The sequence below is a fragment of the Papaver somniferum genome, chromosome 3 (genome assembly GCF_003573695.1).
Source record: "Papaver somniferum cultivar HN1 chromosome 3, ASM357369v1, whole genome shotgun sequence".
Taxonomy (NCBI): domain Eukaryota; kingdom Viridiplantae; phylum Streptophyta; class Magnoliopsida; order Ranunculales; family Papaveraceae; genus Papaver; species Papaver somniferum.
The window spans coordinates 169,180,746-169,252,834 of NC_039360.1; the positions used below are offsets into that span (position 1 = coordinate 169,180,746).

General features: G+C 37.1%; 4 protein-coding genes and 1 pseudogene across 4 annotated transcripts; 2 read left to right on the forward strand and 3 right to left on the reverse strand.

Moving 5' to 3' along the window:
- The first annotated feature begins 20,083 nt into the window (after positions 1-20,083).
- LOC113357982 (probable glycerol-3-phosphate acyltransferase 3) lies at positions 20,084-22,369 on the forward strand. Its single transcript, XM_026601479.1, has 2 exons — positions 20,084-20,848; positions 21,147-22,369. Exons 1-2 carry the CDS (start codon positions 20,084-20,086, stop codon positions 22,122-22,124), a joined length of 1,743 nt encoding a protein of 580 aa, XP_026457264.1. The 3' UTR covers positions 22,125-22,369.
- A 4,091-nt stretch (positions 22,370-26,460) lies between these two features.
- Positions 26,461-27,342, reverse strand: LOC113360328. Its single transcript, XM_026603848.1, has one exon. It carries the CDS (start codon positions 27,340-27,342, stop codon positions 26,461-26,463), a length of 882 nt encoding a protein of 293 aa, XP_026459633.1.
- Positions 27,343-37,585: 10,243 nt separating this feature from the next.
- LOC113357983 (nuclear poly(A) polymerase 3-like) lies at positions 37,586-41,615 on the reverse strand. The gene is made up of 10 exons (XM_026601480.1): positions 41,281-41,615; positions 41,095-41,172; positions 40,330-40,437; positions 40,073-40,135; positions 39,762-39,923; positions 39,527-39,640; positions 39,175-39,237; positions 38,754-39,047; positions 38,423-38,587; positions 37,586-38,285 (listed from the first exon to the last, which is right to left on the reverse strand). Exons 1-10 carry the CDS (start codon positions 41,428-41,430, stop codon positions 37,896-37,898), a joined length of 1,587 nt encoding a protein of 528 aa, XP_026457265.1. The 5' UTR covers positions 41,431-41,615; the 3' UTR covers positions 37,586-37,895.
- A 5,814-nt stretch (positions 41,616-47,429) lies between these two features.
- On the reverse strand, positions 47,430-60,239 carry LOC113360329 (annotated as a pseudogene).
- A 1,299-nt stretch (positions 60,240-61,538) lies between these two features.
- On the forward strand, positions 61,539-66,166 carry LOC113360330 (sugar transport protein MST7-like). The gene is made up of 5 exons (XM_026603849.1): positions 61,539-61,683; positions 61,842-62,164; positions 62,291-62,920; positions 63,010-63,427; positions 66,087-66,166. The coding sequence occupies exons 1-5, from the start codon at positions 61,539-61,541 to the stop codon at positions 66,164-66,166; spliced, it is 1,596 nt and encodes a 531-aa protein (XP_026459634.1).
- The last annotated feature ends 5,923 nt before the right edge of the window (positions 66,167-72,089 follow it).

Consider the following 72,089-nt stretch of genomic DNA (forward strand, 5'->3'; position numbering starts at 1 on the left):
CATAAAATATGGATCAGGGAATGATCAATACTGCGGCATATACAAGGATTCATTCTATTTTCCATCACTATTTGCACAATGACATACAATAGACATAATCCTTGTAAACAAAAGATTTTAACCTATCTTCCATAAATAATTGACATAATAGGCTTAACTTTTGTTTGTCAAAAGTTCAAACTAGCTGCAATGTCGGTGATGACAGAGTTGTGGATCCTCTTACTAATTACAAAGATCCAACTTACTGAAGGTTTGAGTAATTGTACTCGATTTGCTGGTAGACTCTTGAAAGGATGCAGGGAATTGGATAGCAAGAGGCTGCTGACCCATCCAAATGTCATGCCCAAAACTTATTCTGCTTCCTCTCCAAATGATACAGCCATAGACTTGCTTAGGAGTATTAGTATTCCATTGAGATTTGCATCAACTCTTCCCACAAAGAAATGTTGCCATCACCAAAATTTCGGATCCGTTTCACCCATAAACTTATTCTTCTCCCTATCCAGATGCTTTATACCTCAACCACCTATCATCGTAAGGATTTGTCATCCCTACAGTAGAAATGAGAACAAGTTACAATTCCAAGCAAATCAAACCAAATGAAATTATAAAGAAGCTTTCAATTAAAAAAAATCTTCACCGCAAGTAAAACCCTTGAAATTACCCCAAAAATCACAACAAATTCTTCCACATATCTAAAACTTTTGACATCATATGGGACAATAATAGTTCACGAACGAAAACACACATATCCCATAACATATTGCAATATATAAAACCATAAAGATTAATACTGCAAAAATCATCTTCTAAACAATTTTTAGAATTTAAATAAATAAACCTAAAAAAAAAGATGAAAAAACGATGGACATAGCTATGTGTACTCACAATAATGGCTATTCCAAACTCTAGTTATTCTTCCTAATACATAAGAAATAAATTCTCATAAGAAGACTTTCTAGACATTGATATCTTTGAGAAATTTTGTATCGTTCTCGAACTCCTTGTCGTCAACAACCATTGGAACATAGGGTTCATGCAGGAAGGAGTCAATACCAACAAACCGTCTTGGCTGAAGATGTCGAACCAGGGTATTCTGAATTTCCAAACATCTTAACACACAAGCCTTTATTTGTCGAATCTCCTTTCTTGTCTCTTTCAACTCATCAAGAACATCAGAGAATTTCTGAGAGTTGGAAGGAACTGCTCTTGGCTTCCTCACATTCCTTCTTTTTGTTTTCAAGGATGGGGACACCGAATATTTTTCTTTTTCCTTGGTGATTGATGGATTAACAATCATATTGATATCTTTTCCATATGAAGACATGATGCTTGGAGTATCCATGAAAGCACGATTGTGTGAGAGGAATTCACAATTCAACTTGAACAAGCAGTCTTAAGATATAAAGAATATCAGAGAAGGAAAAAGGAATGTAGGGATTCGAAACCTTTAAACAGGTTCGTACACGTCCAACTCACAACCCTATAAAGAGCGGAATTGTCGATAATAACCTTCTTCTTTTGTAAAATCGGTCCCTTCCAATATCAATATTGATATGAAGAAATTTCAAGGCCAAAAAAACTCAAAGCCAAAAAAAAGGAAAAAAAATTATTTTTTTAAGTATAACGTCTGAGGTGTGCAAGATCTTGTATCTTTTGAACAGGCACATGAGACAAGATGCACAAAAACAACACAATCAGGTTGTGCTGTGGTGAACAATGATTTGTCCACCATGACCCTTTTGTACGGAATCAATAGAGCTCTACCTTTCCGCATGTTTATACCAGGTTTTCATCTCTAATGGTCTATATCTTTCCTTGGAAACTAGTCTTTTCGAAGAGGACAAGATCTTACATACCTTAGTTGTTTTCTCCGCGAGTTTAAGCTTATTGTCTAGACGATCTGCTCTTCGTTGAAGCTTGTTGACATATCTCATCTTGTGTTTGTACTTGAAACACTTTGAAAATTCATGTCCCTTGAGAGAACAATAGGATCGTGTCAACGCAAAGGATGGTTCAGGGGCCTTTGAAACGCAAGTTGCTAGGCACAAAGTAGATCCTGAAACATTAAGCAAAGAGTTTCCAAAAGACGGGTCAATTGATTCTTCCATCTTGATTGGGCTCTCTTCTAAAAGATTATCAAGATTGATGTATGTATTGCTACAATTATCAAAATCAATATTTTCAGACAGAAGAGCAACACTTGATTTCTTGTCTTCATCAGAATCATAATTGCCAGACATCTCGTCAAGTGTCGCAGCAATACCTTTGTTCCCAGTGTGTTTTCTACGATTTGGGCACTCGTTTGCAAAATGACCAAATCCTTTACACTTAAAGCACTGAGGCATATCCTCGTCATCTGTCTCATCCGTGCCCCTGTTTTTGGGAGGAATACGATTATGAGGTTTGACTGATGCTTTTGGTTTATCTCTGGAGAACCGTTTACTTCTCTTCAACAGAAGATCTATAAAATTTCTTGTGATCATCGAGACTGATTTTCCAAGATCTGCATCTGATGAATCTGTCTCAGAGTGATCATCGTCAGAGATATACACATTTTTACTTTTATCAAGTAATTTTGTGTCTTTCAGTGCTTTGAACGCTACATACTTATATTTGGAAGAGTGTTTGTGATCAAAGATCTTAAGCTTCCCAACCAGTGTATTTCTGGAGAGGTTATCAAGGTTATTTCCCTCAATGATGGCATGCTTCTTAGAATCGTATCTAGATGGCAGCGATCTGAGAATTTTCATCACAATGTCCTTTTCAGGAATAGTCTTACCCAATGCAAAGATGCATTGACAATTTCAGACACTTTGTGATTAAACTCATCAAATGAATCCTCATCTGCCATACGAAGGTTTTCCCACTTGGAATTAAGGTTTTGAAGCCTAGCTTCCTTTTCACTAGTATTCCTTCGAATATGGTTTCTAAGATATCCCACGCATCTTTAGACCTAGCGCAATTTGACACATGGTGCTGAAGATTTGGGGTAATGGCATGTATGATGGCATTCAAACCGTCGGAGTTTTGCTTTGCAGCAAGTATCTCAGCAGCATCGTATTCGCCAATATTTTTTGGAACATTAACGTTACCTACTACAACAACGGGGGCATCATATCCATTAACAACATATACCCATGATTGAAAATCATGCGCTTGAAGAAACGCCCGCATAACAATTTTCCACCATAAGTAATTAGAGCCATCGAAGACTGGTGGTACGTTAATAGAGATAGCACCTATGTCCATAGAGTCAGATCGCTACAAACACAGACTTTTGAGGTCTTGAACGTGTTTGCCTGCTCTGATACCAATTGAAAATGCGGGGGTCTAACAACCACACCCAATATTTCGATTAGAAATCTGTATGGACTAACTCCAATATACTTTCTAGAGAATCAACTAGACAGTCAGACTCAATCTAGAGAAAAGTATATCGAGGAGTGAATATCTCTCTCTTTATTTGATTTTACTCAAGCAAATAGAAATCTGCGATTCTTTATCAAATACAAGGATAATAAACTTGGATGGTACCAAAGACCAATATCCAAGGATCAATCAATTTCCAATCAACAACCAAAGGTTGGATTTCACAATTGATTGATACAGATGCACAACCTGTGATATTTCAATTATATAACAAAATATAATGCGTAATAGAAATAACACAGACACCGGAAATTTTGTTAACGAGGAAACCGCAAATGCAGAAAAACCCCGGGACCTAGTCCAGATTGAACACCACATTGTATTAAGCCGCTACAGACACTAGCTTACTACAAACTAACTTCGGTTTGTACTGTAGTTGAACCCTAATCAATCTCACACTAATTCAAGGTACAGTTGCGCTCCTTACGTCTCTGATCCTAGCATGATACTACGCACTTGATTCCCTTAGCTGATCTCACCCACAACCAAGAGTTGTTATGACCCAAAGTCGAAGACTTTAATAAACAAATCTGTATCACATAGAAAAATCTACAAGGATAGATAAATTTGTCTCCCACAGATAAACCTAAAAGATTTGTTCTGTCTTTTGATAAAAATCAAGGTGAACAAGAACCAATTGATAAACCAGACTTATATTCCCAAAGAAAAGCCTAGTATTATCAATCACCTCACAATAATCTAAATCGTATGGTAGCGAAACTAGATATTGTGGAATCACAAATGTTGAGACGAAGATGTTTGTGATTTCTTTTTATCTTGCCCTATCGGAGATATAATCTCAAGTCAATTATTCAATTGAACTCGTACGATAAAAAATGGAAAGATCAGATCGCTCAACTACAAGAGAAGTAGTTTTGTCTGGCTTCACAATCCTAATGAAGTCTTTCAGTCGTTAATCGACAGGGTCTCGAGAAGAAACCTACGATTAAAGGAGAATCGACTCTAACAAACAAACTAGTATCACACATGAGGCGTGGGGATTAGTTTTGCACAGTTTCTAGACGTCTCCTTATATAGTTTTCAAATCAGGGTTTGCAATCTAAGTTACCTTGGTAACAAAGCATTCAATAATCACCATTAGATGAAAAACCTGATTTATCCAAGCTAATATCTTTCAACCGTTAGATTGAAACTTATCTTGTCACACACAAATGAAATGTATTCATTTAGGTTTGAGTAACCGTACCTAAACGTGTACGTTGGTTAGTTCACAAATGGTTGACCAATGGTTAGCCATATGAGTGCTTTGATATTAACCGTATTCATATTTCTCATAACTAGTTCAAATGACCCATAAGAACTAGTTCAAGAGTTGTTCAATTTCTTAGGTCTTTATACATAGACACAATTGAAAAAAAATCGGTTTGATTCATTTGAATCAATTCATGAACAATATACCCACGGTTTGCAAAGATTGCATTCCTTATAATTTATTGTTTTAAGTCCATGAACTACCGATTTGATAAATAACTAGCTTGGGTACACGTACGGGTATGCGTACTTTAGCTACCGGATTTTGAGTTGGCTTTAGTTTCCAAACTCAGTAGACTTTTTCGGGTGAAAAAGTTCCGCCAGTACGCGTACGGGTACGCGTACCCAACCTGTCTCTTTCACCAATACCGCATGCACACTTATGCACGCACTTGGTTTGCGGCACATGGATTTATACACTTATGTCCGAACACACTATATGCTTACATCCATAGGTGGTTACATATTCTCAACTCTAGATTTCAATCGTTGAAACATTCTTATATAATGTTATAACAATCGTTAGACATAATTAATCTACTATCGTCATGAAAGCTATTTTAAAGATTGAAACGTCATCATGACTTTCGTTACGAATAAAGATGAAGATGGTTAAAGCAAAAGATTACCAACACGCATTTCGAGAAAAAGATAGGTGAGTAAACTCGACTCAAAATAGCAAATGTGTATGTATGAAAACTATCATACTTATATGACCTTTGTCTCAAGAGTAGGAGATGGAGTAGATAGACTTTTGAGTGACAAGATGAGTTCAAGTCTCCACATACCTTTTGGTTGGATGAAGTTCCACTGGTTCCTTGAGTAGTTCTTCGTCTTTGCAAGATAATCGCCATGGAGTCTGGAGTTCAACTATTCCTTACTATCCTAGACCGAGACTTAGTCATAAGTATACTAGAAATCAAGACATATGGTTTTGATCACTAATATTGACAAACATGCTTGAGATAGCAATGCATGCGAGTTCGACCAAGCAATGCTCTAACAAGTCTAACTGCGAGGATCAACCTAAGTTCACATAATTTAAAGCTTCTGTTGGGTTACACATTGAGTGCGCTACTACTTGGTGGTTCAATTGTATAGAACTTGATATGCGAGCGCTTCGGTATCCGGTTACAAGATGAACTTTGGGGATAGCACTGCTCTACCTGCTTTCCTACGGTTGGTGATGAATGGTTCTAACGAAGATAGATAAGTATACTATTGAGTCAACGTTTGGTAATGGCGAAGGACTCCTTGATCATCCCTTTCATCTTATTCTCTTTTTATTATATTTTTATTTATCTTATAAGCCAACCCCCTTTTTACTTTGTTTTATCTTATTTTGCTATCTAAATAACCTGTCAATTACACAACTCTCTGTGGGAACGATCCTTATTACCGCTATATTACCAGTTCATTAGATGGAAATATCTTGATTAATTTGTTGTGGTTACGACACGCATCATATTGAGATCCATGTGTCTCGTTTAAGCATGAAAACTCATGTCATGATGATTTCTGACTGAGTGTGTTGCCTCTCAGAGTATCCATAAAACCTCTGACTGAGTGTATTGCCTCTCAGGGTATCCATAAAACCTCTGACTGAGTGTATTGACTCTCAGAGTATCCATAAAACCTCTGACTGAGTGTATTGCCTCTCAGAGCATACATATGCAGTCTCTCAACTGAGACCACGACATATTTCATTAACTGAGCAATTTCATTAATCACTTATGTATAGAATCAAAATGATTGGACGGCTCCTAGATGTATTAATCACTAGTATAGAGAAATAACGTCTTCAGGACGTCGCAATGTTCCCTGACTTTACAGAATAAATATTCAAATCGAGTATTACGCTTCAACTAGCTCATACCTCGATTTTCGAATAATTATAATGCTCTTAGATAGCTTGCCTGCTAGTATAGAGCCATCAATTAATCAATTAATTATTTCTAGTCGCAAGATTCATGAATTGAATTCCTAGAAAATATTTTACGCTCTTCATAATATTTCATTACTTCAGTTCATGGCTCTTTCCAGCAGAATTCCATGGGTTAGTAATAAATATTCAACAGAGGACATCTGAGCCACCACCGAGTAAGACCCGAGAAAATGGTGCAAGGGTATTTAACGAGCACCCGAATGCATGAACGAGCATTCAAAAATATGAACGAACGAGGAAGCCTATGCAAAATAGGGAAGAAAAATAATAATAAAAATATATTAAAAGGAGCGCCTAGGGACCGGGCCCACCGTCCGGCCGCTCATGCCGCCATGGCCGGTCCCATGCCTCTTCCTTTATTTTATCTAATTTTATTATTTTTCCTTAATCTCATGAAAACTCCTTCATTTGAGCAAAACTCCTCAGTTTAATCATATTTCCCTCGCATGATGAAAATAATACTCCCTCCGTTCCATTTTAGATGATGTTTTAGGATTATTTTCTTGTTCCACAATACTTGAAAGATTTCATATTTTTCCACAAAACTATCAATAATACCCTCACACTTTGTCTTGGAACTATAAGTTTATTTTAAAATGAACTAATAGCAATGAATGTTTGAAGACTTTTTTTATGGGCATAGTTAGAAAACCTTTATATCTCTCTCCATTTCTTAATCTGCGTGAAAACTCCTAGAACATCATCTAAAGTGGAACGGATGGAGTATAAAATAGGGAAAGGTGTCACGGGACCGGACCTACTAGCCGGCCGGCCATGCCCTAGCCGTGGCCGGTCCCACACCTTGTAATTCTTTATTTTATTATTTCCTTTATCTCATGAAAATTCTATCGTTTGAGAAAACTCTCAGTTTCTTCATATTTTCCTTCGCATCATGGAAATAATATAAAATTAGGAAAGGTGTCACGGGACCGGGCCTACTAGATGGCCGGCCATGCCCTAGCCGTGGTCGGTCCCACACCTTGTAATTCCTTATTTTATTATTATTATTTCCTTCATTTTATGAAACTCCTCAGCTTTGAGCAAAACCCTAATTTCTTCATGTTTTCTCAAATATTGCTCAAACGCACACCAGAAAATACCAAAATTTTCAGGATTGAGACACGGAGACTATGGTGACATGGGCATGTTACTTTGACCGACCAGGTTCAGCCCTTTGGCTCGCGGAAAGCCGGTCCCATATATTTTCATAATTTGACTTAATTTCTTCATAATAGGTTCAAAATTTTCCAAACAACTTGGACCTTCATCAAACGATCGTCAATCGGTCCCATGAACGTCAGGGCCGGTTCCATGACTTCTTGGTCGGTCCCTCACTTCTTCATAATTAGGTTTTTATCACCTAATGCTCAAACGAGTATTATTTCAATAAATGATTAAACCAACATTTAATCATCCTTTCACCAACTAGTCTTCAAGGGACTTTGGTATTTGCTCACTCGAGCATCTTGGAACTACACGGTTGGCTAATCATCCCATTTAGCCGGTACCTCTTTCACCCAATGGTTGATTTTTCATAAAATCATCAATTGATCGACAGTTGATCAAAATTAGGGTTTCGAATCTAATACTCCCCAAAGCATAATTCTGAACAGGTTCAAATATTAATAATTTTATGTTGATCCAGCAATCTACATTTTTAATTGATTATACTCGTCCAGTTGCCAGTATCTTAAATTAAAAATTTAATTGGTCCAGCTACCAATAATTCATCAAACGAGCAATATTTTCTCAAACTAGGAATATTGATTCGATCATCAATATTTAATTCATCATACGAGCAATATTTTCTCAGACTATGAATATTGGTTCAACTATCAATATTCAACAATTCATCAAATGAGCAATATTTTCTCACTTTAACTATCGACATTCATTCGACAATTATACATCTGTCTCTATAGACATGTTTAATTCATGAATCCTAGAGCATTCGTAAATCATGCTCGACTCAACAATACAAGGACTCATCGTCCAATCAAGTCAACAATTGACTAATTGAATACATGTATTCCTTGCAGACTCCACAATCACGAGACATCAATCGTGTCACATGGGGGATATTAACTAGGATTTTGGTCTAGTGGCCTACGGCACGTGGGTTCACTCACGATGAGAATGTGACTAAGTCGTGCAAGCGGTTAGAGGAGTTAATGAAGTAGTGGGCGGACAATCAACCAAGTCTCAGCACGATGAGTAACTAGTTTTAACACGATTTCCCACTTTCCCATTCTTTGACTCCAGCAACCGTCACACTTACTGGGATCAATGTATCTACTATTTCTTGCAATATAAATAAATATTTGGACCCATGATTGAAACAAGAGAACAAGAATTCTCAGCGTCTGAGCAATCACTCTCAATAGAGTAAAATTTAATCAATCAAAACTTATTCACGCAGAATACACAACACATCCACAATCCTTGATCAACATTGATCTCACACAGTTCTCAGCTTCCCTCCTATAGATCGACCCATCCTCTCTTGTGACCGAATTGACTCTGGAACGACCATTGTCTTGGTTTAGGCCGGAATATTTAAGTATCCTGGTTTTTAGTTCATGTGTTTTTATGTTTCCTAGGAAAACTCGTTATAATTTAAGGAAAGTGAATAATATATACGTATTTAAGGATTTACCGAATATTTCAATCCAGGGACAAATTAGGAAAATATTGGGAAAAAAATGAAAATCTCTATATATTAAAGGACTACAAATAAGTCATAAACCTTTAGCAAAATAAGACAGAGAGAGGGATTACAATATAAATTATCATAACTAGTTGATTAGGGTTTAACGCCTTATACGTGATATTTGGCTTTTAGATATCATAAATTGGTAGTTGCACTACAAAAATAAATAAGTTAACAAGATGACTGCATCTCTTCCTCTACCATCAACAGGGGGTTGTCACGACCATTAATCTCGTTCCATACGACATGGTTAAAAATGCTAGTACTGGCTTATTTTCAAGCAGTTTGCCTGATCTTGCCATGTTTTCTTTTGAAGAAATAACTTTTCTATATATCATATCTTCTTGGATTATTTCTCCTAAAAAATATAACGAGTCAAAGATATTTGTGAAAAAAGTATTGATCGCCTCAAACAATCTCTTGACAGTGATATTCATAACTCTTTTTCTCCGAATGAAAATAATGTGGGTACTCACAAAAAAAAATAATGAATATTTTTTGTCAGTCAAATTAGTAATATATTTCTTTATAGGAGGTTTTAAAATTTGATCGGAAAACTTGTAAATCTTATATCCATTGTTGTCTTGGATAAGATTTCTTCCGGAAGTATTTTCACTTGGACTAACTTATAAGTCGAGTTGTCTAGAACTTTCTTTGAGGTTTAGAAATTAGGTCAACACTCGGAGCATTAGGTTGGACTGGTATGGCCCGTGACGACGGATCAACAACCATTGGGATACAATAGTGTGTCAGTATCCATGACTCATGGAAATGGGCGAGTACTACGGTGAGCATGACTTATGGGAATGGGCAGGCAGTACTTACCCGGGGCAATATGACGGCAACCAAAACCTGCAACAATGGACCGGTGGCATTGGATCAGCGGCCATAACATGTGGCATTAGTCCATCAACATGTTGTCGGCATTTTTTCATGAACCGTCATTTGGGGCATACTGAAAAAAGTTTGGGCCTACAGAGTTATTATGTTATCTCATCGAAAATGATAAAGGGTGTTTTAGCTATGCTCAAGTTACTATAATGCTCTTATATAATTTAAATTACTTTATTACTCTTCAACTAAATTAAATTCTAATCCGAAAACTTTTCTCTTATTAATTAACCTATTCACTAATTAATTACCCTTCCACCAATTAACTTAATTACTTCACTAATTAATCCACTTAATTAAAAACCTTAAATTCTTTCCAAAAAGAATAACCCTTTTCTTCCCCTCTTTAAAAAGAACAACCATTTTCTTCTCAAAAATCAAAATAGTTGATTCACAAAATTCTGTGAATGAGAATTTCTCACAAACCCATAACTTGTTTTATTCATATTTGATTGATAGAATGAGATACATTGGAGAATCTTCATCATTATGTAGTTACAGAGTCGTGTTCGGTTGAAATGTATCAGCCGAACTTAAGTTTTTTTCTGCAGAAGAAAAACGGTTCGGCTGGAAAAAAATGTTATTGTAATACCCCGATTTCGGCAGTGGTTCTCCGATGGAATGGAATATAGGTAATGGTTTGTCCTTTCCTAACACCAAGGCCTTTTCAACACAATTGGCTCCAGAGTTGGCAGAAAACTCTGCAGTTAAGTGTGCTCGGGCCGGAGTAATCCAGGGATGGGTGACCTTCTGGAAAGTTTCTGCTAGATTACCGCAGCGATGCCCATTGATAACCCCACACTGCCGGACGACCGCTGGAGGGACGGGTCATTACAGTTTTACTTTGAATATTGAATCAGCCGAACCTTCAATACTGATAATTCATGTTCGGCTGATAATTTTTACTATGTTCGGCTCATTTTGATAAATACCGGGTGTGCCGAACTTTACTCTGTGTATGGGCGTGTCACTTTGCAAACTTGTTCATCTATGGGTTACTTATCACCTTGTTTAGTCGAATCATTCTTTATTATTTTTTTGGAGAATAAATTAAGGTGTGTTATTTTTTAGCACCCATCCTGGAAAATTCAAAGAGAAGATTAAAAGGAGAACAATGGAAGTAACTCCTCCTAATTCTAAAACTCCCAAGACTCGAGGTGGTGGCACCAAGAACTTGCATGCATCGAAAATGGGAACTGATCGCGAGTTGATGTTTGCATGTAGAAAAACATGACGATAATGATAGGTGTAGTAGGAGGTGATGATGAAGATGGTGATGGAGGGGGATGGTGGTGATCGCGAACCTCCAACTTGATTTTTCTTCTCAAAATTTATGCATGTCGTTTTAGGGCTTTGGATGTCTTTTTTATGATGTGGAAGATAATATGAATAATATATTGTGGTGTAAAGAGATGATGAAGATTGAAAAACCTTTTCTTAGGGATTTTATTACATAGAGCTCTCAAATTTAGGCTTTAGAATCCTTCTGAATCCGTATTTCCTTGAGATAGAAGTCAAATTTGCATCCAAACATGTCCCAGAACAGTGTGAGGTTCGGCTAATACCTTGACCTTTCCTCGCCGAACCTGACAAGTGAAATTTATCCCAGGTGGTTGTCAGGTTCGGATGACTCGATTAGATTACTTCCAATCCGAACTTATCTCTGTAAACAATTCGAAAATGTTGATTTGTAGGCTTCAGGTTCAGCTAACTCGTGATGATGAGTTATCAGCGGAACTTATCTCCGTACAATCAAGTTTTTAGGGTTTTTTTGGCGATAACTTCTTCGTCCGATGTCGGAACGGCCTCATTCTTTTTGCGTTGTTTTCGTCTTTTCATTCTCTTGAAGATGATGATAAGATCTCCTTGATTTGAATTAGTTTAATTTGGACTTTGGTATTCTCCATTAGTAGACTTCACTTTCTTTCTTTTGGTCGATTCATCCTAACAAAGGATGCACAATAGAAAACAAACTTAATAAAAAGTAATATTCAAGAATAATAGCTAAAGAAAGGATTGAATTGACACTATAAACATGTAAATTATGCACCTATCAAAAATACAGAAACATGTTCGGCTGATTAAGAAAGCACATTGATTAACGAAACTTCTAACTTGTAAGTTGGCGCAAAATATACAAAACACAAGTTCGGCTAATAAGTATTGTGTTTCGAATGAGCCGAACTGTTCATCTTCCAGTTAGGTTCGGCTAGCAAGTAATAGCCTAATTATTCATCATAAGTAGGTTCAGCTGATAATTGTAAGACGAACCCAACACTGGACAACCGAATTCTTGTAAAAATTCAATCTTTTAATAAATTCAACCTGCAAATGGATATTAAACATCGTCTTCCACATTTATCAATAATTACAAAGATCTCAAGAAAAAAAAGATTTTTTCATAACTCATTCAGTCTCTTAAAAAGAAAATTATCATCCTAAATTAACACTAACACTAACTATAATCATTAACAACTAATATCAAAATTAACACTAAGTAAACACTAATTATTTAAGGGTATTTTTGTTTTTATGAAAAATGGATGGATAGGGGGCACTCTAGAACACTATTTCCAACCTTGTTTTTGTCCTATTCAATATACCCAAACTTTTTAAGTATACCCCAAATGATGGTTCTTCTTCTCAGAGGAATTTCCGGACGGTAATTTATAGGCCGTACTTTATGAGCCGTAAATTAGGAGCGGTAAATTACTGGCGATACACCGCCTGTGGCGTCGTTATATGTCGTCGACCATGGTATCAGAATAGTGGGGTACGTACAGAGTCCTAGAATTATAATCCAAATTTGGAGTTGATCGTGTGCGTCGATTTCCGCGACTTGAAACGGTTAACGCGTATTGCATCCTACGAAAGAGTGTACACAGAATTGTATGTACCACCATTAATTATCCGCGGTAGACGGTATCCAACGGAAAGAAAAGAAAAGGAAGAAAATAAACAAAGAAGAAGAAGAGGCGTAAATGCCTAGCTATACCATAGCTTGATTGACAAAGACGAGTGGGGTTGCGCATTCACTTTTCCTTAGTCGCCTCTCCTGTTGCATACTAAGTCTGGTCAAATCATGCATATATTTTGTGTCATTTGGTCTGGACCTATAGCTGGAACTTGTGGTCAATCATAAATCTAAACCCTATACTAAGAGTGACCGGGCCTGCTTGTAGTAGAAAGAGGTATCTGTTGTTTATTGGTATTGCCGTTGACCTACCACTGCCACTGCGACGGCCACCACCATCCTCTATAGTCGTCCCTACGTCAAATTAAACTTGGTTAGCCCACATCGGTGTCTGCCCCACCATGTGGTTGAAAAAGTGAGATTATCTGTTGTTGACCATAACGTTGATTCCTCATGATCTAGCTAGTTCTTTCGCCCCCGCCACCAAATAAAAACAATTTTCAAAATGGCGGGGGCAATGAAGAAGCAATACCAGTCTGTATATTCTCCCATTTTCTGGTTCCAAATTTCATTTGGCATGTATATCTTGTTCGGCAGCATAATCTAGATTTCTCATATTGTATGGGTTACTTAAGATCCAGCGTGCTGCAGTTTATATATTTTGGACAATCCTATCTCTGTAAGCCGATTTTGAAGATTAATTAGTTAGCCTAATATGAGAAGTGAGAGCTAGAGCAAGTGATGTTAGGAACCGAAAGCAACCATAGCTCCAGATTTGACTTTCGTTTCAATAAACGTTAATTATATTCTTTGGTTACATAGTTCAGGGATCAACCATGTTGTAACGGGGTGCTTGGTCTTTATATCTCATCCCCATTTCATTATTACATCCCAAGTTGTCGGTACAATTAAAGATTTACGTACATAACTCTCTTTCCCTCTCGTTCTTTTCTACCCTTAAGTTCTCCCTTTAATCCATCTTTATCAATGGGGACAGATAATTGTCAATTTCGAATCACTTATCTGGGTTTTAAATTAGTACCAGAGAGTCATAATAAGTTCGTAACTTGGCTTAATGGGTGCATAAAGATAAAACATAACTCCCGCAATAAATAAAAAAGGTCAGTCACGTACAACAACGGTACATGGTACACTTTTATCCTTGTGAACACATTTAGTAATCGGATAAGCAACTTAATCAACCTAATCATACAAGCATGGACGTCTTGAAAAATAAAAACAAATTAATGAAATCATATTCGCACAAAGTCGACATTGCTGTGTGTCTAGTTACATTGCTGCTGAAATTCAAAGAACAAAACCCATCCGTGAGTGTCTCTAGTTGTTGCATGCACGTTGCTCATCAATACAATATCGACTGCATTCGAGTATTCGTATGAAGATGATATGGGCGGTTTTGTGTGTATGGGTTGCTTATGTGCAACTAAATACCTATCCAGAAGCTAATCAATACATTCCAATTGCAATGTTCCATTCATTTTGGAATTTTCGGTTCGTACAAAATCGACATGAACGAATCATATGTGCATGGGTTTAGTATGTGCAACTACATAGCTAACTGCCGATATTTCAAATCAATCAAAAGTACAAAGCCATATCCGTGAACCCACCAAAAGGAAGTAAAAGGAAAGCTAAAACAATTATATAGTCTCATGACCATACTTCTAAGAAATGGTTCCTTAAAACTTCCCATGCTATATATATTTTGACTATATTCATAAATTTTTTGATATAGAGTTCCACAGATAAAACTTTATTTTTCTCTCTTTGTTCCAATCCATTGTTATGATTCATAACATGCCATTTTTTGGCATTTTGGATTCGCAACGCTTAATACAACTAAAACTTGGTAGGGTTTAGACTTTAGAAATCTAGCAGACCCATACTGTATGAAGTCTAGGGTTCCAATGCATGTTCATTGTTTCTTCATGCACAATTTAAAATGGTTCATATATGTATAGAAAAGGAAAATAATACAGCTAGTTGACTAGCAGAGTTTCAAAACATACACAATGGTCTTTAACGCATTTAAGTCTAACAATAACTGTCAATAAGCTTGATGAGTGGATGACCATGATCATGCAATTAAGATTACAGAACTGTATCAGTGTGAAACTGTATATACCTTAGAATAATGGGGTATATCCTTTCCGGGTTTTTCAAGCTTGGAAGGCAACACAATGCTTCATTGTTGATACACTTGATAGATGCAATTAATCAGTGGTGGTCACAGTTGCTGCAATTTGAAAGTTTCGATTAGGATTGGATTTGGCAAAGTTCATTTTAAGCTAATTATGCTAGGGTTGAAATGTTGGAAAAAAATGGGTTTCACAAAGGATGAATGACACAGAGAAGAAATTGTTGCACTCCAAAACTTTCAAGGCTTGTATAAATTTCTTTTAGACAAATATTTCTACCCTCCCAATAACAATTGGCGATTACAACAGGTATGCGAAATATTGCCTTCAGGATACAATGAAAGCCCTGCAACGAAAACTGAATTCAAGGTTTGTACCCCTTGATTCAATCAAGAACACACAAAGAGATTTCTGATGATGCTTTTTTTTTGAAATAGAGAAAACAGATTGATTTTTCTTATATGTAAAACGAAACTGGGAGAAGCTATTTATAAAGGGTTTTGCACCTGTTGGGAATAGGTTTTTTATTCGCCAACAGGTTTCTATTCACGAAACGTCAGGTTCCTTCATCAACAGACATCAATGGTGTCTTTTGGATTCGAAATTTTCGAACAGGCTTTTATCGGCCAAATAAAACCTTCAGTTCAAAAAATTCTTCCGGGGGCGTTGCCCCCTTGAAACCCCCACCAGGGGCGGTCTCCCCTGGACCCCCACGACCTGACCTGTCAGGTCGACCACAGCCTGGGAGGCGATGCCCCCAGGACCCCCCTTTGGTTAGCGGCGTTGAAAATATTCCAACATGAAATTGGGGTACCATTATTAAGACAATTAGGTGTCGATCGAGAAAAGAGTAATCTTCTGTTTTATGGTTGGCAAGTAAACCTATCAATTTATGTTCACCATTACACTAACCAACTACAATTAGTTGGATGATGTTCCTTACTAGCAAACAAATTATGTTAAAACAGTTTTAAGTTCTTTGGAAATACAAATATAGGTGTTACTCATTTGGTATTGATACTGATCGTATACCCACACCCTAATGATGATGACGAGTTGGAAAGTTCTATCTACGACAGCTTAATTTCTTAACAATTAAACAATCTTTCGAAAAGAAAAAGATTTTACTGTTATGCGTCAGTCGTGAAGATCATCAGTCGCAAAATGTAAACAAGGCTGTCGTAGGGGTCATCTTACCCCAACAGAATTTATCAAAATACAATGTAAACAAAGGGCATCGGAACCCCAATAGAATTTGATAACCCTCTCTATCCATAAAAAAAAATACAACACTTATCAAAATTTTATTGGTTGTACCATGAAGTTAATTGAATCTATGCTACAATGATACCATGCAGATAGCGTTTAATGTCATAAATTGGTAACATATGAATAACTCTAGTGCTGCTTCAGTTAAAACCGAAGTTAAAATTTGAACCAGAATAGTAATTATCAATTGAATTTAGTTTCCATAAATGATATCATTCCTATTGCAAGTTGATTTCCGAAATGAGGCACACCAAAGACGAACTATCCAAAATCAGTTTTAAGGGCATTGATAGCTTGGGGCATATTTGAAAAGACTGCCATAGCCGTTTGTATGTTACGTAACACAATTTTGTTCCTTTTAGTTTGTTGAGGCTTTGGGAAACAAGATTATTTTGTAGCCAAACCAGCCACTTGGTACGAAATCCCGGTCAATAATATTCATGTTGGGTGCAAGTTGAAGCTTCATTTGAAAGCTAAAATTGGTGAGATCCCCACAAAAGAAACAATGCAACAAGACCGCTTCTTTGAGCAAGAACTAAGAAAAACATGACGCACCAGACTACGTAAAGGGAAAAGCACAGCAAAGGGGTATACAGTTGAGATTGGAGTTAATGCAACGCGGCCAAAAGTCACCCTCTATGGCACCCATCACAGCCAACCCTAATTGGTCATTCATCATCCCAGCCAGCCCTCTAGCACAACTAGTATTGTTCATTCTGGCCCCTTTTCATATCATCCAACTTTTCTCTGACTGGCATTTAAAATGACCCTTAAATACCCTAATATTCATTCATTAAATACTCAAATGCCACTCTCATGATCCACACTGTGAATTCAGAATTTCAAACGGTTTAGAATTCATGAAAGGCTTTAAATTTGGGCGGGGCCGCGGGGGAGAGAGAAGAGTGATGGAGAGGCATTAAATGAAACCGAACATTTTATTTTATTTTTTCTAAAGTCAAAATCCAAGTAGCCAGCCAACACGCAAAGCCGCAAACTGATTGATTGAAGGTATGGATTGAGAATAGTGTTCATGCATCACCACCACCGCCGCACAACATGAACCACTCCACACTACCTTATCTTTACAAAATGACCGACCGAGTTTTCTTGTGCGCAGAGTATTGCAACATTCAGAAATCAGAATATGTGAATTAATAGGATAACTGGATAAGTAGATATTTTACTGTAATTTTCTTCACGTGGAAAAAAGCCAATTTCAATCAAAAAATCACAAAGTGTGACTGAGTACAAGGGTCAGCTGCAAAGCAAAATAACTGAGGAACAAATAACCAAAAACGGTACAAGCCAAAGGTAGATGTTGATAACAACACAGCACCCTACTTACAAACTATACAACCTAGTTAGTAATTCTCAGAATCATTCCCGAATAGTTCGCGAACGTATCCGAACTGACCGAATCCGAATGATATTTTCGAACTATTTGAACTCTGAACCTACTTCACGGATTATATGGACCTCACGAATGATTCGCGAACGTATCCGAACTAACCAAATCCGAATGATATTTTAGAACTAGAATTCTGAACCTAGTTCGTGTCCAACCTCGCTCTCCTATTGGTAACTCTCTGATCAGAGTTCTGTTGATTGGTTTTTGTTTGATTTTGTATATACTTTATATTTAAATACAATTATTCAGTTAAAATTTTCTATTGGTAGTTGTTTAACCAGTGTTTTATGTGTTAATTTTTGTTTAAAAGTCTATAAACTCGTTTTATAATACATTTATGCAATTAAATTGTTTTCTTCTTGTTAAATAATCGCGCTAAAATGATTTTTCCATCTTATAAATCATATATAAATAAAATTAGTCTCGTAATAAGGTCATAATACCTATCAATTTATCATATATGTAAACCGAATTTTAAGTGTCGAACTCACATTTATAAAGCGAATATGCACGTATGTATGTCGTTCCGACCAATTGTCCGAACAACGAACTGTTGATCGAATTTTTGATCGAATCCGTCCTATCTGAATCCGTATAATTCTCGGACGTATACCATTCCGAACTACTATCTGTACCCCGAATTGCTAACTAGGCTATACAATAGATAAAAGAATCCCTCATAGAGGTTAGTACTTAACATACAAAAGAAATAGCTTCTCGACTTCTAGAAGTCAAAAGACAACAAATTAGTTTGCATGTAAAACTTCAAAGCGACTTCTAGAATCTATAAAATCAACTTTTTATGAAGCAAAATACTTTCATTTCTAATTTCTGATTTTGATTCTGATATCCAAACACCTTATAAATAAAAGGAAAGACTGAACGTTTACATTTAATGATATAGTGATTTTATGCGCCATTTTTTCTTGAGTCTATTTAATGACAAATTGAACGGGTGATGGTCATGGTACTACTGCATCTCGTCATGAAGTATAACACTGAATCTCTCATGTGAATCTAGGACAAATTGAACCAATATTGACTTCCTCAGCAACCGAGTTGAACAAAACAAAACGTATCCCGTATTGATTGTAGAGTGTCGAGTCACTATAACACACATTCATATTAGCCCAATAATCTTGAAAGTCAACCTTACACGCGTTGGTTGTCACTTGTCAACAAGTTTCCACCACAATCAAACTCCCAACAATAAATGCGTGGATAATGAAAACCTCATCTTATTGGTCAAGTGGGCCCACACTAATTTGCCACGTACCACTCAATCAAGAGCTGTTTTCGTTTCATTTTACTTCCCCTATCCAACATTGCTAATAGGGGTACCAAATCGTTTGGTGATGTACCCATGCAAGGCTTGAGCATGTTTTGTCCTATACCAATAATGGTACATCCCCAAAGAATTTGGTACCCCTATTAGCAGTGATGCCCCATTCGATAGATGACACTGAATAATTAGGTGCCACTGCCAGTATTTTGACAAAAATTTGAAATACGGCTCCAAAGCAAACAAAAAGGGTAAACAGGAAGACAGAAATTCAGATTTCCCTCCAAATAAGGGAACTGGGGAAGAAGAAGAAGAAGAAGAAAGTCCATTCACTAGGACCACTAATCCTTAGCTAGTAAGATTTTGTTATGCCAAAACTAGACCATGTTCTTATTTTCCATTCATCATCCAGTGTTTTTTTTTTTTGTAAGTTAGGTATTCCATTCCAGTTAAAAGGAGTAGAATAAAAGAATAGTACAAGTAGTAAATGCCACAAGACATTTATTGAGATGGACAAGTAAAGGCAATTTCCAAGTAAAGTGTGCAACGCCAACACATGCTGCGTAGTGGCATTTTCATAAATCTATCAACCTTCATAGGCATTTTGTTTGTCCCTCCTTCTATAAAACCCCCTTGATCCTTTCTCTAACTTTTCAAACCAATCCAAACAAACAAACACATTACAGAAGTGTACTTTCAAAAGGTATTAAGAAGAAGAGCTACTCACTACAACTACAACAACAACAACAGCTGCCTGCTACTTCAAGTAGTAAAAACACAAGAAGAAGAAGATACAAAATGGCTGGTAAAGCTTTGCCTTTCAAATCACTTTTGGTATTCTTTTCAAGAATACTTCTAAGAAAGTTAAGAAACCCTACTAAATCATCACATCTTCATAGGAAGTCGAGTATTAACACTTCTAGCACACAAGCAAAGTTACAGAAATATCCTTCACTTAGTCAAAGATCTGTTGATCAAGTGATATCCAAGAACCAAACCTTGATCTTTGATATGGAAGGATCGCTTCTGAAATCTTCATCATCATCTGTAATGTTTCCTTACTTCATGTTAGTAGCATTTGAAGCTAGTGGTATATTCAGGGCACTTCTTTTGTTACTAATGTACCCTATCATATGCTTAGTTGATGAAGAAATGAGTCTATCAATTATGGTCATGGTCTGCTTCTTTGGTATCAAAGAAAAAAGCTTCAAAGTTGGTAGAGCTGTTTTACCCAAGTTTTTCTTAGAAGATGTTGGACTTGAAGGTTTTGGTGTTTTAATGAGAGGGGGTAAAAAAGTGGGTGTTAGTGATTTCCCAAGGATAATGGTTGAGAGTTTTCTTAAAGAATATTTGGAGATTGATGTTGTTGTTGGCAGAGAGTTGAAAACTTTCCATGGATATTATCTTGGTTTAATGCAAGATAAGAAGAAATCCAGTGGTGCAGTTTTTGATGAAATCTTTGGTAGTCATGAAGATAGATTAATGGGCAACAATCCTTCTGATGTCATTGGCATTGGAAGTTTCAACAAACCTCTGGATCATCAACTCTTCTCCCATTGCAAGGTATATTACATTCATAATCCCCTAGCTCTCTCTACATTTTCTTTCTATTCATTTTCAAACAAACTTTTCTGTCCAACAAAATCTAAAAACGTATTTTTGAACATGTGGGTTCCCATGATATGTCATTGTTGTATGCCATGCAAGATTTGGGATATTATTTGGTGTTTATTTACAAGTCACTCTCAAGATTGACAGTTTTTACTCTTTAAGTGAATGGTACTAAAACTGCTCGATGTTAGGTGTTAATTTCTCTCCCATTTTAAATGTTCTTACCTGTAAAACTGTTGGTTTGAATCAGGAGATCTACTATGTGAGTGAAGCAGACAAGAGAAGCTGGCAATATCTACCAAGGAACAAATACCCAAAGCCTCTTATATTCCACGACGGTAGATTGGTTCTCAAACCTACCCCACTTAATTCCTTAGCTGTATTCATGTGGTTGCCATTGGGTTTCTGCCTTGCTATAATCAGAGGCATCATTGGTGTTACATTACCCTACAGGGTTGCTGGTCCTATTTTAGCCCTGCTCGGTTTGAGACTTAACTTATCAAGACCCAACTCATCAAATTCAATGCCATCTTCAACCACCACCAACAATCAAAACCAGCAGAACGAGCAGAATGACCAAAACACCCTTCAAAATGGTCAAGAGAAGAAGAAAAAAGGTGTTCTTTATGTGTGTAACCACAGAACTTTACTAGACCCACTTTACTTATCAGCAGCATTATGTACACCCATAACTGCTGTTACATACAGCTTAAGTAGAGTTTCTGAAATTTTGGCACCCATCAAGACCGTGAGATTGACGAGAGACAGGGTTAAAGATGCAAATATGATGGAGAAACTATTAAGTCAAGGTGATCTCATTGTTTGTCCTGAAGGTACTACATGCAGAGAGCCATACCTACTTAGGTTCAGTCCTTTATTTGCTGAAATGAGTGATAAAATCGTACCTGTTGCTATGGATGCTCATGTTAGTATGTTCTATGGTACTACTGCTGGTGGTCTTAAATGCTTAGACCCACTTTTCTTCTTGATGAACCCATCTCCGTCTTACACTGTCCGGTTACTCGACACAGTTGCCGGTGCAGCATCACCGTTATCATTGTCGACATGCCAGAATGAAAACGCTGATCATGAAGTTTCAAGATTTAAAATAGCCAACCACATTCAGGAGGAACTTGGTAAAGCATTAGGGTTTGAATGTACTAAACTTACAAGAAAAGATAAGTACTTGATCTTGGCAGGGAATGAAGGAATAGTCAAAAATCGATGACTTTTGGTGAAGATTAGATTTTGGACGGTGGTGATGATAATTTTCAGTATATATATAAACAATCAACATTACACCATCATTTTGAACCGTGGGATTTGTTTCCCATTCTAGGGTTTTCAGTTTTACACTCACTGACTGTGATGTGTTCTCTCCCATGTTGATGGATAATATACAGAGATTCAACTCTCAACATATATGTAATATTATTATTCTTTGGCTATTATTATTTTTTCCTTTCTTTTCCATTTTTATAGATTTTCACATGTTTATTGCTCCACATGGACTGAAAGGCTCTATTTATTGCATCCACATTTACTTCGTAATTTAATCAATTAAACATTTGAGCTGAACAGAATTTTTTGTTGAATTTTCTTTATTTTCTTTCCCTTGGTTTCTGATTTTATTGTTAATTTTTTGTTGAAGATAATCTATTTTTACTTAATTATTTAACACTAGGTGCAGAAGATATTCTTCTTTACTTATGACTATATATATGAACTATGTTTTCCTTCCTAAAAGAAAAAAAAAAAAGTGACTAACCTAACCGAGAGATGTTTTCTGTGAAAAATGCGACTGAAAGAAGCAGTTGTGCCCGTATTTTGCCTATTCCAATAATAAATTCAGAATTTCAGATCGGATCTTTTTGGGATTCCTCCACGGTGAGTCTAGCATCTCTCTATTAGTTCGCAATATCTACTAGTTTGAAATGTGACTTAACCATCTACACTGGTTTTCCAGTGTAGGATAAGACATTGATGGAAAACGTTTTTACTTTGGGGTAGGCACATGTCATCTAAAGAAGAAAGTATCAGCCCCTACCATCTAAGCCAGAGCTCTTTGTACCACATATATGTGGTGTGGTGCAATTGATACATGCAGATAATAATCCAAAAGAATGTTGTAGCACACCATAAATTGCACAATCAATGCAAATTGTTGGTTTTGGTAAAACACGCCTTAACTTCCTTAGAGGGATGTTAGGCAATATATATTATTATGATTACGGTCAATCAATGAGAATATCCTGTGACCGGTAAATAAGGTAAAATATATTCTATTACACCCCCTTAGTGTGAGCGGGAGAGGAACAAACGCGAAGACTAGAACGAAAACTAAGAAACAACTGACGTGGAAGACCCTTCGTGAAGATATCAGCATACTGATTTTCCGAAGGGATGTGCAAGACGCGAATGTCACCAATACGAACTCTTTCACGAACGAAGTGGATGTCAATCTCTACATGCTTAGTGCGTTGATGTTGAACCGGATCACCAGTCATGTAGATAGCACTCACATTGTCACAATATACCATAGTAGCACGCCGTAATGGTATATGTAACTCAAGAAGTAGATTCCGTAGCCAGGTTGTTTCAGCCACCGCATTAGCGACGCCTCTGTATTCTGCTTCGGCACTGGAACGGGAGACAGTTGCTTGACGTTTTGAGGACCATGATACAAGATTGTCTCCAAGAAATATGCAGTAACCAGAGGTTGAGCGTCGTGAGTCAGGACAACCCGCCCAATCAGCATCAGAGTAGGCGGTTAGGGCAGAAATATTCGAAACCGATAGTGACAAACCGTGATCAATAGTGCCCTGAAGATATCGAATAATGCGCTTGATGGCTTGCATGTGAGGCTCTCGAGGATCATGCATAAATAAACATACCTGCTGGACTGCATAAGAGATATCCGGTCGAGTGAAAGTAAGGTATTGCAGCGCCCCGGCCAGACTTCTGTATAAAGTAGGATCCGAAATTGCTGGACCAGAAGTAGCGCTCAGCTTAGAATTTGTGTCAACCGGAGTTGCCACTGGATTGCAGTTTGTCATGGATGCACGAGCAATAATATCCTTTGTATAGAGCGACTGAGATAAAAACAACCCTGATGAAGAACGAGTGGCAGTAATACCCAAAAAATGATGCAACGGGCCAAGATCAGTCATAGAAAATTCCCGTTTCATCAGGTCAATAAAACGGGACAGTAGAGCATCAGTAGAGGCAGTGAGTATGATATCATCAACATACAATAATAAGTATGCAGTATCCTGACCGGACCGGTAAATGAAAAGAGATGGATCACAAACACTACCCCGAAAACCACAACCTGTAATGAAAGTTGCAAACCTCTGAAACCACGCCCGAGGCGCCTGTTTGAGACCATAAAGGGATCGACGAAGACGACAGACGTAATCAGGGCGAGTAGGGTCAACAAAACCTGGAGGTTGAAACATATAAACTGTCTCGGACAAGTCCCCATGAAGAAAGGCATTCTTGACATCCAACTGATGAATCGGCCAGGATCTGGACGTGGCAATGCTGAGAACGGTACGAATAGTGGCTGGCTTAACAACCGGACTAAAAGTCTCAAAACAATCAACCCCAACCTGTTGTGACTTACCGTTGGCAACAAGACGGGCTTTGTGTCGCTGCAATGTACCATCTGCATTAAACTTGTGACGAAATAACCACATGGAGCGAATAACATGAGCACCAATAGGTCGTGGTACTAGGTCCCAAGTGTGTGTTTTTAACATAGCAATGAACTCATCTAGCATGGCCTTGGTCCAGTTGGGATCACGAAGAGCAGACAGGTGAGATTTTGGAAGATTGGATAGAGGTTGCAGTGTTTGCACATTAAGATTCAGACGATGGGTGGGACGAAATATGCCACGAGAGGCGCGGGTGACAGGTCGAGATGAGGTGACTGAATTGTCAGGAACAGACGGAGTGGGAGATGATGGTGGATCTGCCCGGGCAGGGCAGGCAGGGGTCGTGGTAGTGACAGACCCTGCTGGATCGCTGTGTGCAGAGACTGCAGGGCTGGAATCTGGGTGTGCAGTGGAGTGGAGTCGAGTAGCTGTAGGTGAACGACGATGGGGAGGAGTATAGAGTTGCTGTGTAGATGGTAGCTCCTGTGCAGCAGGAACTGGTTGGGAAGTGACAGAATTGTGCTGAGTAGCTGGTAGTTTCTGGGCAGCGGAAATAGGTTGTGTAGAAACTGCGGAAGATGGCAGGGCAGGAGGGAGGCTGGTCTGAGGGTTAAGAGATGTTGGGTAGAGAAGACGAATGGGAAGAAGAGGGAGAGGTGATGAGGACGGAGGTTCTGGACTGTGGGATGCGATGGGAAGTTTTTCTTTGAAAGGAAAAACGTTTTCATCGAACGTACATGTCGAGATAATGATCTTGTGAGTGGCTAAGTCGAGACAACGATAGCCACGATGATGTGTTGGGAAACCAAGAAAAACACACCTAGTAGAACGAGGAGAAAGCTTATGAGGAGTGGTGGCGGATAGGTTTGGATAGCAAAGACAACCAAAAATACGAATATGAGAGTACGTTGGTTGTCGTTGATAAAGGATTGAAACTGGAGAAGCGTAGTCGAGAATTTTGGAAGGGAGTATGTTGTGAAGGTAGACGGCCATATTAAGGGAGTCGGCCCAATAGGTGGGAGGGATTGAGGCATGAGACATAATTGTGCGAGTGATGTCATTGACACGACGAATCATTCGCTCAGCCTTGCCGTTTTGAGAGGAGGTATGAGGACATGAGAAACGGAAAACTAACCCATTTTGGTGAGCAAAATCGTGAAATGAGGAGTTGTCGAATTCACGACCCATGTCACATTGAAAAGATTTGATTTCACGTTCAAACTGTGTTTTAACGAAAGAGCGAAATTCTAAAAACTTGGTATAAACCTGGGATTTTAATTTGAGAGGAAAGATCCATAGATAATTTGTGAAGTCATCTAGCAATATAAGATAGTAATTGAAACCAGTCTCGACATGCAATGGAGATGTCCATAAGTCGCTATGAATTATATCAAAGGGGCAAAAGTGACAGAGTTTGAATCAGAAAATGGCAGACGAATATGTTTACTAACTTGACAGGAATGACAAAGTTTAGTAGACTGATTTTTATTACATAGAATTGAAGAGTTTGCACGTAAATTATCTAAGATAGCTTTCCCTGGGTGGCCAAGACGACTGTGCCAAACATCATAGGAGCACGTGAGAAGGGATATTGGATGAGGCAAGATCGAAGTTGAAGGTGGCACGGCAGAAGGAGTAATAGGGTAGAGCTCCCCGGAACTATTACATCGAAGAAGAATCTTCCTCGATTTCAAATCCTTCACAGAAAAACCAGATGGGTCAAATTCAACAGACACATGATTATCAGTGGTGAATTTACGAACGGAAATCAAATTTTTTATGATGTCAGGAGCAACAAGAGGTTTTAGCTTTAGGGTGCGAGATGGAATGTCGATGAACTTGGTACCGGAAGCAATGACTGGAATACTGTTACCATTGCCAACTAAGATGGAACGAACATTGCTAGTATTAAAAACAGTGTTTAGGGTACCTGAGTCTGCGGTGAGATGCGATGTGGCACCGGTATCCATATAAAGCGTCGTCAGGAGAGTGTAAACTCATGGAACTGTACGCTTCGGCAATGTCACTGGGATGAAGGTATTCCGTGGATGGAGTGAGATATGCCTGTCCACGTCCAATACTGGAAGGTCGACCGCGTGACTGTCCACCACGTCCACGGCCTCGGTTGGAGCTGTGACCGAAAGGTTGCTGCCATGCTGTTTCCGGAGGTGCTGTGGGATACGGACAAGGTGGCGTTGCCCACTGTGGTGTCCAGTGATTGTTGTAAGCCGGATGTGGTGCACGATACAACTGGTAAAGATGTGGTGGAGTTGGCAGCAGTGGTGGAGCCGCAGTGGAGGAGGACGATCGACTGCCACGCGTTTGGCTGAGCCTGAGCGCTGTGGCGCTGAGTACCACGATCTGTGGTCGAGCAGTAGCTGCAAGTGCTGTAGGTGAAGACGTACAGGACTGTTGAGAGCGGCGGATCTCTTCGGTTCGCAGCTGTGAGCGAGCGGAATCGAATGTAGGCATAGCTTGTTGGATAAAGGAGGCCACCGTGTTGTATTCCTCCGGAAGGCCGTTGACGAGTTGAATCACAAGTCGTTTATCATTCATAGGAAAATCAAGATCACGTAATCGATCCGATAGGGATTTAAGTTTATCACAGTAATCATCAATACTAGTGCAATCAACAAACTTAAGGTTAACAAACTGACGTTCAAGAGTCGCAGCACGGTTACCTTTGTTGTCTTGAAAAAGTTTCTTGAGATGTCCCAAATCTCTTGAGCAGTTTCGCCAGATTTGAGGACGGTGAGCATTAAATCCTTGGTCATGGTGGAGAACATCCATTGACGACAGAGAGCGTCAAGTTGAAGCACGGTGGGAGCGTCGACATCCGGTGGTGGTGCGGATCCATCAATGAGAAAGAGAAGTCGATGAGCCTGAAGATGGAGCTCGAACAGAAAAACCCAAGAAGAGTATTCATCCTGTTTGATATCTAGGAGAATAGGGATGAGGGTTTTGATGTTGTTGATGGTAAACGCCGGGTGTAGGGTCTTTTTATCTCCTGCCATGATTGATGTTGTTGTTGAAGAAGAAAAGAAAATGGAAGAGGAAGAAGAGGATCGTGTAGTTAGGATGATACCATGTTGGTTTTGGTAAAACACGCCTTAACTTCCTTAGAGGGATGTTAGGCAATATATATTATTATGATTACGGTCAATCAATGAGAATATCCTGTGACCGGTAAATAAGGTAAAATATATTCTATTACAAATAAATAACCAAACGAAGGTGCATATACAGACTTTGATCAATTAGATAAAACAGCTGTAAATCGCAGTGTACACACTGAGTTTTCAGCTTTGCTACTTAAAGGTTAAGTGTTGTAAAACTGTATAACCCATGAGTAAGCAACTAGATGGAAAGAGTTGCTGAAAAACTCTTTAAAAACTCATAATTCTTCTCCCACATTGTGTGTAGACTGGCTGCATCGCTATTATCATATCTGGAAGAAGAAAAAAAAAAGCTAGAACTTGAACTTCGACGTCCCCTCATCGAGATAGAGATCTCCCGGTTATGCTCATTGAATCTAATCAGTAGAGGGATTAATGTTCCTACCAAGTGCAAATTTTGTTATTTATCTCCATTGTAACTTCTCTTATGCAGTCAAGCAATTATTTCTAATTACAATTCATTAAATGTGGAGCTTAAACGAACCCCTTGATTATTAGTTCCAGCAAAAACAAAACCCATACCTTTGTTTTAACAAATCTCTTCCGATAGAAATGTTGTTTCCGTACTTTGTCATTTCTTCAATTTTCTATTACCTTTGTGACTTTGTCTTAGACCATAGAAAGTAGATAAAAATTAGAAAGTGCCATGACAAAATTATAAAGTGTCTTCAATTTGTTAAGATGAAGCTGAGACCGAGGAATGTAGAAAAGTCAAAATCCCAACGAAATTCAAAAGTGTGAACTGTTCAAGTTCAACCTCATAATTAACCTCGCCTTTTTAGGGGCCACTCAAAAGAATTTAGGGGCCAACAATAAAACAAAAAAGGTCACCTAAAGAAAAAATGTAGCCAGCCCTTATCTCGCGTAATTTGTAATGGCGAAATTACCCTTATATATTCGGAGAATATGATGACATTGTTATCCTCCGATTGTAATCGGAAGCCAAAATATTACCCAGACTTCCGATTGTAGTCGGTGCAGTATTAGAATGATTTCTGTTTCATTTTTTCCATTTCTTTTTCATTTTTGAGTTGTTAGAGTTATAGAGAAGAATGTGAAGGAAAAAAGGGAAAACCCATCACTACAAAAATGGATGGATATGAAGAAGAAGGTGAGAATCATGGCGAAGAACAAAATGTTGAGGGTTCACGACCGTTTAGAGAAGACGATTTGGGTATATGTTGAATGATCCAAACTTTTGTGGAGAGGAAAACCTAGACGACCCTTTCATGGAAGAAAATGGAGAATCGCCTGATATTGAAGCTAACGATGCATGTAAAACACAGGTATTGTGTTAAGAAACTCAAATACTCGATTTGCATGCGTTTGTGTGCTTTTGTAAACAAGAAAAACCGATTATTGCATGCATTGAATGCCATGAACTACCCAGATTCGGTAGATAATTTATCGAATAAACTTACGAATATAACACACTGAGTACCAAATATGTATATTCGGTAGTTCCAAGATAGTAGTTTACTGCCGAATATGAGAAAAAACCCCAAACTGGTTTTCCAAAAAAATCTACATTCGGTAGTTATGTAGAGTTATTTACCTCCGAATGGCCCCAAAAACGAATTCCTCAAAAAATTTCAAAACTCAGTATTCTTATCCTTTACAATCGGTAATAGTTTAACATTATTTGACTGCCGAATATAGCAGTGGCCTCAAAATAAAATTTCCGAAACTTTAAAATCGGATGTTTATCGATTAAAGTTATTTCCCGGTTATTTATATTCGGATGTTTTACTATATATTTTAGATTCCGATTATATCATTTTTTGCACTCAGTAAACTGTGTACATTCATTTGCATAAATCGGGTGTTTTGGGTAACCGATATTGTATAATAATTTGTTGCTTTCATACGCAGGCCGTTGAAGAGTTTGTTGATGATTTCTATTTGAGGCCCGACACTTCCCTATACTACGCAAACGATTTGGTATACTCATTACTACTTTTCTTTTTTTTCAAAATTTATATGTTAAATGGTTATGCTTATTAGATTTGTTTTGTTTTATGCACGTTTAGACATTTGGAAGTAAGAAGGAGGCAAAGGAATGGCTTATGAACAAGCCAAAAGATAACATGTGCGTGGTAGTTCAAAATAATCATGTTAGTGACACTCGATTTGAAATGATTTGTGAGCGAGGTGGGACGCGAAAGAGTCACGAGGGAAAGAATAGTAAGTACGTACGGAAGACGAATAGGAATTACCGAAACAATACCAAGAAGATAGGATGCCCATTTAAGATTGTCTTCTATAAGCCCGATGGTATTAAAGGTAAAGAGTATAAAATGTATAAAGTTGATAACGGTTGTCACAACCATGATGATCCGTTGGATTTAATTGGACATGTAATGGTTGCCAAGTTAAAACCACATCAAATGCAGACGGTGAGGTCTATGCGAATCCAAAAAGCGAGTGCGATCTTAAGTAAAATAAAGGCGGACGACCCCGACAACTTGTCTTCTTTGTCTACAATTAAGTAGGCCCTAGCTACGATCAAAAGGACTGAATGGGATGGTAGAACGGTCATGCAACAATCGGAGTGGTTGGCGGAGTTACACGGCTACACCTTGAGAAGGGAAGAAAAGGATGGTATAGTGGTTCGTATTTTCTTGGCACATCCCGAAATGATCCAATTGGCTCAATGCTTTCATCAAATTTTGTTGATAGATGCTACTTATAAGATAAACAAGTATAACATGCCGTTGTTGAACATTGCTTGCCATATTTCGGACAAAAATACGTTTACGATTGCATGGGGTTTAATACATCATGAGAACAATGTGAGTTTCATTTGGATGTTGGAGACGTTGAGGTCCATTTATAACGGTGATAACTTTCCAAGGGTTATTGTAACAGATAACGATCAAGCCTTAATGCATGCAATAGCGGTAGTGTTTCCGGAAGCCCAAAACTTGCAATGTACGTGGCACATTCAATGCAATGTCAAAACCAATTTCCATCATCATTTCCAAGCTAAAAGACCAAGGAAGGGTACCAAGAGGTCAAAGGAAGAGATGAGCGCATTAGTAAATTAACCGTGGAAGAACGTAAGGAAGAGAATAGGCTATTTGAAGAAAAGTGGAAGGATGATGGAATTATTTGGAAAATGTTCATGAAAGCATGGGACAAAATCGTTTGGTCGATAACCGAGGAAATTTACGAATGTAACTTGAAGAAATTTGAGGATGAATACGGCACGGACTACCCAAAACCGGTTGAGTATTGTAAAAAAACAATGGTTAACGATCAAGGAGAGGTTTGTGTTTGCATGGACATATGAATATCGTAACTTCAAGAACGAGGCGACAAGCATTGCGGAGGGGTCTCATGGTCGACTAAAGAAAATACTAATTGGTAGTCAAAATGGAGTTGTGTCGATCCAAGAAGCAATCCATGAATTCACCAATCGTGATCTCGTAAAGATTAGGAAATGTATGCAATTTAGTGTACAAAAATTCCCGATGGGACATATTAAGGAAAAATTGCTTCTAAGGGGAGTTGTTCATAAAGTTTGAAGATGGGCAATAAATCGCATGATGAAACAATTGAAGTTATATAAAACTTATGATGACGAGAATACGGTTTGTGTTTGCAAGGATATGATAGGTATTGGATTCCCGTGTCATCATAAGTTGGGTAGGTATGTTGAAGTGATTGACATCGATGATATTCACCCATTTTGGAAGCAATTAAATTTCACTCCGAACACCCCGGTAGTTGATGGTCCGTCTTTCTTGGAGTCGGAATTGTGTGCACGAATAGCCGAGCGTTACGCTACATCAAACGGCACCAAAAAGCAAATATTGATGTATAATTTGGAGGAAGCCCTTCACCCTTCTTTGAGGGAGGTTGATGAACATATTAATCAAAAGAACACCGGTAGGCCGAACACCAAAGTGTCGAGGACCATCCAAAGAAAAGAGTTGAAGGAGTATTTGTCTAATAAAAGAATATTGTCTAGGCACAAGCGTTCGGAAGCCGAATTTGAAGATGAGCCGGAACCTAAGAAAAGAGGTCGTCCAAGAAATGATCAAATTGGACCAACCACCCGACAAGTAAGGCCAAAGATCTCTACAGAGCCTTCTCAAGTAAGTCAACCCAATGTTGTCGAAGAAGTTGTTGAGAAAATGAACGCCTCGCAACAAACCCAATCAATGGAAATTCTTACTATAAAAGAGGACAAAGGTACTCTTCGTTGCCCTAGAGATCTTAATGGAACACCAAATCGATCCACATATAAAATATACAAAGAGTATTTTGAACAACTCCCTCCACTTTGGGTAGATCTTTCACAATGTAATAATTTTTTATCCATTCGGTCTCTTCCTCAACTTGTTTTAATCTTCCTCTATGATGGAATTGTTCTTCACCTCGCTTCTTAGCCTTGATTTCCTCTTCCTCCTCCTTCCTTGCCACTAACGATGGTTTAATTTTTTTGGGTTGTTTGTTCCTTTTTTGTATTTCTTCTTCCACTGCTGCAATTGATGTAGTTGTTCGCTTGCATCTTCGAAGTATGTTGTCGATTGATGATTGACTTGCCATTGAAAAGGTTTTTCATTCTGATTTTTTACTCAATAATAACTGAGAGGGGTTACCCTCCTTATATAGATTAGAGTTCTAACGACTCTAATTTTTGAAAATATGGTCGTTGAGGTTTCTGAAAATATGGTCGTTGAGGTTTCGTATCAATGATGCACTACAATTGGTTGCTAACGATACACGTATTCCCTCCGAATAAGACATTTGATGGCGAACTTAAATTTTTATCTACCGATTAGGTTGGTATTTCTAAACACGACTTCGGAGGATAAATTTTTTTGTAGAGTCCCGAATGTACGATGGCCCAAAAATCAGAATTTGGGAAAAACTGATATTTTTCAAATTTTGAACTTGAAATAATCGGAAGTTAACTTAGTTACCAAAACTTCCGAATATGGGCTGTCTAACCTTCTATTTGGCCCTTGGAACCACCTAGAGCCATGGCATGGTTTGTTTTGAACTTGTAATATTCGGAGGATAATTTTTTTTGTAAAGTCCCGAATGTACGATGGCCCAAAAATCAGAATTTGGGAAAAACTGATACTTTTCAAATTTTGAACTTGAAATAATCGGAAGTTAACTTAGTTACCAAAACTTCCGAATATGGGCTGTCTAACCTTCTATATTGGCCCTTGGAACCACCTAGAGCCATGTCATGGTTTGTTTTGAACTTGTAATATTCGGAGGATAATTTTTTTGTGTAAAGTCCCGAATGTACGACGGCCCAAAAATCAGAATTTGGGAAAAACTGATACTTTTCAAATTTTGAACTTGAAATAATCGGAAGTTAACTTAGTTACCAAAACTTCCGAATATGGGTTGTCTAACCTTCTATATTGGCCCTTGGAACCACCTAGAGCCATGGCATGGTTTGTTTTGAACTTATAATATTCGGAGGATATTTTTTTTTTGTAAAGTCCCGAATGTACGATGGCCCAAAAATCAGAATTTGGGAAAAACTGATACTTTTCAAATTTTGAACTTGAAATAATCGGAAGTTAACTTAGTTACTAAAATTTCCGAATGTACCACACAAATTATTGTCATTTGAACTTGTCTAACTTAGTTACCCAAACTTCCGAATGTACAACACAAATCATTGTCATTTATCTACTCTTCTTTACTTTAGGACCGTAACTACCTCCCAGTCCTGCACGATCACGGGTTTGAGCACCTTCAGTTGGAGCAGCTTCAGTTGGAGCAGCTTCAGCGCTCGATGAAGCTCGAGTTATTTTACCCGTCTTTGATACTGCCACCTTGGGCGGCTGCCTCTTCGTGACTTTCTCCCCAAACTGGGTAGCATAATCTTCGTTATCCATATTATCAACTAGATCTCTAGCCTCTTTGATCTTCTCAGCTGGCATGGGATCTCCGCTCTTCAGGCATGCAGTTAACATTTTAGAAACACGCTTGAACCTATTCACCTGTTTTTTATACGTAATGACATAACATCAAACGGTAATTACCTAAGATTTATAGGAATAATATAAAATGAACAAAAATATAAGAACACGCACCAGTCTATCATAACCAGCTGGTTTGTCTTTGATGATACAATTATAACTTGAACCCGCCGCAGTAGTGTTGGATTTGATTTCACGGATAACCAAAGGATGTGATACCTTGTTATACCAACTCATATAGTCTGGAGAATTTTCATCACCTCGGGTGGTTCGTCTACCAGTGTCGATAATGAAGTCATTCCTCTTATCCCAGTTATCAAGAACAGTAGGTGGGCCTGTGTGAACAATCGTGAGATTATCACCACTAGAAGAGCACAACTCCAACTCCAATTTGTAGTAATCCCCCATTTTCTCCACAGGTTGATGTTGTATATACCCGTGTTGTCGCATCACCCTATAGGGGTTATACATCACATATCCTGTGGGGTGCCACAATGGTCCAAAATAAAGGGACAAGTCCGACCGACCATTTATATGCCCACTGGCTCGATCTTCCTTGTATGGATCAAAGCATACGTCTGAGGCCTTCAATTGGTCCAAAATCTCCCTCATGCGAATCAACTGCTGCTCTTTTGTCCTAGAACGGTTGTCTTCAAATGTATACTTTGTTCCTCTAGGAGTACCTTTGCACCACCCCGGGTTCTCTCCGGCCAACTTCAGGATAGGGAAGTGGTCATAGATCCATGCCTATATACATAAGAAACCAAGTTTTAGTAAATAGATTGTGTATATTCGGTAGTAATTTCCAAACATATTTCCGATTATATATAATCGGAAATAAAACTGAGTACCTATCCACCGAATACCAACATTCGGAAAAGATATGGATCATTTCCTACCGAATATGCGTCATTTGGAGTTCAGTAACCTATAGTTTTTCTGGCCTGTATATTCGGTTAATATCAAAGAATATTTCCGATTATATATAATCGGAAAAAAACTAAGTACCTCCACCGAATAACCAACATTCGGAAAAAAGATGGATCATTCCTACCGAATATGCGTCATTTGGAGTTCAGTAACCTAAGTTTTTCTGGCCTGTATATTCGGTTCTAATATCAAAAGAATATTTCCGATTATATATAATCGGAAAACAAAATAAGTACCTACCACCGAATAACCAACATTCGGAAAAAGAGATGGATCATTTCCTACCGAATATGCGTCATTTGGAGTTATGAATATGCATCATATGTATTGTCTACCGAATAACTATAGAGTGAGTTATAGAGTTAAAGAAAAAACCTGCAATAGAGCCACGTTCCCGGCAACTTGGCAGGTTCCTAGCCTCGAAGCCTTTCTCAACTCTTCCATCAAGAATGCTAGGCATGCCGTGCCCCAAGAATAGTCACCGACTTCATGGAGAGGATCCAAAAGTTGTATAAGGTTGGCGTCGATCCGGTTGCCAGAAGTATTGGGGAATATGACACATCCCAATACACAAAGGAGATATGCGGTGGCAGCGTGGTTCACTTGCTCATCAGTTAACGTTCCATTCTTTTCCTTCTCCAAGGTGCCTCGGAACATATTCATCAAAGCTGTAATGTTGATCTGTCTTGTTCTGTAACTTGCATGCCTCCTAAACTCTGTTGTTGTTGTCTCTTCATCCCAACCTAAGCACTTTTAGTTAGAGAATAAAGTTGTGCCCAACTTAACTGCTTTGTGTAGTTAAACTTCACAGCTGTGCCTTGGTCGGGAAGGTTAAGAATCTGCACAACATCATCCGGGGTGATCGTCATCTCCCCAAACGGCATATGGAAAGTATCGGTCTCAGGATACATTCTCTCCACGAACGCCGATATGGCCACACGATCATGTTCCAACAATGAATTCTCGGCGGCATTAGCTAACCCCGAGTTGGCAACAATTGACTTGAACCTTTCACATTCACCGGATAAAGGCCACGCAAGCATTTTTGTTGGTGCGGCGGTAGGTTTGAGTAGACGGACCGCATCTTGATGATCCTATTAAAGTACATAAAAAAATCCTTAATACAATATTACGATATAACACATAGACAATACATTAATAAAAAATAGTAATTTTATTACCTCGGTTTCGTATATTTCTCTGGCCCATGAGTCTTTGTATCCAAATAGCAATTTTCCTCCATCCGCTGGTAGTCCAAGGATTGTGCCTGCTGGAATACCCTTCTTCTTCAAGTGCTGAGGGACAAGATGTGATGCTTTCTTAGCAATATCCTTCTTAACCATCTTTTCCTTTTTTGGCTTTTTGGGTACCACTTGGTTGTCCTTCTTCTTCTACTCTTGCACTGGATCAACTGGTTCAACACTTGGTCTGCACTTTGTTGAGCGGCTTGTTCAACACTTGGTCGCACCCCTTGTTCACTGCCTGTTGTTCTACACTTGTTCAACTTGGTTGCACTCCTTGTTGACTGCTTTGTTCTTGTTCGCTTTGTTGAGCACTGAATTATCTTTGGCACTCCTTTCCCTCCTAGCACTAGCTGTCACTTTCTTCCTCCTTCTCGACTTTGTCTAAACAACAAAGAAAGGAACAATATTTACAAACTATACAATCGGAAGACAAAGTATGGAAATATAACCCGAATGTACACATTCGGACGTAAGAAGACACATATTGTTCCCGAATACAAAACAATCGAAGCTAACTAAACATATTTGCAACCGAATACATCAATTGGAGTTCAGAAGCTCTAAATTTTTCATCCTACACAATCGGAAGACAAAGTGCACAACTATAACCCGAATGAACAAATTCGGAAGGAAGACACATATTTTTCCGAATGAAAAACAATCGGAATATAACTAAACATGTTTACAACCGAATATTCATCAACTGGAGTTCAGAAACTCTAAAATTTTATCCTACACAATCGGAGGTATAAAACATTATATTGTCTTCCGAATAAATACTGGCCCCAAAATGGGATTTTTCCTATATCAGAAATTTTGAGATTTCAATAATATATATATATAATATATAGTGACTGTACTTCTGACATACTGTGTCTACTTAATCTATTCGGAAGCCAACAACATTAAAACTACCGCTATACCAGTTTGTATACAGGAAGATATGGCCACAATATTCGGCGATAACCATCAAATCTTTCTCCCGAATACTGTCGATGTTCTTGAGAAATGAAGAACACGACTACATTCGGAAGTAAATGAGCATGAATATCGCCCGAATCTGGATAAATAACCGAAAACCCTAGAAATTTTTTTTCTCGATTCGTCGAATTAAAGCGAAATAAACCCCAAAAATGATAGATTCTTACCTAATTGGGGCCATTTGAAGTTGACGAAGTGTTTGACTATCGGAATCGCCACCACCGACTACATGCCGGGTACTTGTTCTTCGCGTTCTTCGCGTTCTTCTTCATTTGCAGCAACAATTTCTTTATTTCTTGCTAAAATCCCAATTTGGATCGATACCCCGAGCAACATTTTTGGTTCTAGGTCTGTGGGTTTCATTTCCCTTTCCATTGTTTTATAAACGAATCGACGATGTTTTGATTTTACGATTCGCGGCGATGTTTCGGTTGAACGAGGGAAATTTTTTTTCTTCCACAATCGGAAGATAATATGAAACTGGAAGAAGAAGAGTTGAAATGAGTAGAATTTTTTTTGATTTGGTTTTTATACAGTTTTATCAGAAGGGTATTTATGTAACTTCAATATCATATAGGGTATCCCTTAACTAGACTCTTTGGCTGGGTATAAATTGATGGCCCCTAAATCCTTTTGGGTGTCCCCTAAAAACGCGAGGATAATTAAGAAGTTTCTGTTCACAGTTACTTCAACACGACCAAAATTCACTTACAAGAGTGTCTGAACTCGTTAAATAAAAGATAAAGACTCATTTCCAAACTAATATTTACTCAAATCACAGATACATCTGAACAAATTTACATGGAAGAAAGATGGGTTGGAAGAGTGTTATTAAAATTGTTTACAAACAGATGGAAATCAAATGGTTGAACAAGAAACACTTGTTAAGACCACCCTAAAGTGTAATCTGAAAATTTACAAGTACTAGTTTCGTGTAAATTTTTTTCCAATACACACCCACTTTCTTTAACTTTGTAAATGTGTCCCTCAGAGGATCTCCTTGACAACTTCAACTAAGTAACTCAGAGACTGAGAAAAAGAACTGTACTATAACACAGTCAAAATCCGGTGCTTGGATAGTCCACGGCTGAATTTGCCGCGGCATAACCCACAAAATAGTGTGGCAAATAGTGAGAGAAAACAGGAGCTCTTGGTTGAATGTAAGCGGGATAGGCCCAATAACCATTTGATTCCCTCCCTGTTACATACTCAGATTGTGCATCCTTTGGAAGTTCAGAAGACTCCACGATTGAAATATCTGACCTTCCTATATAGCCTCGATACCCATTACTGATGTAGTTCCTGAAGTACTTCTCAACTGATTGAATATTGGTGAAGTTACTTCGACCAGGTTGCAAACCCCAGTAGAATACAACATTTGGTGATGCTTCATCGACATCGATATATTCAGTCGGATTAGGATCACAATGTCCTTGCACCTCCTCAAGCTGCAACAAACATGGGATTCAGAGTTCAGACTTCTAACTAAAACATATGGTAGTATGAAAAGATATGTATAAAAAAGAAAGACAAAATCAACAGAACATCACGAAGCTCTCCATCTCCAAAAGACAACAGAACTCACCTTTAGAAGAAGGCTGCGAAAGCGTGATTTAATCCAACCAACCCAGTCTCCTAACTGATTCTGATTTGTGGCGGCAACAAAAATACGCACAAATCGTTTGTGTTTCTTTGTGTAGGGGAAAGGTTCAAACAGACTGCTCCACTCAAAATCAGGTCTCATAATTTCCTATAATCAACCAAGAATAGCCAATTAGGTGTCTGTTATGCGAACTCAACAACTGAAATCTTAAGAATGGAACAATGAAATCCGTTATGCTGCACACTGGTAGAAAAATATAATGACCAAGTAGAGACGCAAAAATCAAAATGCAAAACCAGGGAAAGATATATACCCTTGTCATTGTATGCCCACGCAGAAATTCGATCCTGATTTTCTGGAAAGTACTTTTTGTGAAATTGGAACGGCAAAACTCAAGTGTCCCACTTGGAAATTGAATGGGCATTAAAGAATGTTCTGTATTCATTGGTGGTATAATATCTTGTAGCATCACTGGGGTAGGCCAGTGCCAATATGCAAAAGTCTCAAAGAACTTTAAGATAAGTGCAGTACCACTGGCATTAGGAAACCGACGACATATAAAAGCTGTGAGAACAGCCAGGTGGATTCCTCCAAAAAATCCAACCAACTGCAAACATAAATGTAAAAATCCATTGAGATGTATTCAAGAAGGCATTTGGAACACCAATAACAAATACAGGTATGAACAGATCAAAATAAAAGTTAAACTTTAAAGGAATGAAAGCCTCCCATACGTTGCAATATACTCCTCGCCTTCTCGCCCATAATTTAAGGCACCGCAACACTAACTGGAACTTCTGGAAATCAAACAAATGGAGCATTAGAAATATACGAAGTAAAAACTGCACAACTACACCCAGAACATCAGCCTAAGGATCTGGAGTAAAGATTGACATCGCAACCCCTCATGACTGGGGAAGCCAGACCAATCCCCAGAGTGAGTAACATACCCTGTATACGTAGGCGATTAGAAGACATGGTTTAAGAAACACCAAATTCTATCAAAACCATTTCTGTAAAATGCAGGAAACTGTGACCTACCTCTAAGTTTGGAACATCTGTAAAATGCAGGAAACTGTGACCTACCTCTAAGTTTGGAACAAGTTGAAGAATTTGCATGTTCGCACGTACTCCAGACAAGCATTTCCAGCTAGTTTCATCAATGTTTGCTAAGATGAATGGATTGAGAATATCCACATTCTGCAGGATTCCACACAACATAGATGTCAGGAATCAACAAGGGAAATTCAAATAGATCAATGAAGCACCGATTATATCACATGCAGCATTTTCAAATTGTAAATGCAATCCAAACACTTACATCAGGCACTGACATGACTTTAAGCTGTGCGTATGGGAGATCGACTGAGATCCCATCATATTTAAATCGCATTAAAGGAATTTTTGAATCCTTCACGCAGAGAAGGTCTGATACCTCTGGCCTGGTTTCAAGCATCTGGCGCAGAACAATAAAGAAATCCTCCTACAGAACATTAAGAGAAAACATATTACAGGGTAAGAATCAATAAAGTGGACTACTCTTGAAATCTTGTTCAGGTGTTAGCTTGAAATAAGCCACACCCATTGCATATCCAGCATAACGGACTGAAATAACAAGCAAAAGGAACTTACATCCATGCTGGCAAAGCAGGGGCCAATACATAAAGCATCAATATCTGAATCAGAGCCATGAACCTAAAAGAAGCTTAAAGACAATTAGTTTGAAAATGTAAAGGTGCTGTTAAGTGAGCAAGTGGCGACATCATTTAAATGAACAGAGACGCAGCATTAAGCTATATTCCAAAAATAATCATAAGCACCATTTCAAAGGAAAACAAATATATTCAACAATGCCAATCCAAATTAAAACTCAAATTTGAAATACTTACACCAAGTCCATAAGAACCATAGGTCAATATCGTGGCGGAAGTGTTATGAATTTGTTCTCTTGAATAACCACGTTGCCAAGCAACCCTTTGTATCCATTCCATTACTATCTACAAGACGATAACCATACAAAATGTCAGATATTATACAAAGCCCATCAAAGTAATCTACAAAATAAGTTCTAAAGGCAAGTCTTACTAATTACTATCTGGGTCATATCTTTTACTCCACTGGATAAAATAAATTTAAAGGCTCGTAGTTATGAAGACGTGGCAAATAAGATAACTACCTCCTTTATCTACTCGGCTCTTTTAGCTGAGCATAATTTTTAAAGAAAAAACTAAAATCTAGCCATATTTTCTCTACAAATAATCCACAATCCATTAGGATTTCTTTATTTGCTACGTCATCATAGCATTTAGATTTCATTCATCTAGTGGTGTAAGAGATTTGTCAAATATTTACTATCTAAGCCCTTTCATGTTTCTTAATTTTCATCTCTACTCTTCACATGACGCTATCTAACAAGCAGTCTAAGCCGTATCTGCCGAGCACCATTAACAAAAATCCTTTGCAGTATCCACATCTCATTCTGCCTATATCATGCTTTTCTTGCACTTACCTTACACTTCCTTCTAGACACAAAATACTGATTTTGTTAAACCCTAATCTCATTAGCAACTACAGCAACTAATTTACTCATCAAATTATCCCCAAATCCTTGCACAAAAATCAAAACAATTAAATAAATGTTTCCAGAAACAGACCTGTTTGAGCTTCAAGATCACATCTTTCCTCTTCAATTCTTCTTCTTCAGATGGTACAAGCCCTTCTCCTAACATAAACTACAAAACCCCCAAGAAACTCAAAATCAAATTTATACCAACTACCAAGACATCAGAAATACAATTAAGAAAATTATAAACTGAAACTACTTTTCATTTTCAGTATACCTGAACGAGTGATTGAGTTCTTTGTTCTTCCATACGCAACAAGAAACTAGGGTTTAAGGGAATTAAAGCTCCGACTAAGTGAAAATTAGGGTTTATCACACAAGTTGGTTGTTCTTGGTTGTGAATATTGATGTGATTAACATATGCCATACACCAGGGAAATAACTCCAATAGATTAGAGATTCAAGAAATGGTGATTTGGGGTTTTATTGAGATTTAGGGTTTGGATTAAGGTAACAAAAATTGACTGGAAATTTTGATGAAGATTTTTTTCTTTCTTTGGTTTGAAATTTTGGAGATGAAAATAATGTCTATAGTTTATGGGGACTTGAGGAAAAAAGATACTATTTGAAGTTATTATACTAAGTCACGCGCTACGTGTTGTACCATACATCAAGTATGAGGCCTTGATGATGTGACCCAGTGACCTTTGTTTTACCACAAGTGCTGCTAGCTAAGCCAATGCACTTGACCAACATGGCCACATCTTTGATGCTTAATGACAGTTCCGGTATTTAGCTGCCTGAATTTGTTAGGCTGTGTTGGATAGGATATAGGAGTTCATGTCATGGAATTAGCCACCTTTTTTTTCCTTTTTTTTTTTTTGAATTAGATTATCAATTTATTCACGTGGGATTATGAGTCCAATTATTAAAAGAAAAAAAAAATCGTCGTTGGAGAACATCTCTATTGATCTTAAAACCTAAACTAGTAAGTAGCAACCAAGAACCGCCATTAAAGCGTAGATAAATCTTCGGAAAGGAGATAAAATCACCATAATGGTGTAGATAACTAAAAAACATGATACCAACTAAATTAAACTTTCTAACTAACCTAAAAAAACAAGAAAAAATGAAGAAACCTGCTCAAATCTAGCCCAAAAAGAACTAGATCTGAGCAGAGAAAGAGTTGCTAGAGATGTTTGTTGAAGAAGAAGAAGGGGCTAGAAAGAAGGAAGTTTGCCCTGTTACCAACAATAATTGTTTCCTTTCTCTGTATCAAACACATCCTATGAAGAATTTTTGAAGTGCAAAATAAACTCTATAATTGTCAGTGACATGGTAAACATTAGACTTTTTATTTTGGAAGACCGATAAGCATTTTGTTTTTGAGACTCATCGGCAGTATATGTGTATTTGTTGTCGCATCTCATGATCTATACTATGTTTTCAAAGAAATATCTCAACATTACTAATAGAGTACCTGAAATCCGTATGACAAAGTATTTTCTAGTTTGTCTTTTATGAAATTGGTTCCCTCCCGAATAATCTGGTACACTATTAGCAGTCATGAAATATCTTGTCACGTAGTAGAAATGCTTGAGTTTACACCCCCGCGAACCAAACCTCTAGAGAGAAAAAACAGTGCTTAATGATATGGATATAAGACTCCACTAAAACATCACAATATGGGATAACTGGGTTCATGTATACTTAAAGCCCTAAAGGTTATCATCGGCGCACTTCAAAATAAAGATTTTATCTCTCACGGTCACGTCCAGATGAAGCTTCCATAACAGTTTTCATGATTGTCTGAAGGATATGAAAGTTAGATTTCTAAAGAACAGTTGAACATTTTCTTCTAGACAGCCTCATCTAGAAAGAAAATCTTCACCAAGTAACTAATATAATTAAATCTGATTTTGCATATTGGAATAGGGCTACTTGTATTAGAAATATAATTGTTGATCCTAATTAACAATAGGAAAATTAAAATCCAAAGTCCTGAAAGAAGCGTGATAGTCCCTTTATAAAAATAAATTGTGATGCTGCCTATAATGAACTGAATCATACAGTTAGAATTGGACTAATCAATATAACTTTTGCAAGTAGTACAGGTGGAGTTAGATGTGCAGGACTAAAACAATAGACCATGAGCAAGCAAAAGCAAAATCCTTACTGAAAGCAGCATTATGGGCCAGACTGAAAGGATACCAAAATGTGCACCTGGAGAGGGATTGCCAGATTGTTATTAGTTATTTGAATAATAGATGCATTAATTTGGACCACAAGAAACTTGATTATGGATCTAAATTCTTTTTCTTATTGGAAATGCACTCATGTGCTTAGAGTGGTTAATCATGTTGCTCATAAACCTACTAAACATGGTATAGATTATGTTGTTCCAAATGAATGGACAAACTAGCTCTCTGCTCGGATAACTCAGTGTATCCAAAAAGGAAGAATCTTTGTAACTTCTCTTAATTAATAAAAAAACTATGAGTACGTACAATAAAAAAACTCCGAAATTTGTGAAGAATAAAAATTATCTGATTTTTGACTGCAGTTGAACTTCGCTAAATTAATCCGCGATAAATTAATAATTTTTGTTAGTCCGACTCAACATAGTGTGCTAAATTAACAACCACTTTAGATGTATAAGATAACAAAAGAATTAAGTCACCAATAGGTCTCAAATAATATATTCCCTCCGTTTTACACATGACACCAACCTATTATTTTGAAAAGGAGAGAGTGTAAATTAATAATCATTGTAATACCATTATCTTATGGATCATTTTTTAGAAATAAATTTTAAATTGTTTAATATTGGACCTCGTCTCTAATTTTGTGTCGTCCTTTGAGAAGTTTCAGAGTAATTTTATTGTGTTGTTCTTCTTAACATAGAAGTGTATACATATAATATGCAATATATTATCTAATATAATGTCATAAAATAATTAAATTGAAAATTTACTATAGGAAAATGTTCGACACACTAGGTTAAATTTAGTATGTTTCGAGACACTAATAACTTATTAATTGATAAATTAATACTTTACTAAGAATTTAGAGGTCCCAATTAAACTATAAATTTATTGAAGTTTTACTATAAGTGTTCTTTATACATGTTGATGTTGCGACAAGGGTTGGACAAATTACAAAGGTCAATTGCAAATATTGAGAAACCAATATTACGTCTTGATCACTTGAACAACTTCAAGGGCCCACATATATAAGATATGCCAATGCCTAAATTGTTGGAAAGAAAGCTATCCTACAAGTAAGCGGTGTAAGTTTATGTTTTATTTCGTTAGTGTTTCTTATCATTCTTATGTAAGATGGCGTTGATCAGCAATTATCGTATGAGCAAGCTAAGATCATGTTGGTTATAATCCTTGGGAAACCTTAACCTTGAAAGCCAATTTTTGAGGCTAGTTAGGCCCATTGTGGTATCCGAGCAAGCAGTTTATGACTAACGATTCACCTGATTTAATTCCATGCATGTTTAGACTCAAAGAGACTACACGTGAGGGGGCGCGTTGAGAGTAATCCAACATCGTATGGGAAACCTAAGAACCTACGGTTTATAAGACTTGGGAAACCCTAACCTTGAAAACTTCGTATGACAACCTAAGATCATGCAGTTTGTAAGCCTTGGGTAGCCCTAACCTTGCAAGCCGATTTTCGAGGTTACTTAGGCCTATGGGACTTCAATAAAGATTGGATATGCACAATTAACATCACCACTTAATGTATTGAGAGTGACTTGGTATTGCTGAGGAAGAGATTGGATGACCTCCTGCTAGAAGAAGTTAATTGGACTTTAAGTTTCAAAATTGTTCTTGGTACGTTAGACCTGTTGTGGATTTTGACATTGTAGAGATGTACTATCCAGATAGATTTGTGAGACAATTTCGTTATATCCAAAAGAATCTTGAACCTTGTTTCCCCATGGACGTGTCAAATTCAAGGTTTGTGAGGAGTTCTTTGAGTACAACCACAGTTGCTGATTATAGTTTTTATTGAATTTCCTCAGAAGGTTAGCAGAAAACTGCATGACGTGGTACCGTCGGCTTACTCACACAATTCAAGCCAATCCTAGATCAAGAACAAGAGAGCGACTGGAAAAAGTTCAAGCAGTGGAAAAGCTTATGCTCATCGTGAGTAATACTGTATTTGTAATTGTAAAACATTGAACGATATATTATACGACTGCTAAGGAGCGGCAATTGTAATGTTTTACATGTGGGAATGAACCGAATGAGAAAATCTACTATAATAAAGAAAAGACCCCTTCTTGGTGAATCCTTCTTTTAGATTGGTGAAAGACAAAATAACTTGGTGTCACCTTGATATTACTAATATGAACTTCAACTATCATTCAGCATATGTATACATATGTATTCAAGGTAAAAATGTACATTAAATCAGGATTTACATATTCACAAAAATGTTGTTGTTTTATAAGTATATCAAAAAATTAAAAAATCTGAAGATACAAACCCGATTTTTATAAAATTTAAATATTTTTAAAGCTCTTTGAATTAACTACGTAATGAATATAAAATAAGAATATTATATTTATATTTTACGAAAAACAATTCATTATTATCGAGTTTGGTGCAATGTAGTCAATTTCGGACATTTCGGCCAGAATTCCGGTGGAATTTCCGTTTTCTGATCACCAAGCAACGAAACAGATGATTTCGCCGAGGCGGAAAGTTCCCGGAAAACTCGGTTGACTCGGCCGAGATGAAGCCGAAACGAGTCACCAAAATAAGGATATTTCGGTAAATTAATATCAACAAAGGATAAAAATCCCTAAAATCGACTACAATTCTTCAGTCTTCGTTTTTCACTTCTGGATCTCCAAAAACCCACCTCTCTCTCAGATAATCTAGAGCTTTCTACTCACAGGAGGTATGTAAATCCAAGAAATAGTTTCTACCTCTTTGATATGGATTTAATCTAGGGTTTCAATTCTATACGATTAAGTGATTCTGTTGTAATGATTGTATGAATGTGTGGTTGGATTAGGTGTTAATTGTAGATTCTGATGATGTTGTTTGTTTGATTTGATTCAATTTTTGATGCGTTAAAGTTTCAAATCAATTTTATTCCCCCTTTTTAGATTCGCTATTTTCTCTTGATTTTGTCTAATGAAGAATTAGTAGAGAATTATTCTGTTGTTATTGATCTTTTTAGTGTGAAGATTACTGAATCAATGGAAGATGAGTATTTGTTTCTTAATCTTGAATTCCTAATGAGCACAGAAGTGGATGCATGTTCATTTGGGTGGAATATGATTCTGTGGATTATGGAATTGATTTACAGTTTCCTAACCATAATTATTAGACCATAATGATTTGCATATATGCATGCTTGACATATATCATGATTTGGGTGAAATATGATTCTGTGGATTATGGAATTGATTTACAGTTTCCTAACCATAATTATTAGACCATAATGATTTGCATATATGCATGCTTGACATATATCATGAATGGAAGCCTCCTCTTAGTCCACTAATTAGTGTCGGTGGGTACATACATCAGTCAGTGGCACCAATTTGATCATGAGAAATGGGTTAATTATTTCGCCTTCAGACTGACGATAAGAGCATTGGACGACCTGAGTGTTATCCCTTTGTCATGGAGTGCAATGCAGAACCAAAAAGATCAACACTAACTATACAACACTTGTCAATAAAAAAAGAATTGTATATGAAAATTTTATGCCTTTTGTTTATCTTTTCTTTTGATAAGTTATTGAGTAGTGCTATGCCGATTTAGTACACTCTTGTAAAATACAACAACTTCATTCCGTTTATCTTGATCAGTAAAAACTTTTCCACTTTTGTATTTTCGTAATGAATATTTTTTTCTTTTGGTTAATTTGATAGATTTGGAAACGGAATCTCCCCGAAACAACATTGTACCAGTATCTCGCTTGGGGCCGAGACAAACCGGAATCCGAGATCAATTACATTGATTTGGTGTTGTTAAAAGAATCAGATTCAAACATGTATATCACACGTGTGTTTTCACTACTCAATGATAAGGAAAGGCTTGACAGCATCAGGATGACGATTCAAAATACCTTTATTTATGTACACAGACCCAATCCAGAACTAGAGCATTGACAAACACAAAGAAGACTCCCTTTGAGCTTACAATGTCTACCAAATTAAAAATCGAGGTTGAAGCTCTAGTATTTGACTGTTTCTTTTACTATAAGTTGTCTAATTTTTAAAAATCTTTTTGCAACAATCTTCGAGGGTAGTATACTATACTAACATTATCCAAATGGTGTTGTAGGAGAAATCAACATTATCATAATTTGATTTTAAAACTAAAAAGGCCCTAATTCAAATTGGAATTAATAACTGTGAATTATCTTATTCACAAAACAAAAGAAAACAAATTAGGAACTGATCTTACGAGGGTCGCGTGGGAAAAGCGAAGTCTTACTGATGTTGTTCAAAGCACAAAAAAGCATCACCTCTCGCTCCAATCCATCTCCAAATCCACCGATGTACCATACTGAAATCCATCTATATATGTTTGATCAGTTCCAAGACCCTCTGCTCTAGTTCTCAAGAGCTCATGTACGTGCACACGTTGACCTCCTGAAATGATCTCCTCATCTCAAATAAAGACATCAAATTAATTGTTGTATGCAGGGTTGTCATAACATACATGGCATGGTGTAAAAAGACCTAATAGCCGATGGATACCGGTGAAGTATATAGAACTCAGTGCCATATTTTTTTCAAGTAAGAGCTTCCCTAACTTCCTCTCCACTTCTTTATTTTAGTCACCAAGAGGATCAACTTCAACACCACTTCCTTCAACATCTGAACCCCTTCTTCAAAAGTAAGAACTTGTTTGTTTGCAGCTGACTCGGCGTCTGAATCTGAGTCAACCCCTGACTCGGACCGAGTCAGCAGTCAGACCGTTTGTTTTCCATTTTGAGTCAGATCTGACTCGACCTCTGACTCAGACATAACCCCTGACTCGGACTCATTTGAGTCAGGTAACAAAATACCCCTGACTCATGAGACCAAACCACTAACTCACTTATTTCCGAGTCAGATGAGTCAGATCTGACTCAAAACAAACATATCGACTCAGATCCAGATGAGTCAGGTGATTTCACTCAGATCCAGATGATTCAGATCCAGACGACTCAGATGAGTCAGGAGTAAACAAACATGGTGTAAGTCTCTGAGTCTTCCTTAGGTACTTCAGAGGCATAAAGGGATACTGTTCCCCACTGGTCTCAAGTTCTTTTTTTCAGTTCTCATTCAAATTATAGAATATTCTAACAAATAGGTCGTCTACAATGTTCATCACCTCAAATTAGTACTCCTTAATCTCCATTTCCACATCAAGACTAGTAAATTCACATAAATTTTTGTGTGTGAAGGAGTCCTCTGCCCTGAAAACAGGTCAACCTCAAAGACAAGCATGCAGTCACTACACATTGAAAACTGCTTGTGAAGTTGTGGTGATTATGCTAGGCAAGCATGGCGGCCTTTATAGTCAAGTATGAAGACAGATACACCGCCTTCACTTGCGCATGCTATCAATTTTGGTGTATGGATTCCAATAAATTCTTTAGATAACAAGTACTGCCTAAATGAAGTTTCAACTTGAGACTGAATGCGGAAAATCGCTTGGTTGGAAGGAGTGTGCAAATCTAAAGCCCGAAAGTTTAAACTTTTATCCTGGTAAACGCCAACAAGTTGTTCGTCAGCATGCAAAGCTTTCTCAATAGCTTCACTGACCGCTGCGTCATCAATATTGATTGGAAGCATGGGTAAAGCTTTACTAATCCCATAGATTTTCCTGACTTGTTTTTCAACCTGCTGGGTTGCCCCTTTTATTGGAGCATCAGGAACTGATACAATCCCTTCCACATCCACATGATATTCTGTTAGGGGAATTATCTATCCGAGACGCTATGCACAATATGGAACCTACACAATTAATAATACGCAATACCCAGGTACGAGGAAAATAATACGAATCACACAACACCGAAGATTAACGTGGAAAACCTCTCGAATGCGAAGAGTAAACAACCACGGGCAAATTTCCACTATGACAAATATTGGGGTTACAACAAATTCTCCCAAACTGGGATGTCACACAACTTCAAGATGCATACAGCACTTGGGTAATAATGCTCTCTTTCTCTACTCACTAACCGCTAACGATGAATAACTAATTCTTTACCAAATACTTAGGTAGATTCAACCAATAACAAAACAAGGAAATACCTTTGAAGAAATGTAGGATGCAATGGATAAATCTTCACCAACCAAAACGGTCCTTCGCTAGAACACCCTTCTTCTCCAAACTCTCTCAAATCATCACCAAGACACAACTATATAGCTCCCCATTTTCTCCTTCCTCTTGTTTTTCTCATGGCAGCAAACACCTCTTATTTTTTCGCAATTTTTTCTTCTTCGTGAACAAGAGATATATCAACTTAGTTTCCTTTTCCAAACTTACCTCCTTTATTTAGATCTGCATTACTTGATTAAGGGACAACCTAATCGTTGGGCCATAAGGAGTGACCAGCCCAACCGATTGTTTGCTCAAACTTGTTGCAAACTTCACCATTTGCCGACTAATGAGATTTTCCGCAACTGTAATAACACACTGAATAGTGAAGCCCTGCTCTCTCAAAACCAACAATATTTTTACCAACAGGACGGGTTGTTTGAATTCGACCACAGACAAGAACTGTTTTATCCTTCAAACTTTCGTTCACCAATCCAAATTCTAGTCAATTTTCGTCCAGTAACAGCTTTTGATTGTATATCTTGAAGCGGAACTTCCCCATAATTTTATGTCAATGGATCAGCTTTTATTGAGGCAGAAGCGAGAGCAGCAGCACTAGCTGCTGCAGCTTCTTGTTAACGTTTAAGTTTCTGATGTTTCATTGCTTCTTTCTTTGCAGCTTTTTTGCTCAAAGTAGTCCCACCTTCTTCTTCTGCAACATTAGAATTGAAATTGACGTTTAGTCCCAAAGTTAGTGGGATTTAGATACACTAGTCCAGGGTCCTCAGACCTAGTACTCCCTAGTCCTAAAAAAGCCCGTGTAAACAGTTTGGTCCAAATTTTTAACGAGTTACTCCAAACTCGTAACGATCCAAATTAATCCGTTACTATAATTGCCCATCTGTATGAGCATACAGGAATAAGAATGAGTTTTTAATTTTTAGATCTCAGATTCAAATCAGGAGAGAGACAGACAGATATTTTGAGGCGATTTCTTGGATTCAATCGTTTGTTCATTAGATTTCGATCTCAGGTTAGAGACTTCGATTTCAATCTCATCTTTCATTCGATTTTGTTTGTTACTTTTATTATATGTTTTTGATTATTTATTTTTTTAATGCATGAGATGAAATAGATTTTGTCTTTCATCTTGCTTTCGGTCTTTTGATTTCTGTTTTTGGTTTTGAATTTATTATTTGTTAGTGTTCGTGGGTGAAAATTGTTTCTGCCAGTTTTGGTAAATTCGAGTGTGTGGATGAGAAACGAATCTAAACCCTAAAGAATGTACTGCGCGGGAGTACTTTTGATTCGAGGGATCAATCTGTACAATCCTGGCCTAAACCAAGAAATGGTCGTTCCACGCTTGCTTCGGTCACAAAGTAAAGGAGAAGGGTTGGTCTTAGGGAGGGAAGAGAAGAGAGTGTTGAGACTAGAATGGTTGATTCTGAAGATGTGGCTTGTTTTATGAATTGTATCAGAAAGTAGAACTGGCTTGTAGAGTGAAAAGCTATCAGTTCTTGGTGATTTCTGGATACTATGTTGTTGCCGACCAAAACTTGTTTTTTGGTGGAAATAGGTGAAGCCTATTTATACAAGTCATATTGAAACGTACCCTGGTCTCGTAGGAAGTGGGAACGATTCGGTGATGGAAGAGTGGAGTAACGTATAACCGTCAGAAACCCATGCTTCCATGATGAAGGAAGTGGATCCGTTTACACCCGTTACTTCTTGCCGCCACTAATTATCCCACTTCATGACACTTTCTAATAACGGGCGTGTTGCACGCCGCACGCTGTAAACCTCCAGACCAATACCCTGATGAGTATCCCCCTGTGACATGTTTGATGTCTCGAGTGTTTTCGTGGAAAACATGTAGCACTTTGCTCTGTGCGTCAAGTCAAAGTCAAGAGTCTTGCCACAGGAAAATAACATGTGATGCTATTAGGCACGTCTTGGCTGGTCGCCTAAAACTTGCCACGAGTCCGTCAGTTTGGTGGAAAACTTGGATGGCTGAGATTGCATCTATGAGGAAGGGTAGCCGTTGATTATGGATACCTTATGTTGGCGCCTGGTAATGACACAGTGGCGTTTTGGTGTATGCCAGTGGCACTGCGGCATGACTGGTATAACTCGTGCATGCCAGTGGCACGGTGGTATAAGTGGCGCCTGGCGTAGCCATGGCCACGAGATTTAAGCGGCTGGTCGCTTGAAACTTGCCACAAGTTTGTCAGTTCGATGGCGAATTTGGATGGCTGAGATTAAATCTCATGAGGAAGGATGACCATTGATTATGGCCATATCTTGTTGTATAGAAAAGTGGCGCCATTGGCATAGTGGCGTCTGGCGTAGCCATGGCATAGCGGCATGCCAGTGGCGTAGCCGTGGCAGTTGTTTTGGCATATTGGGGTTAGACCCAAATATGGCTCTGGCAACATTGGCCATGTTGCTAAGTTAAACTTAAGGCCTTAGGAGAATCACTTAACCTAGTTGGCATGGCGACTTTAGATAAACTAGGGTTTGGCGTATCGAAACCTTAATTAGCACGTGCGCTGCGGCACGGTGGTGTGGCTGAGATAGCTGGCACATGCCAGTGGCACGATTATGCAAGTATCGCCTGACGTATCCATGGCCGCTAGATTTTGGCACATTGGTGTTAGACCCGAAATGTGGTTTGGCAACATTGGCCTTGTTGCCACATCAATCCCAATGCTCTGTGGAACGTTACTTGGCTTGGTTGGCGTAGCAACTTTGCCTAAATTAGGGTTTGGCATGCCCAAACCCTAATTAGTGTGTGGCATGCGGACGCGTCATGGCAACACTTTTTGTGCAAATGGTACCATAGTTGTTCCAAGGGAACTATAGCAAGGCCATGATGTGGAAACGACCACACGAGTAAGGATTACCATGGGTGGCTATGATATGGCGCCATTCCTAAGGTTTCCTGGGTCCCACACGGCTCGTGGCATGTTTTGGCATGCTGCCGCAACGTGGCATGTTGGCATGCCGCTTATCTCATTGGCGCAACATGGCATGTTTGGCATGTTGGCGCGGTTTTTGGAAAGCCAATTGGCTTCACGACTATCTGGCGCAGTTTCCCTTTTTTAATACTGTGGGAAGTTTAGACCAACCTGATTGGTCAGAAAAGAGGGTCGGACAAGCATGGATGTGGCTACACTTCTGGTGTGAGTGTGGCGGCTTTAGAGCGACCTGATTGGTCGATGGGAAATGGGGCCGGTAAGTATGGGCCCGGCCACAACTTATGTGTGTGTGACGAGTTTAAGGCGACCTGATTGGTCGAGGGAAATAGGGCTAGTTTAGGATGAGGCGTGGCCGGTGGAAAATGGCGCCGACTGGCTTAAGGCATGGCCACGTCTCTCTTTGTTGCTGCTCCTATCCTGCGGCTCCTTGTTTTTTGATTCTGGGCAAGATTTTGCACCTACTAATCCATGACAAATTAATCACCTAGTTTGCCTAGGATTAATTTCGACAAGCAAGGTCTGATATACTGCGCAAGGCGCAAAATCCTAACTTTTACAAGTTAGTCGGGGTAATTGATTGATTTTATGTGTTGACGCAGAGTTCTTTTAAGTTCATTGCCAGAGAGCAGCATGCTTTCTGATTGAATAACTTATGCAAAAACCTCATCCTTGATACTTGGAAATTCGTACTACCCTGCTGCGAGTGAGCACAAATCGTCATGTCATATCAACATTAAGGGTTCATCAGGGGAACATAGCATAGAAAGCATTCAAGGAAACTTATATTAAGTGAATATATGTAAGGTGCCAAGATTTACAGAATATCTGGGATTGTTGCTACATGCACCATTCTGGTGAATTTCACAAGAAAATATTGAGTTGCTCAATGAATGTGTCAGTGAAGAGGTTGAACACTCATCACTTTTACATGGCTCTGTCTCTTTGCAGAGTGACGGCCTATTAGATGCATGGTTTTACAATTTTAGCCCTGAACTAAAAGCCACCATCAACAGTTAGGTTTTGATTTTCATGAAACTCTTTTGATTTATGTTTTTCATTTTGATCTTTATTTTTATTTGTTTTTGGATGTATGATATGAAATCGATTTTCGATCTTTGATTCTTTTTATTTTCCATTTCTTCATCTGTGTGTTTAATTAATGTTTATTCATGTTTTCCATTGATAGAGTAATTGATTTTATTTTATTTTTGACTATGCAGAATGTGTACTTTTTTGTACACTGTATATGTTCTGATTTTTTTGTGATTTAAGGTTGATTCGAAAAATTAATTCTCTAATAAATTTATATATGATTCAGATCTTTAGATGTTACATCTTTGTGTTACTATATTCGGTTGAGATCTTTTAGATGTGACCCAATTTTTTTTTAATAATTATTTGATTTATCATTTGTGTGTTGATTGAACCTAAGAATGCTATTTTTCGAGATATTTTGTATGTTGTTTAGAGCTTTGATGTGTTTTTGATATATGTTTTCTGTAATATGCAGGTTATCAACCATGTCTGAGAAGATTGTGTATGCTATCTTGAATCATGGTGAGCATTCGCCCCTATTTGGTAGATGTGAACATATTTGTACAGTGAAATTCTCTATGATGAATGCTTGGGTTGTATTGTTTGAATCAATGCTCTATTTTGTTATTTTATGTAAATATTTACATACTTGTACACTAGTATGCTCTGTGATGAATGCATGACCTTTTTTGTTGGTATATATGCTAGATTTTGGTACTTTTCTATAGATGTGTACTTGTTTGTACACTGAAATGCTATGTGATGAATATATGGTCTGTCATACGAGTATGGATGCTAGATTTTGTTAGGTTTTTATAGAGGTATACATGTCCTGTGGGTATGATGCTAAAATTTGTTAGTTTTTTGTAGAGGTGTAAATGTTTATACACTAGTATATGTTTCACTTTGTATAGCATGTTCATGCACTTTAATGTACACCGTATATGTTATTGATATTTTTTTTGTTGTAATATATAGGGTACCAACCATGTCTGAGTATTTGGTCATATATTGGTACATGCGTACATATTTTTACACTAAAACTTTCTCTCTGATAAATGCATGGGTTGTTTTGTTTGAGCCAATGCTCTATTTCTATTGTTTTCTGCAGATGTGTACATACTTGTACACTAGTATGGTCTCTCATGATTTTATGTCTGTCTTGCGGATATGGATGTTGAATTTGGATTTTTGAAACTGTGTACATAATTTTACACCATTGTGTTGTCTCAATATTATATGGCATGCTTTATTGGTATGCATTTGTACTCTTATCCACCTTTGACATTTTTCTTTGTAATAGGTGCATGAATCATTTGGTCGCAGTTAATGAAGATTGTTGGACATGAATACGATGCCGAGATGATTACCTCTTGATTATTCTATTTATAAATGGTGGATGTCACTAGGGTAAGTTTCTTTACCTTCACAATTGAACTTGAAACCTTACTTTGAGCATAGTTCACCATAGTAATAATGTAGATGATATTCGGATTGATGATATGTCACACTTCAAACTTGTTAGGAATTATATGATTTCATATGTTATAAATTTAGGGACTCAAGCTCAAAAATATTTTATTCATTATGGGTAGTGATATTGTTGCTTAGATACACGATTCAAGTTGTATGTGTGTATAAAATGGTGCACGTTGTGCTGTCTCATTTATATATGGCATTTTATGGGTACAAATGTGCACATGTTGATTGTTTTGAAGATGTGTATAGTTCTGCAACTAAGTGTACATAGTTGTACACATGCTTTTTCTTAATGTGTACATATTTATACACATGTTTATTATTTTTAAATTTGCGCATAGTTCCACAACTTTATGTTGTTTTGCTTTTTTCAGATCATTTCATTGGTGTTTTATGTTTTATTTTCCAGGATGAAGATTATCGTATTGATGTCAAAAAGACAGGTAAAAGCTCTTATGGATAGGATCATTAGTCTCATATCCATGTCTCCATTTGGAAGACGAAGAACTCAACGCAATAAAATTGTTATGGAGAAGTAAAGAATACCTATGATGTACACTGAGTGCTTTACGTGCCCCTCCCTTGATGATTTACTATCCTTCTTGCTTACGTATTTGTGCTTTTTGTTTTCTTGTAGCTTGTTAAAATGGATGGTATATAGTATCTTATTAATTTGAAGAATCTAGTTTGGTTTTTAGTTCAATACACGTGTCTTTATTTCTACAGGTATGAATAATTTTTTGACATGTCAGTACATGTTCAACAACATGTACATTTTGATTTTCTAACCTGTCAGTAGATGTGCACCATCATGTACACCATTATGTACACATGATTATTATTTTTTACCTATAATATACCCTGTAAATTTGACGCAAATCTACATTCAAAACATCATTCACACTAATAATAAGATTAATTCAAGGTTTACTAGTAATAATACTTTCTTAAGAAAGTTAAGAAACATAGTTGTCAATAGTTTAACAAAGTTACAAACAATTTAAGCAAGTTTCAAATAGCAATCAAGTTGTTGCTCTCCTACTCGCACAATAATCTTGGTATTCTTTATCTTCTGCGATATTTTACACTTTGGCAGGATCACCGATAGGTTTCTGCAGTTTCTGATGCTACCATCTCCAATAAGTATGTGCACACCTACAAAAATCAGACAAATCCAGCTTCAAAAATTTATAAAACATGTCATATATCCATAAGATTAGGGGTGTCAACGGGTCCGGGTCCTCCCGGGTATCACTAGACCCGGACCCGGACCCTACTTATAAAGGTCGGGTCAGGTTCCTAGTGGTTCTGGGTCCGGTTCCTAAATTTGTGGACCCAGAAACGGACCCGTTTAAATACCCGGGTACCCGTCGGTTCTGGGTACCTATTGGGTCTAAAGAAAACTATTTAAAAAATTTCAAAAACTTAATATATTTCTCTTTTTAGCTTGGATTTAAGTAATTTTTATAAAAATTATTATTATTTCTTATGAATGTACTAAATAAAGATTAAATGTAAGAGAAAAAATTTAAATGAGTAAAATATCAAAGCTAAAAGTAGAAAAAATACTTATAATTTTGCTAAAAACATGAATAAAAGAATGAATAAACGGGTACCCGATACCCGCGGGTACCTAATGGGTATTACCCGTTCGGACCCGTTTAAATTCGGGTCCAATCGGGTCCTAAGTAGCTAATGGGTTCAACTTTAGGACCCGGAACCGGACCCTAATATACCGGGTCCGGTTCCGGATCCGGGTAATGGGTACCCATTGATAGCCCTACATAAGATAGCTTACTAGTGTACTAGTATGTACACCCAACAAATCCAACGTCAAAAATATAAAGGACCCGCGACGTCCGTACTCACAAAACGGATCATATATCCATGACATAACATACTAGTGTACAAGTATGTAAACACCTACAAAAATCTTACAAATCCAATCTTCATGCTCACACAAGAAAGGTCATATGCCCATGGCAAGATACATCAATGTATAAGTATGTACACACCTATAAAAATGGCACAACCTAACATTCAAAACCACAAAATAGGTCATATTCCCATGAGATGATACATTCATGTACAAGTATGTACACAACTACAAAAATTTGACAAATCCAACATACATGATCACACGAAACATGACATATATCCATGACATGATACAGCAGAGTACAAGTATGTACACACCTATAAAAATGGCAAAACTACGACATTCAAAACCACAAAACAGGTCATATTTCCCATGACATGATACAACGGCGTACAAGTATGTAACTCCTGAACAAATCTAACAAAAACAACATGGTGCCCACGAAATAATCCATACATCCTTGAGCTATCATACATGTGTACAAATCTAAACACAACCACAACTAATTTAAGTAAAATAGAATCCATACTCACGTTACAGTCCATATACCCCTGAAATAACATGTTGTTGTACAACTCTTTGCACAACTACAACAAATCTAACAAAAACAACATTCATACCTACATAACAATCCATAGACCCCTGAAATAACATTACAATGTATAAATTTGTGCACTACCACAACAAATCTGTACACTACCAACATTCATGCCCACAGAACAATCCATACATCCCTGAAACAACACTACGGTGTACAGAACTTAAAGCTATCACAAAAAATCTCACAAAAACGACATTCATACACACAAAACAATCCATACATCCCTGACACATCACTGCGGTGTACAAATGTGTACACTATCACAAAAAAAGTCAAACAAAAACAACATTCACACACATAACAAGCCATACATCCCTAAAACAACATGCCGATATACAGATCCGTACACTATCATATCAAATCTAACAAAAATAGCATTCATACACATATAATAGGCCATACATCACTGAAACAACACGTCGGTGTACAGATCTGTATACTATCACAAAAAATCTAACAAAATAGCACTCGTACACACATAACAGTCCAATATATGAAAGTAGATTATGATCTTACCTTTTGTTACTTGAATAGATGTTGAATCTTCTTTTGTTGTTGTTTTTTCTTCTTTGAAGGTCTTGATTTCTCTTCAATCACCGATTTCCTTTTAGATAATGATGGTTTTGGATCTTTTACTACCTGATTAGATGTTGAAAATTTAATGTTTGTTGTCGTTTTATTCTCTTTGAAGCTGTTGATTTATTTTAATTCATTGATTTCGATTTAGATGATGATTCTGGACTATTTGTTGTTGGGTCTTCTTCACCATGATGTTACTGCTGCTGCGACGTTCATCCATGACTAGGGTTTTGATTTGAATCTTCACCAGTTTCTGTTTCTTTTTCTCTCGGTTAAATGATTATTTTGATTTATTTATTTTTCATTTTTTTCTTCTAGTTTTTATTCTGCTATTGAGAAAAATAACTGTTTTAATTCGCAATACGTATGGATTACGAAAAACGTGTGAAGGATATTAATGTCTTTGTATCTTTTTGGACTAATATGTACCTAGCTAACTCGGGATGGACTAAACAGTACTTTTGGACTGGTTTCTGGACTAAACCGTATTTTTCCCTTGTTCTCCGGGTGCAACGATGAAGAATGTGTTTTGTTAACTGAAGTACTCATGATGGAAGTCTAAGAATGTGTCTCACAATGTAAGATTTTACATTGTGAAGAAGATATATTGTTGTATTGATAAGTTGTGTCTGAAACAGACTTACAATGAAGCATTTATAAGACAACAAGATATGTAAAGTGACACAACCCTAAGGCAACATTTCATCTTATCCTAAGGCATAAACTGAGCATATTCTAAACTACTAAAAATAGAAATGTAAGTGTAATAATCCTTACTTTACAAAGATAAAACAGTAATAAGTAATACTACTCTAACATTCCCCCTCAAACTGAAGTAGGGAGCAAAACATATACATCAGTTTGCCGAAAGACTAACAAGGCATGTCGAAAAGTTTCTGAAAGCAAATTCCCGTGTAGAAAACTCCTCCCAGAATCCATAGGAGCAAGCATGTAATAACATCATCTGTAATCTTGGCAGAAGCAACATTCGACTCGCCATTTGCATTATCAACATATTCACAGGATGTAACAATCAAGCAGTTGATACAATAACTCTCCAATAGAACAAGCTGAAATGTTGTGCAGTTTCAATCATAGGCTTATGTTGTGGGTTCAACAATAGCGAGGACAACATCAGGTGGAGCTAGCAGCATAGATAACTTGTTGTGGATCTGAACCAACCACATTAGAATTAACTAGACCACAAGTAACAGCATATTGCAATGAAGTTGTAGCATCAAAATCTTGTATATAGCATACAACAGCATCCCCAACAGTTAGACATTCATTTACATATCCTAATACTTCACCTCAAATTGATGTCCACTGCCTATACAAAGGAATCAATTTGCAGATGAAAAATAAAACAACACCAAATCTCATTCTTGATTCTTCAAACTTCAAATTTACTTCAACTTTTGTATGAGAAAATTGGTGTTTCTTTTCAAATTCATAGTGTGGGATAGTCAGAATACCTCTTCAATTGGTAGTATTGATTTATGTTGATTAACAACATAATTGGTATTGGTTATTGATCTGTGTGGGTTAACATATATGATTGGTAATGGTTTTGGTATTGATTTGTTTTGATATCGTTGTTTAGAATTGATTTAAAATTGTTGTTGGATTAGTGGTGAAACAGATTTGAATCCAGGTATTAAGAAGTTTTAAACTGGTTTTATGATGTTTTGAGTGGTAGTTCTGATGATGAAAAATGGTTTTAGAGATTTGTTAATAGGTGTTGAAGATGTATCAGAAAAATCTGATGGTGTTAATAATGAGTGCCGGTAGACAAAGACATCAATATGATAAGATGTATTAAATGATGATAAGAGTTTTTGAGTAATTGAAACTGGTTTTGAAAAGAATGATTTCACATATTAGAACAGGATTTTCCTTCTTCATTACCAATTGTGGGTTACTAGTAACAATCCAAAGCGCAGATTTCTCCAAACCAGATTGATACAAACCATTTTCAAATATATTAAATCCTTCTTTGACATTACATACAGGTTGTAATTGAAGGTTTGAGGCATTCATTGAAGATATGTAAGATGTGGAAAACCCCACAAAACCAAGAAGGAGAATAAATTTCAATACCTGATACAAATTCCAGAGGAACCCATTATTCTCCAACTCTTCTTCTTCTTCCACTTCATGCTTCTCTTCTTCTTCTTCTTCTTCTTCTTCTTCTTCTATTTCAACGTCACTTTCAGCATGTTCAGAAGAACCCTTCTTTGTAATTGATTCTTCTTCACTAGTAGTAGTACTACTTAAACTAGACTCATCTCCTTGAGATGACGAAGAAACACCATCATATTCTTTTTCATCAGAACAAGATTGTTCTGCTTGCTGCTTCAAGTCTTCCTCTCTTCGTTTAAGTATCTCCATTCTGCGATTAGGGTTAAAGCAAAGAACTTTGGGTCTTGGGGATAAGAAATTTGTTTTTAGATCGTAAGGGGTTTCTTCTGAATCTGTCAATTTTGAAGAAGTAGGTGTAATCTGAGATGATTGAAGATATGGGGGTACTGAAAAATCAATAATTTTGTGGGGTAATTGTATCTGAGATGAAGAATTAGAGGTTTTTAAATTAAGATTCGGGGTGTTTGAAATATGGGTTGTTGTTGATAATGTTTCAGAGAAAATTGTATAAGAAGTAATTATCCAATATGATGTTTAAGTTGCAGAAGTTGTAGATCTGAAATTATTCTTCATGTTCTTGAGTTCTTCGGTTCTTCCACTTCTAATTACGGTGAATATACGAAAGAAATACAGAAAAATAACTCTGTTGGTGAGCGGAATAAGATTGAGATTGAGTAGCAGAGATTGTAGAGATTTAGAGAAAAGTTTTATCTTCTAAAGGTTTGGAGAAGTAGAAAGGATCGATGAAATTGAAACTTAGATGGTGAAGAAGAAACTTGTGATGGCGGCGGCTATTACAGCGGAAGTGAAGGGATCGAACCCTCCTGATACCATGTAAGATTTTACGTTGTGAAGAAGATATGTTGTTGTATTGGTAAGTTGTGTCTGAAACAGACATACAATGAAGCATTTATAGGACAATAAGATATGTAAAGTGACACAGCCCTAAGGCAACATTTGATCCTATCCTAAGGCATAAACTGAGCATATTCTAAACTACTAGAAATAGAAATGTAAGGGCAATAATCCTTACTTTACAAAGATAAAACAGTAATAAGTAATACTACTCTAACATTCCGGGCCTAACAAGTTTGACCGCCCGCCACCCTTGGGGACTTACGAGTTTGACTGCCCGCCAGCCTCTGAAAGAACCACTTTTTAGGGACCATGGTTTTTTTTGGGGGACCATGATCTTATTAGAAATATCTAGATAAGGTGTGACCTAGATTTACTTCTAATGTCTTACCCAAAATAAAACCATGGTACCTCACAAAAAAAACTATGGTCCCAAAAAAACGGTTCCCTCTGAAATCCTAAAAGAATAAGGAGTTGACGAGATTATATATCACCGGACTTTTGTAGGACAGCTCCTTATCAAATATTCCATACTTATCTTGTTTTCCTATTCAGTTAAGAACATCCTTTTGAGAGGAACAGGAGTATCACCATCTATAAATACCTACTGCAGGTCACCTTGTCAACCTACAATAAATCTAGCTAGGGCACGAAGAAAGTTATATCCGCAGTAACTTTTCTAATCAACCACAAATGGCGGTTGAAGAAGATTTTGTCTTTGTCTCTTCTGCAGAAGGGAAAAAAGAATACCCTGGAAAACTTACGGGTTATGTCTTTTTCACTTGTATTGTTGCTGCTTGTGGTGGTCTCTTGTTCGGATACGATATCGGTATCTCTGGTAAGTTTTTCCCTTGTCTTATAAGTCTTTCTGTTCTTGATATATCTTTGATTCTCTTTTTAAGTTTTGAATTATTATTATTTTATTTTTGTATTTTTTATACCCTGCATATGATTTATGATGTGATGACGGTTTTAACTTTATTTTTACGTGTATAGGTGGAGTTACTGCTATGGCACCATTCCTGCAGAAGTTCTTCCCAACCGTTTACAGACAGCAAATTGGTGTTGAATCAGCTAATCAGTACTGTAAATTTAACAGCGCAACTTTAACTCTATTTACATCATCTTTGTATTTAGCAGCTTTACAAGCATCAATTGGTGCCTCCTCTGTAAGTAATAAGTTAGGACGCAAATTCACAATGTTTTGTGGAGGTTTAGCTTTTCTTGTTGGTACTTCTCTCAATGGTTTCGCTATGAATATTACAATGCTTATTATCGGACGTATGTTGCTCGGCATTGGTGTTGGTTTTGCCAATCAGGTACTTTTTTTTAAAAAAAATTTCTCTTTGTTGCTGGCTTTAAGGTGTATATTTTGGGTTAACATGCGTATTTGTACCATGGCATAGTGTTAACATGCGTTAACAAAGATGGGTTTTGGCTTACAGTCTGTGCCGCTATATCTTTCGGAGATGGCACCATATAAATACAGGGGAGCACTTAATAGTTTCTTCCAATTGATGATTACTGTTGGAATTTTCGTTGCGAATGTATTAAATTACTATACGGCCAAGATGGAGAATGGTGAAGGATGGAGAGTAAGTTTGGGTCTAGCAGCTGTGCCTGCAATTATAATGACAGTTGGTGCAGTTTTCCTACCTGATACTCCTAATTCCATCATAGATCGTAACAAACCTGGAGAAGCTAAGAAACTTCTCCAGCGTATTCGTGGCATTGTGAACATTGACGACGAATTCAACGATTTAGTTGCTGCGAGTACTGAATCCAAGAAGTATGAAGGCCAATGGACCACCTTAATGCAGAGAAGATACAAACCTCATCTAGTTATGTCCATACTTATCCCATTCTTCCAGCAATTTACTGGTATTAACGTGGTTATGTTTTACGGTCCGGTTCTCTTTAAGTCAATCGGGTTTGGTGAATCCGCCTCCCTTATGTCTGCTGTGATTACTGGTATGGTTAATATCTTTGCTACATTGGCCGCAATCAATGTTGTGGACAAAGAGGGAAGAAGGTTTTTGTTTCTTCAGGGTGGTTGTCAAATGTTTATCTTTCAGGTACTTCCAACTCTAGCTAACTCATTCTTTCTTCTCCGTATTCCGCCTAGTTTTATGTATTCACTGAATCGTATATGCTAATGTTTCAGGTGCTTGTGGGTATTTTAATATGGATTAAGTTCGGAGTAGATGGCATTGGAACGATACCTCAAGGGTATGCGCAACTTGTCGTTACGTGCATTTGTCTATTTGTGGCAGGATTTGCTTGGTCTTGGGGTCCTCTAGGATGGTTAGTACCTAGTGAGATAACCCCACTTGAGATCAGATCAGCAGCTCAAAGTATCACTGTTGTGGTGAATATGCTCTTCAGATTCGTAATTGCTCAACTTATCTTGAGCATGTTATGCACTATGAAGTTCGGACTGTTCTTCTTTTTCGGTGGTTTTGTGGCTATCATGACTCTTTTCGTCTACTTCTTTGTACCTGAGACTAAAGGAATTCCAATGGAAGAAATGTCTCGAGTATGGAAAGACCATTGGTATTGGGGAAGATTTATGACTCCAGATATTGAGTTGGAGGGCAAGCACAGAACTTTGCAAGATTTTGAAATCTTGGACAAGAACAAGGACATGTAGAATGGGAAAAGAGTTTCTTTTTTTTGTTTTTTTGTTTGTTTTTGATAGACATTTTCTTTATCGTTATCAGCTTTTCCTATTTCAGTATAGATAATTGTCCTCATCTTTTGAATAGTATTAACATACTGCTGTGGTATTTTATTATTTTAATCATTTAGTAGCAGTTTATGACTACATGTTTGCATACCCCAACTATACACTAAGGCCAGTTCTTATGGGCATAGCAAACTGGCTTGTTTGCCAGTTTTGCACCCACTATGTCAAGTTTCTACCGAGCGGTCGAGTCTCGGTGTAGCAAAAACCGGTAGGTCTACTTTTCACCGCCAGCAGTCTAGACTCGACCGCTTATATGATCGCATCTAACGGTCATCATTTCATCATCCTATAAATACAATATCAAATTTCATTTCAGTTCATACCATTTCTTAAATCTCCATTCTTTCACTCCACAAATCCGACATGTCAGTTCGAGTTCGAACTCGCAGATTTAGCATAGCTGAAGATGAATCTATTTGCAGGCATTATGTTTTTGTTATACAAGATATGGTCAATGATGGACAACAACAACAATAAGTTACTGTATGGAGTCGCATATTTCAGAGATTTCAAGAAGAAACATTGAATCTCAATAATCGAGATACAAATGGATTGTGTCCTCGCTTCGGAATAATCAGTAAGTATGTGAAGTTGTTTGTTGCCGCACTTACTGAAGGCTATCGAAACCGACAAAATGGACAACCCGCATTTGATGTGGAGCAAATGTGTCGGTTCGAATGGCGCAACAGAGTGGGAAAAGATTTTCAATTCGATGGTTGTTATCTTATCTTGAGGGTGTTGCCTAAATATGATGAGTTTAGATTAACAACCTAAATATGCCTAGCATTTTTAGTGGAGACTCCAAAAGAATTAGGGGCGACACAAAAAGACAAAAGAGGTCACCCGAACGTAAAATGTAGCCATCCCTTATCTCCCGCTTTTTTAATGGCCAAACTACCCTTTACAATCGTTAGATAACTTTACAATCGGGAAGTTAATACACAATCGGGAGTCAATTTAATTTATATAACTCCCGAATATAAAGTATCCCCAAAATAAAATCCTCTATCTTTTGAATTTTGATTATCCTATAATCGGTAGTACATAAAGTTATCTTGACTCCCGATTAAAGTGGACCTTTGGCTAAAATGCTACCATAATTTGTAGTGAATTTAGATTATTTAACTCCCGAAATGAGATTTTGCAAAAATTCTCTATCTTTTGAATTTTGATTATCTTATAATCGGTAGTAAATAAAATCATCTTGACTCCCGATTAAAGTAGACCTTTGGCAAAAATGCTACCATGATCGGTAGTAAATTTAGGTTATTTAACTTCCGAATATAGAGTAGCCCCAAAATGAGATTTTGCAAAAATTCTCTATTTTTTGAATTTTGGTTGAGCCTATAATCGGTAGTAAATGAAGGTATCCTGATTTCCGATTATAAAGTAGACCTCTTTACCGAAATCCTATCATAATCGGTAGTCAAGATAGTTCATATGACTCCCGAATAAAACGAGATTTTGCAAAAATCCTTTATTTTTTGAATTTTAGTTGAGCATATAATCGGTAGTAAATAAAGTTATCTTGACTTCCGATTATGTAGTGGATCTCTTTGCAAATATTCAACCATATTTTGTAGTCAAAATAGTTCATATAACTACCGAATACATAGTAGCCCCAAAATGAGATTTTACAAAAATACTTTTTTTCTGAACTTTGGTTGAGCCTATAATCGGTAGTAAATGAATTTATCATTAACTCCGATTAATAGTAGCCCCAAATACGCATTTCGCACAAATTCATATCAATCGGTAGTCTTTGCGCGTCTCTTAACTACCGATTTACTTTCAACAATCGGTTCAAAAATAACTTCCGATTACGGAAAGGCATTAACGTATTCTACTATCCTTTTGGACATCCCTTAACCTTGTCTATGGGTTGGGAATAAAAAAGTCGCCCCTAAAAATGCCAGGCAAATATGATGCATCTTTCATTTGTATGATGCATCTTTCATTTGTATCAAATTTTAATTTTAAGATATTATTAATATAAAACTAGTGCATCTTTCATTAAGTTCGGAATTTTAATTTACATTAGTGCCTATTTCATTCATCTAGATAATATAAACTAAACATAACTTACAATAAAGACTTTAAAAGTAAAAATTTGGGACAATGTTCTTCATCTTGTTTATCTTTTCATTTCACCAAACTTCCAATCAATGCGCTCATGAACGGAGTTTCCTTTGTTTATCTTCTTCTTTGCCTTCAAATTTTCCTTCCCTTGAACTTTTCTTTGTCTTTTCTTAGTTGGAGGTTTGATTTGGTTAATATCCAAAACTTGTAGACTTCTTTGGTTTTCATCTATTTCTTTATAACCTTCACATATCTTACTAACTAAGGCTTCAAGCACCACTCCAGATTTATCATATTGGGTAGCCAAGTCAAGTTGGGATTCAAACTTTGCCATTTTGAAAGATAAGATAGATAAAGATAGAAACTTTTTGAGTAAAAAATTTGTCGTAATTTTTGTGTTTGAATGTCACATTTTTATAACGGTGGAGAAAGAGCCGTTGGAGGTTTGAAATCTACCGAATGGTTGAGACTCGATCGCTTAACATTTTTACCATAGTACCGCATCCAGTTTGCCAGGCCAGCTGGCATGGCAAATGGGTGGGTTAGCCACCCCCCATAGGAACCGACCTAAGAGCATCTCCAATGATAGGGGTCAAGGTCTTAAATTCATATGACACATAGGATTTAAGACTTTTTCTACCAACTTTTCATCTCCAACACTAGGGTGAAGGTTATAAAAAGAGACCACATGTCCATGTGGGGACCAAGTGGGGGTAAAGGAGAAAGTCTAAATAAGACCTTCTTCATGACCCTGGGTCTTAAGTCCACATCATCTTTTGTCTCTAAATTTAGAAAAAAAAATGTAGATAGAACCTTGGAGATTGGAGATGAAATTTAGGTAGAGAGTGTCATCTTTATTATTTTATGTGATATAGTAAATGACCCACAACCAAAAGGTACTAGTAAGACCTCCACATAGGATGACCTTGACCCCAAGCATTGGAGATGCTCTAACACATTAAAATAAACAACTTTTTACATTCCCAGTTAGAGCGTTTCCAATGCAAGGGGTAAATGTCTTAAAAAAACATGATATATCGGATTTAAGACCTTTTCCACTAAAGTTTTATCCACAATGCCAAAGTCAGGATCATAAAAAAAGATGACATGGCTAAGTACTGGCAAAGAAGAAAGTCTAGATTAGACTTTCTTCATGACCATGTGTCTTAAATGTGAAAGGAAAATATTCCCACATTGCTTGCTTACGCATAATTAACTTAAATATAATATGGAAGGGCCGCTCCACTCATTGCCAATTGGTTTTGAGTTGGATGCCTGCACACTTTAACATGGTATATGTCAGAGCTAGGCCCGACTTTGGCCACAATGACCGAATGAATCTGTACGTGGGGTGTACCGTGACCGAATGTCACCTGCACACTCATGACCACACGTACGTAGGTGCACGTGTTAGGCCAAGTGTGCACGTGAAAGGATAATAGTCACATCGCTTGTTTATGCATAATTAACTTAAATATAATATGGAAGGGACACTCCACTCATTACCAATTGCTTTTAATCCACCTCATCTTTTTGTTTTTAAATTCAAATAAAATGTGTTAGATAAGATCTTATGAATTGGACATAGACTAGCTAAAAAGTCTTATATTTATTTTCTTTTGTCATTTAGCAATGACGGACCCCCAATAAAAGTGTTAATAAGACCTCCACATAGGATTATCTTGACCCCGTGCATTGTATATGCTCTTAGGGTGTTCCTAAGCTTAAACTTGATGCCTGTCACGATACTTCGATACAATCAAGAAACTGACCGGTATATTTTGCACTATTTAATACCCTCGTGATGAAAAGTAACTTGCGGGAGATTTTTTTTTTCTTTTAATAGATAAGGAAAAGAGTGTTACTGACAGATAGTTGTGAGATCATTTTCCTTCCATATTTGAGGACTTGGTTGCCTACCCCTGGCTTTTGTTAATGGCTGGAGATTTTGATAGTCGCTGGACTTTATGTCCCTACAAGTTACTTTTTCAAAAGAGTTTAAACACAAAATAAGCTGATTTATTTTTGAGCTGGTCTTCGAACTGGTTCTTTTGTTTCCTCCTTGCATTATTTTGTTTAGTAGATGATTTGGACCTAACAAGTTGCAAACCTTGCGGTTCTGTTGAGAAACCCACTCTAAAGCATCTTGAGATGCTACGTAATCTCCTTATTCTTTTCCATGGGACCTGACTCCCATTATTTTTTTTCCAATTGTTTCTCTTGTGGTACCTGTTATAAAGACACCAACTCATGTTAGTCATGTGCAATTATCAACGCAAAACATGTAAGCAAAGGATACCTTCAAACTACATGGTTGCTCATTATTTGTATCCAACTGTTAATCATAGTTATTTCTGTTCTTCTAGGAATCAGATTATTGGCAGTGGGGATGTGAGTGGTAATTTGGTTTCCAATGTATCTAGGACACGGGTTGATGTTTTGGAAATCAACTTCACATTTGGCTTTCCATATGAACCACCATATGGTGGCAGCGCACACAAGTTTTCCTATGGCCCAAAATGTATTGTAGGGACAGTATTATTGAACCTGATAGAGCACCAAGTTTCTAAAGAATCAAAACCATGAGCGATATTCTCCAAATTTAAGGATCAATCCACAAAACCTAATAAGGATAGACATTCCATATGCTCTACATCTATTTTTTCATGAAAGTATATGCATTTGCTTTCTGTATATATTCCGGCAGAATGATGAGAAAAAAAGATTGGATATACGACTCAGTTTGGAATACTGATTAACTTCATCTGTTAATTTTCAGCTTAGTTGTACTACTTAATTAAAATGTAATTTCGTTCTACTTAAGTGTACAGACAGTGTACTCCCTCCGTTATTCAATAGATGACCTAGTTCAAGTTTACACAATTCTTAAGGCAAGGAGGAGCTAAGAGTATTTTTAATTATTTTTTACAATTATACCTTTGTGGATAATAACTAGTAAAATTTAGAAATGATTCGTCTCTCAAACTATATCACGGATATTTGTAATATGTATACCATTGAAAAACATTTTAAAACAACTATGGAATGAATATAAACATGACTATCAAATTATACACATTTTTTGTACTGACAATAATCAATTAAAAGGATAGTTTTTAATATTATCTATTGTTTAAGGATATAGATCATCTATTAATGGGACAAATTTAAAAGTAAATAGGTCATCTATTTAGGGAGGGAGAGGTTATGATGCTAACTAATTTGATCTGACTTCCATTTTCACGTTGTTAGGTTCTAATGTTGTGAGATATTCTGATTTACTTTTAAACATTATGAAATTTCTCCACCATAACTGAAATCACGCCCCATTTCTTAATCAAGACGAATATCTAGTAGAACGTTCTGTAACATATCGATGTTGCAATTCTTCTGAAACAGTATTTTCCAACATAAGTTTCTTCCATCACTAATTGGAACAATTAGCAATATATATGAATTTCGGGAATTGTCCCTGTTGGAACAATTAGCAATATAAATGAATTTCGGGAATTTTCCAGGGACGAAGCTAACACAACCATGAGAATCAACTTGATAAGGAAATAAATTGTGTGATAGTTGTTGCTTTGGTTTAAACTAAATACTAACAGTTCAAAGCCTTTGGCACACTGACCCAGTAGTAAGCCTGATAGCTATTAACTAAGGAATGTTCAATGCAAAAGTTACCAGTACCCATGCAATTTATTTCCGTTTGTACTCTCTTTAGTATTTGTCTGCATTGTTAATTGGATTGTTAGTGAGTGAATGTGATTGTCGGAAAATTAAATACAACTGCCGTATATGTGAATAGAAAATTAAATCCTTGGTCTAATAGCGGTTTTTATTTGGATTTTGGGTTGTACAACCGGTCTTGGCTTAATCTTAATTTGGTAGGTCTATTTAAGTCAGTTTCAAGTTTGAAATTAAACGAAACCGAAAACCAAAAACGTGAAGAGAAATCAATTTGGAATTCAGAAGACGCATCACGACTCTTTATTGAAGAGGTACTAGTAATGTCCATAAATACCCTGCACTCCATTAGGTTAGAGTTACAATTAGAAAACTAATAATCATCCTAGTGCATTCAATAAAAATCATTAATTAAGCTTGTGTCATTTAACAGAGTTCATCACTAAAGTTTTGGTCCGTCGTTTCTCAAAGTTTGGAGTGCTACTACACCGATAAGTAAAGTCGTTGAATCCTGAAAGAAAGACATCGACAGTTCATGAGCACCATTGCGGGGTGAATCTGTCTTAAGGCTAGAGGATAATCCTTGCCTCGACTTTGGTTTGTTCTAATTGGGTTTGCATTCTTTTTCTTTTCTATTTTTTACTACAGTATGTGTACAAAATCGCCAATACAATTTTAATATTTTCTTAATTGAAATCTTCTCAAACTTTTGTTTGTATATGAATAAAACTGCCACTTTTAGAAATCCTAAATAATTTTATTTATTTTACAATACCAGTTCTGAATTTCAAGTTTCTTTGAGAATAAATTTAAAGGGGATTTATGTCAAATTCGGTACCCATATTGAACCAAAAGCACCAAATCACATAGTGCCATCAATTTTTACTTATAATCTTTTCGGGTATTCTGAGGTTTTTGTGGCTTATTTAAGAAGCTGGGGACAAGTTAGTAAACTGCTAAAGTCTATACTACAATGATAAGGTTATTGCACGATACGATGACCTGAGTTCCAAAATATCAAATTCTTAATCCCTTTAAAAAAGAATATTACAACTTAGTAAAACTGCCAAGGTCTCTTTTGTCTTTTCTTTTTTGTTTGCTTGGTAAATAGATTTATATTAGAATTGTAACGTACAAACAATTGTTGTACAAAACCCAAATACAAGTTACAACCCACATTAACATTTCAAAATTGAAATGCCTATAAGATCCCAAATGGAAAACCCCATTACAAAAGACCCTAACAGACGAATGCCTGGCCAAAACTCATATACCATACTCGAAAAAACGAGCCCAAATAAATATAAAACCTATTTTGAGGCATACTAAATTTTTTTGAGGCATAATAAATAATGTCAAAATAAGGTCACTAAATAAATAACAACATCACCACTTATCCACCCTTTTTGATAATGGCATAACTACCCTTACATAATTGGTGTTAATGATTATGATTAGATTTGATTAGCTAGGAATTTTAAGGATTGATTAAAAATTAAATTATTAGTGGTGAATTAGTAGATAAATCAAATTCTTGTGAGAGAGTTGGGATTTTGAGAGGAAGAAGAAGAAGTGAAAAAAAACTTGGGTTTTGAATTTTGAGATTTTAGTGATTAGAAGTGACCAAAATGTGTGATTCAAATCATAGGAGTCTATACGAGGTTTAATTTCTTTTCATAAGTTGAATATGTCAAAAAAATTAAATTTTTAAAACCCAGATCTACTGACCAGATGAACAGTTCGGCTGATAACTTTTCAGTCGAACCTCATTTTTTTGAAAATATACCTAGGTTCGGCTGACAAGTTATCAGCCGAACCTAGATATTTTCAAAAAACTGAGGTTCGGCTGAAAAGTTATCAACCGAACCTAGGTATATTTTCAAAAAACTGAGGTTCAGCTGAAAAGTTATCAACCGAACTTCACTCTGTAACTGACGAATATTGGTTCGTCTGATTCAAACAAAATCTAGCAAAGTCGCATTATCCGAACATAGTGTTTCTCTAAGTCATACACTAGGTTCGGCTCAAAATTGATACTCCAAGATCAGCCGAACTGATCTTCTAAAAACCTAATTTCATCTTTGAAATCATATTCCATCGATCAAACAAAATAAAATCAATCAAAAACAAGATGTGTTTGTTACACATACATTCTAAAATACATCTAAGAGCAATTGAGATTTGGATTTCGCACTCCAACATCGCTCACTTCGATTCTTGTTTGCTTTGCTTGATCAATTTCTTGATTGAATTGGAGTCCAAAATGTTTGAGTTTAAAGTTTTTTTTTTTTTTTTTGATTTTTTGAGGATCAGGACACTCTAGTATTTAAATTGTTTAATGATATATAGGCAATTGCACTACCTTTAGATACCCCTTATAAACCCACCCTAGATGGTACAATAAATGAGTATACCTCAAAAAAAATGAGTATGCCTCAAAACACGTTTCATAAATATTGTATAGAACACTTTGAAAAGCCCAAATATCATACAAACATAAGTCCACAAATAAACCTAGTTAAAAAGCCCACAAGAAACCCTAGCAAACATTATGTCTCAAGTGTGCCGTCATCCCCAATGCCTCCACTGTTGCGGCTGCCACTTTTGCCGATCACCGCCATCTGCCTCCAAGCCACGTTCACTTTCACCTCTAATACCATAGTCATCACTCAAAACAAATTCACATACCAATGGAAACGACAGTTGTTATTCGTAAAACGAAAGCGAAGATC

Bases quoted from the DNA above. Each gene is read 5' to 3' on its own strand.
- LOC113357982 (XM_026601479.1), top strand. From the start codon at position 20,084: ATGGCTGGTAAAGCTTTGCCTTTCAAATCACTTTTGGTATTCTTTTCA. The intron at 20,849-21,146 runs GTATATTACATT...GGTTTGAATCAG, and splicing joins AACTCTTCTCCCATTGCAAG to GAGATCTACTATGTGAGTGA.
- LOC113360330 (XM_026603849.1), top strand. From the start codon at position 61,539: ATGGCGGTTGAAGAAGATTTTGTCTTTGTCTCTTCTGCAGAAGGGAAA. The intron at 62,165-62,290 runs GTACTTTTTTTT...TTTGGCTTACAG, and splicing joins GTGTTGGTTTTGCCAATCAG to TCTGTGCCGCTATATCTTTC. The intron at 62,921-63,009 runs GTACTTCCAACT...CTAATGTTTCAG, and splicing joins GTCAAATGTTTATCTTTCAG to GTGCTTGTGGGTATTTTAAT.
- LOC113357983 (XM_026601480.1), bottom strand. From the start codon at position 41,430: ATGGCATATGTTAATCACATCAATATTCACAACCAAGAACAACCAACT. The intron at 41,173-41,280 runs GTATACTGAAAA...GGGGTTTTGTAG, and splicing joins GAACTCAATCACTCGTTCAG to TTTATGTTAGGAGAAGGGCT. The intron at 39,924-40,072 runs GTAAGTTCCTTT...AATGTTCTGTAG, and splicing joins CCTGCTTTGCCAGCATGGAT to GAGGATTTCTTTATTGTTCT.
- LOC113360328 (XM_026603848.1), bottom strand. From the start codon at position 27,342: ATGGATGTTCTCCACCATGACCAAGGATTTAATGCTCACCGTCCTCAA.